The 64,624-nt window shown below is 44.6% G+C and overlaps 14 non-coding genes across 14 annotated transcripts; all 14 read right to left on the reverse strand.

Moving 5' to 3' along the window:
* Positions 1–14,159: 14,159 nt before the first annotated feature.
* On the reverse strand, positions 14,160–14,231 carry trnaq-cug (transfer RNA glutamine (anticodon CUG)). Its single transcript has one exon. It is a non-coding gene; the product is annotated as a tRNA-Gln (tRNA).
* Positions 14,232–19,890: 5,659 nt separating this feature from the next.
* trnaq-cug (transfer RNA glutamine (anticodon CUG)) lies at positions 19,891–19,961 on the reverse strand. Its single transcript has one exon. It is a non-coding gene; the product is annotated as a tRNA-Gln (tRNA).
* Positions 19,962–21,911: 1,950 nt separating this feature from the next.
* trnaq-cug (transfer RNA glutamine (anticodon CUG)) lies at positions 21,912–21,980 on the reverse strand. The gene has a single exon. It is a non-coding gene; the product is annotated as a tRNA-Gln (tRNA).
* Positions 21,981–31,921: 9,941 nt separating this feature from the next.
* On the reverse strand, positions 31,922–31,993 carry trnaq-uug (transfer RNA glutamine (anticodon UUG)). Its single transcript has one exon. It is a non-coding gene; the product is annotated as a tRNA-Gln (tRNA).
* Positions 31,994–32,266: 273 nt separating this feature from the next.
* On the reverse strand, positions 32,267–32,338 carry trnaq-cug (transfer RNA glutamine (anticodon CUG)). Its single transcript has one exon. It is a non-coding gene; the product is annotated as a tRNA-Gln (tRNA).
* A 4,025-nt stretch (positions 32,339–36,363) lies between these two features.
* trnaq-uug (transfer RNA glutamine (anticodon UUG)) lies at positions 36,364–36,435 on the reverse strand. The gene has a single exon. It is a non-coding gene; the product is annotated as a tRNA-Gln (tRNA).
* A 274-nt stretch (positions 36,436–36,709) lies between these two features.
* trnaq-cug (transfer RNA glutamine (anticodon CUG)) lies at positions 36,710–36,781 on the reverse strand. The gene has a single exon. It is a non-coding gene; the product is annotated as a tRNA-Gln (tRNA).
* A 2,477-nt stretch (positions 36,782–39,258) lies between these two features.
* trnaq-cug (transfer RNA glutamine (anticodon CUG)) lies at positions 39,259–39,330 on the reverse strand. Its single transcript has one exon. It is a non-coding gene; the product is annotated as a tRNA-Gln (tRNA).
* A 2,089-nt stretch (positions 39,331–41,419) lies between these two features.
* On the reverse strand, positions 41,420–41,491 carry trnaq-uug (transfer RNA glutamine (anticodon UUG)). Its single transcript has one exon. It is a non-coding gene; the product is annotated as a tRNA-Gln (tRNA).
* Positions 41,492–44,277: 2,786 nt separating this feature from the next.
* Positions 44,278–44,349, reverse strand: trnaq-cug (transfer RNA glutamine (anticodon CUG)). Its single transcript has one exon. It is a non-coding gene; the product is annotated as a tRNA-Gln (tRNA).
* Positions 44,350–46,295: 1,946 nt separating this feature from the next.
* On the reverse strand, positions 46,296–46,367 carry trnar-ccg (transfer RNA arginine (anticodon CCG)). Its single transcript has one exon. It is a non-coding gene; the product is annotated as a tRNA-Arg (tRNA).
* A 1,924-nt stretch (positions 46,368–48,291) lies between these two features.
* trnaq-cug (transfer RNA glutamine (anticodon CUG)) lies at positions 48,292–48,363 on the reverse strand. Its single transcript has one exon. It is a non-coding gene; the product is annotated as a tRNA-Gln (tRNA).
* Positions 48,364–50,440: 2,077 nt separating this feature from the next.
* trnaq-uug (transfer RNA glutamine (anticodon UUG)) lies at positions 50,441–50,512 on the reverse strand. The gene has a single exon. It is a non-coding gene; the product is annotated as a tRNA-Gln (tRNA).
* Positions 50,513–54,618: 4,106 nt separating this feature from the next.
* trnaq-cug (transfer RNA glutamine (anticodon CUG)) lies at positions 54,619–54,690 on the reverse strand. The gene has a single exon. It is a non-coding gene; the product is annotated as a tRNA-Gln (tRNA).
* Between the last annotated feature and the right edge of the window lie 9,934 nt (positions 54,691–64,624).

Raw genomic sequence — 64,624 nt, forward strand, 5'->3', positions numbered from 1 at the left:
ACAGTACCACTCCTATTTTTTTCTAAGTTTAAACATACTATTGTTTGAGAAAACCACTGAAAAGTGTTGGGAGGTATTGGATCCTTCCATTTGAACACACGTATCGCTTGGCCATTAATGTGACAATGGCGATCATACGACAAGCAGAACAGATAAGTGGCGAGATTCCATCATTGTTAACCTAAAAATTGCAGTAATAGGGTGAGGTTGTAAATCAATGTTCGATACAGATGAAATAATGTTAAAAATATCTTTCCAATATTTTTCCAAAAGGGGACAGGACCAAAGCACATGTGTCAGGGAAGCCACCTTCGAATTACATCTGTCACATATAGGATTTATGTGATGATAAAAGCGGGCTAACTTGTCCTTGGACATATGGGTCCTGTGAACCACCTTAAACTGTATCAAAGAGTGTCTGGCAAACATTGAAGATGTATTAACTAATTGAAGAATTTTCTTCCATGTCTCTGTAGGTAAAAATATCTCGAGTTCTCTTTCACGTTCATTCTTAATTTTATTAAGTTCTTCTGAACGTATTTTCATAATTCGATCATAAATTATTATCAGGCCCTTCTGATAAGGATAAAAAACTAACATTTCTTCCGCAATTTCAATTTTATATGGTGTCGGAAAAGAAGGTAAAGTAACAAAAAAATTCTAATCTGTAAATATCGAAAAAATGTGACCTAGGCAGATTGTATTTATTAGACAACTCTTCAAAAGATTTAAAAAAAGTTCTCAGTGAATAAATCTCGAAAACATGTTATTCCCTTCATAAGGAAAAAGCCGAGTCAATTCTAGATGGTTGAAAGAAAAAAATAGTTTGAATAGGACTTGATAAATTAAATTCATTCAATCCAAAAAAATTACGAAATTGAAACCATGTTCGTATTGTATGTTTAACTATTGGATTAGTCATTTGTTTACTCAATTTAGTAAGTGCGAAAGGGAATGAAGCTCCTAAAATAGAAACTAATGAAAATCCTTGCACTGATTCACACTCAAGGTGTGCCCAGTAGGGACAATGAATTGCATCCAAATCTTGTGCCCAGAAAATTAAGTATCTAATATTAATCGCCTAATCGTAAAATCTAAAATTAGGCAAAGCCATACCATGGTATGGCTTTGCCTAATTTTTTAATTTTTGTAAATATTTCTTACTTAACTTTGGGTTTTTATTCTGCCATATATGTGAAAGAATTTTGGAATCAATAGTGTCGAAAAAGGATTTCGAAATAAAAGTTGGAATCGCCTGTCCCTATCCCCTTTTGACTCACACGTTTCTCCCTCTCATTATCCCCCTGATTAGCTGGAGCCAACTGCGTTACACCGAATCCTCAGTGTGTCAAACCACTGGATCTGTACTGGGACCTCTGTTGTTTGCCTTATATAAATGATTTGAATGAAAATGTGGTAGGGTGGGTGAGTAAGTTTGCAGATGACACAAAGATTGGTGGCGTTGTGGACTGCATGGAAGATTGTCAAATAACACAGTTGGTTATAGATCAGTTGCATGTATGGGCGGAGAAGTGGCAGATGGAATTTAATCCGAGCAAGTGTGAGGTGCTGCACTTTGGAAGATCCAACATAAAGAGGGAGTACACAGTTAATTATAGGTTCCCTAACAGTGTTGATGAACAGAGGAGTCTTGGGGTCCAGGTACAGGGCTTCCTAAAAGTGGCTGCACAGGTTGATAGGGTGGAAAAGAAGGCGTACGGCATGATTGCCTTCCTCAGTCAAGGCACTGAGTTCAAGAGCCAGGAAGGTACGTAGCAGCTTTATAAAACTCTGGTTAGGCCACATTTAGTGCATTGCATTCAATTCTGGTCGCCTCATTAGACGAAGGACGTGGAGGCTTTGTAGACGGTACTGTTGGATTAGAGTATAAATTGCTATTTAACTAGTTAATTTTCTCGTAGTTTAACTTTCTTTATGCTTGCTTTTACGTTTGTATAATAACCTGTTTGTACGTAAATTTTTAGTAGATATTCAATAATTTGTAGTAAAGTTGGTTCTGTACTTTTGTAGCTTTTTTGTCTGAGAGCCTGAAATGTTACTGGCAGCGTAAATCAAGACTCTCCTTGTTGTTCCTATCAGAGAAAACTCCCTGATCTAACCAGCTTAAACTAGTTTGCGGTATAAAGGGGGAACATGCGGTCCAGTCCTTTGTTACTTACCTCTCGTTACTTGCCTTATTTACTGTTCTTTGCTGCTATTTACCGTTTCAGGCTGACACTGTTTGACCTGTACCTTGATGAACATCTAACAAAACGGTTGTAGCGATAAGATTTCTGCCCCATTCTTGACTTCTGAAGAACATTTTGGACAATATCATCACCAGATCCAACAGTGCAGAGGAGATTTACCAGAATGCTGCCTTGTTTCATCGGACATGTGCTATGAAGAGAGGTTGGACAGGTTGGGTCTGTTGTCTGTAGAATAACAGAGGCTGAGGGGAGGTACGTTGAAAGTTTATAAAGTTATGTGAGGCATAGAGAGAGTGGACAGTCAGTATCTTTTTCCCAGCATTGAAATGTCTAGCACTAAAGGGTATGTATTTAAGGTGAGAGGGGACAAGTACAGAGGAGATGTGCGGTGCAAGTATTTTACAGAGAGAGTGATGGGTGCTTGGAATGCACTGCCAGGTGTGGTGGTGGAGGCAGATAGCACTGGAGGGGTTAGGAGACTCTTAGGCACAGGAACATGCAGAGAAGGCAGGGATATGGTCAGTATGTGGGGAAATGGGATTAGATTAATTAGGAGTCATTGGTTTAATTAGTTCAGCGCAACATCGTGGGCCAAAAGGGCCCCTCCTGTGCTGTTCTGTTCTGTTCTGTGTTCCATCAGACAAGCAGATGAATCACCGAGACATAGAAGGCTAGGGACGAAATGTGGATCGATGAGTACAGAGGTCAGCATGGACATGATGGGCCAAAGGGCCTGTTGCTGTTCTGCAGGATTGTATGAACTGTGAAGTGAACAGATCACGGAGACAGAGGATGGGGAAGAGAGTGCAGAAAGGTGACGGGAGCAGTTTGACCTTCAGATAGGTAGACCGTGTGGTGAAGAAGGCATACGTTATATGGTAATGATCTGGATGACGGAATTAATACCTTTGTGGCCAAGTTGCATATGGTAAAAAGATAGGTGGAGGGGCAGGTAGTGTTGAGGAAGCAGGAAGTCTGCAGAAGGACTTAGAGAGGTTGGAAGAATGGGCAAAGAAGTGGCAGATGGAAGACAGCGCAGGGAAATGCATGGTCATGTACTTTGGGGGAAGGAATAAAGGCGTAGACTATTTTCTAAATGAGGAGCGAATTCAGAAATCAGAGGTGCAAAGGGACTTCTGAATCCCAGTGCAGGATTCCCTGAAGGTTAACTTGCAGGTAGTAAGGAAGGCAAATGCAACGCTTGCATTCATTTCCAGAGGACTAGAATACAAAAGCAAGGCTGTAATGTTGAGGCTTTATAAGGTGTTGGTCAGACCACATTTAGAGTAATGCAAGCAGTTTGGGACCCATATCAAAGGAAAGATGTGCTGGCATTGGAGAGGGTCCAGAGGAGGTTTACAAGAATGATCTGGGAATGAAAGGGTTAACACGTACAGGCTCTGGGGGCCCGTACTCGCTGGAGTTTAGAAGGGTGAAGGGAGAATCTCATTGAAACATACTGATTATTGAAAGGCCTGGATAGACTGGACTTGGAGAGGATGTTTCTAGTAGTGGGAGAGCCTAGGACCAGAGGGCACAGAATAAAAAAAGTCCCTTTAGCACAGAGATGAGGAATTTCTTCACCCTGTGGAATTCCTTGCCACAGACGGCTGTGGAAGCCAAGTCATTTGGTGTATTTAAAGTGGCGGATGATAGGTTCATCATCAGTAAGGACATCAAAGTGGTGAACGCAGGAGAATAGTGAAGAGAAGGAAAAAAATCAGCCATGATCAAATAGTGGAACAGACTCGATGGGCCAAATGGCCTAATTCTGCTCCTATGTCTTTTGGTCTGATGGTCACACAGTTAAGTAGTATTGAGAGAAGCATTTGATTCACCAAGGCCTCGAATTCCACAGAAGAAATGTGGATAAATGGAACGTGGATCAATGAGTACAGAGGTCAGCATGCACACGGTAGGGCGAAAGGCCAGTTGCTGTTCTGTAAGACTGCATGAACTGTGACGAGAACAGATCACGGAGACAGAGGTTGGGGAAGACAGTGTAGAAACGTGACAGGAGCAGTTTGTCCTTTTGCCCCGGACACTGGTCAGGATACAGATAAATACTCTCACCTGTAAAACTATTTACAGCGCAGATGAGGAGCAACTGGCCAGCTGAACAATCTCTTCACCCCACACGGGGCGAAGGATGTGGACGACCCAGAGATAAATGAATCAAAATCATGAATGAAAATCAAACCTGACGAAGGGTGTTTGACCAGAAACATTTGCTCTGTTTCACTTCCCACAGATGCTGACTGACCTGCTGAATATTTGCAGTACCTTCTGTGTTTTTTATGAATGTCTCAAAGCCCCGTTGTCTGCCGCTGAGGGACGTGTAGCTGCACTTTCTGTAGAAACACCTCAACAGTCTGGAACTCGGTGGGAAAGTCTGGAGGTGTCTCCCCTCATGGATGTGAATAGCAGCTGACATCCCGATCCACACGCCTGAGTGTTGACTCTGTTGTTTAACAATGTCCACTTGGTTCACAGGAGTGCTCAGTAAAACACTGTTGTTCTCAACTCCGGCCCACACCAGCAGAGAGCACGATTTCTGCTGATATACCAACACAAAGGACGTAAACATCAAGAATAAGACCAGCCTTTCAACCTCGGGATGTCCGAAATTTGTCGACAGCTGAGTCAGCAGCAAAAAGGTTCCACCAAGATTCGAACTCGGATCGCTGGATTCAAAGTCCCTAGTGCTCACCATTACACCATGGAACCACAACAAATGTTGAGTGCTTTTTCTGCCCAATGCTGTACACTTGGGCTGAATCTTCTCTCGTGTTCGTTGAAGATTACTATCCAATTCATCCGTAGAGGTTTAGCATGTTGCCATAAGGTGAATAGTGAACAAAATTCAGGAGGACAGGCTTTAAGTTAACTTGGCAGGACAGAGATAAATTAGGGATGGTCAGTATGGTTTTGTGCTCGGGAAATCCTACCTCTGTAATGTGATCGACATTTTCAAAGAAATATCCAAGTGAATTCGTGAGGGCAGTTTGGTAGATAGACTTTAGTAAGGTTTTTTTGACAAGATGCCTCATGTATTTGTTGGTCCAAAAATTTAGAACTTATAGGATCCAAGGCAAGTGGGATTCAAAATTTCCTCGGTAACATGAGGCGGGGGTGGTGGTGAAGAGATTGTTTTCTGATTGGCAGTGTCAGACCAGTGGTTTACCACACGGACCGGTGCTGGGACCGCTGGTGTTGGTGATGTACATTCATGACTTGGATGTGAATGTTGGAGTGTGATTACTAAGTTTGCAGGTGAGAGAAAAGTCTCTCTATTTATACGTAGCGAGTGGATTATCTCCGGCTGCAGCTGGATGTGGATCAGCTGAAAGGTTGGGTGGAATATTGGTGCATGAAATTTAATCCTGACAGGTGCAAAGTGATGCATTTTGAAAGGACAAACAGGAGAGCGCATACACAGTAAATTGTCGGACCCGAGGCAGTGTCGAAGAAAAAGGGGGATCCATAGATCCATGGAAGTGACAGCACAGGTAAACAGTGTGGTGAAGGACGGATATGGGATGCTTGCATTCATCGCCTGAGGAACAGAATATAGGAATAGGGGTGTCGTGTCACAAACTTACCAAACAGTAGTTCTGCTAAGGCTTGAGTACTGTGTGCAGTTCTGGTCAGCACACCGTGGGAAGGATATGATAGTGCTGGAGAGGCAGCAGAGGAGGTTCATCAGGATGTTGCTGGAATAAAGCATTTCAGTTAAAATGAGAGACTGGGTCTCTTCTCCTGGAACGGAGGAGGCTGAGGGGTGGGCTGACAGAGGTGGGAAAAATTATGAGGAGGAGCAATATGGAAGATGGTGAGAATCCTCTTTCTCTTGGTCGGGGTGTCTAAAACAAGAGGTGTTTGACGTTAAACATCCGCTCTGTTTCACTTCCCACAGGTTCTGACTGACCTGCCGAGTATTTGCAGTATTTACTGTGTGTATTATGATTGTATCGAAGCCCCTTTGTCTGTCGCTGAAGGACGTGTAGCTGCACTTTCTGTAGAAACAACACAACAGTCTGGAACTCTGTGGGAAAGCCTGAAGGACTCTCCCCACATGGATGTGAATAAACCACTTATGTCCCAAGAACGGGCACCTAAGTGTCGAGTCTGTTATTTAACACTGTACACTTTGTTCATCAGAGTGCTCAGCAAACACTGCTGTTCACAACTCCGGATCACACCAGCAGCAAGCACGACTTCTGCTGATTTACCAGCACAAAGGGCATAAACATCAAGAATAATTCCAGGCTTTCAATCTTGGATGTCCAAAATGTTTCGACAGATAACTCAACAGCTGTAAGTTTCCACTGAGATTTGAAATCGGATCGCTGGATTCAAAGCCCAGAGTGCTCACCATTACACCATGGAAGCTGCACTCCCTCAGTCAATGTCACTCCAACTCCCCCCCCCCCCATCAGAACTTCTCATTGCAGCTGGAGGGTATTTTCACCGGGTTTAAACTTGTTTCAAACCAAGAATGTACTACCTCAGCCAAAGAATGGCAGGGTAAGCTCAGATGGCTGCTTTGCTTCATCAAACTTTCGGAGGCACAACCTCTGCGTGCATCCGCAAGGACAGCAGAACATTTAACAGCAAACAGGTTCCACCGAGATTTGAACTAGGATCTCTGGATCCAGAGTCCAGAGTTCTCACCATTACACCATAGAACCACAGCAAATGCTGATTGATTTACCTGGCCCAACTTGTGCTGAAGCAGCAAGTAATTTCTACTTGTTCTTACAAGATTACTGGCCCATTCATCTGAAGAGGATTAGCATGTTACTATCAGGAAAATTATTGAAAGCATTTATGGAGGACAGGATTTATTTAAACTTGGCAGGTCAAATATATATTAGAGATGGTCAGGATGACTGTGTTTGGGAAATCCTATGTCATTAATGTGAATGAAAATTTCAAAAAAGTGACTAAGTGCATTCGTGAGGGTAGTTTGGTATGGAATATTGGGAAGGCCGTTGACAAGAGGCTGCACATTTTTTCTGGTCCAGACGGTTATAGCTCAAAAGATCGAAGGTAAGTTATGTCAAACATTATCTCGGTACTATGAGGCAGGGGGTGGTGGTGAAGAGATTGTTTTCTGATTGGCTGTCGGTGACCAGTGGCGCATGACAAGGACAGTTGCAGGGACCATTGGTGTCTGTTGTGTACATTCATGCCTTGCATGAGAGTGTTGGAGAGTGGTTACTAAGGTTGCAGGTGAGATAAACCTCTCTCGATTTGCAGATAGCGAGTGGATTCTCTCCGGCTGCAGCTGGATGTGGATCAGCTGAAAGGTTTGGTGGAATATTGGATCATGGGATTTAATACTGCTAGGTGAAATGTGATATATTTTGAAAGTACAAATAAGGAGGGGGCATACACAGTAAATGGTCTGGCCCGAGGCAGTGTCGATGATCAAGGGGGATCCATAGACCGCTGCAAGTGGCATCACAGGTAGGCAGTGCAGTGAAGGAGGCATAGATGGTGAGAATCTTCTTTTCCTTGGTCGGGGTGTCCAAAACAAGAGGTGTTTGACCTGAAACCTTCGCTCTGCTTCTCTTCCCACAGGTGTTTCTTGACCTGCTGATTATTTGCTGTATTTTCTGTGTTTAATGTGATTGTATCAAAGTCCTGCAACAGTAATGGACTCAGTGGGAAAGTCTGGAGGTGTCTCCCTTCATGGATGTGAATAAACCGCTTTCAAACCGAGTTCAGACCCCTGAGTGTACACTCTGTTGTTTAACATTGTCCATTTGGTTCACTAGAGCGCTCAGCAAAACACTGTTGTTCACAACTCCGGACCTGACCAGCAGCAAGCACGACTTCTGCTGATTTACCAGCAAGTAGGGCATAAACATGAAGAATAAGCCCAGACTTTCAATGTTGGATGTTCGAAATTTGTTGACAGCTGACTCAGCAGCAATAAGGTTCCACAGAGATTCGAACTTGGATCGCTGGTTCAAAGCCCAGAGTGATCACCATTACACCATGGAACCTGCACAACCTCAGTCAATGTCACTCCAACTCCCCACCATCAGACACTCTCATTCCAGCTGGAGGGGATTGTCACCAGGTGTAAACTTGTTTAAAAGCAAGAATGAACGAACTCAGCCAAGAAGGGAACAATCTCAGGACCCATGCAGTTGGACTGAGAACTTGGATGAAACAAATGGCAGGGAAAGCTCAGTTAGCTGCTTTGCTTCAACAAATCTTCGGAAGCACAAACTCTGCATGGATCTGCAAGGGCAGAACAACACTTGACAGCAAACAGGTTGCACGGAGATTTGAACTCGGATCGCTGGATTCCGTGTCCAGACTTCTCACCATTGCACCACGGAACCACAGCAAATTCTAACTGATTTTCTTGGCCCAGCTTGTATACTTGGGTTGAAGCAGCAAGTAACTTCTCTCCTTGTTCTTAGAAGATTACTGGCCCATTGATCTGAAGAGGTTTAACAAGTTACTATGAGGGAAATTATTGAAAGAAATTCTGGAGGACAGGATTTATTTAAATTTGTCAGGTCAAATATATCTTCGAGATGGTCAGGATGGATTTGTGTTTGGGAAATCCTGTGTCATACATGTGCATGAATATTTCAAAGAAGTAACTCACAACATTGGTGAGGCTAGTTTGGTAGATTGACATTATAATGACCTTCGACAAGATGATGCATATTGTTGCTGGTCCAAACGTTTAAAGCTCATAAGATCCAAGGCAAGTCGTGTTCAAAATTCTCTTGATAACATAAGGCAGGGGCTGTTGGTGAAGAGATTGTTTTCTGATTGGCAATCGGTGACAAGTGTTGTACCACAAGGACCGGTGCTGGGACTGTTGGTGTCCGTTGTGTACATTCATGATTTGGATGTAAGTGTAGCGGAGTGATTACTAAGTTTGCAGGTGAGAGAAAAGTCTCTCGATTTGTAGATAGCGAGTGCATTCTCTGCGACTGATGCTGGATGTAGATCAGCTGAAAGTTTGGGTGGAATATTGGAGCATGGGATTTAATCCGGACAGGTGCAAAGTGATGCATTTTGAAAGGACAAACAAGGATGGGGCATACACAGTAAATGGTCGGGTCCGAGGGAGTGTCGATGAAGAATGGGGATCCATAGATCCCTGGAAGTGGCAGCACAGGTAGACAGTGTGGTGAAGGAGGCAAGTGTCATGCTTGCATTCATCGGCTGTGGAAAAGAATATAGGGACAGGGATGTCGTGACACAAACTTACCAAGCACAGGTTCTGCCAAGGCTGGAGTACTGTGTGCAGTTCTGGTCAACACACTGTGGGAAGGGTGTGATAGTGTTGGAGAGGGAGCAGAGTAGGTTCACTAGGATGCTGCCGGAATGAAGCATTTCAGTTAGAATAAGAGACAGGTCTGTTCTCCTGGAGCGGAGGAGGCTGAGGGGTGACCTGACAGAGGTGGGCAAAATTATGAGGAGGAGCAATATGGAAGATGGTGAGAATCCTCTTTCTCTTGGTCGAAGTGTCTAAAACAAGATGTGTTTGACGTTAAACCTTCGCTCTGTTTCACTCCCCACAGGTGCTGACTGACATGCTGAGTATTTGCAGTATTTTCTGTGTTAATTATGAATGTATCAAAACCCCTCTGTCTGCCGTTGAGGGACCGATAGCTGCACTTTCTCTAGAAACACCACAACAGTCTGGAACTCGGTGGGAAAGCCTGAAGGAGTCTCCCCACATGGACGTGAATAAACCGCTTGCATCCCAAGAACGGACACCTAAGTGTCGAGTCTGTTATTTAACACTGTCCCCATAGTTCAGCAGAGCGCTCATCAAACACTGCTGTTCACAAATCCGGACCAGACCTGCCGCAAGCACGACTTCTGTCGATTTACCAGCACAAACGGCATAAAGATCAAGAATAATTCCAGGTTTTCAACCTTGGATGTTCAAAATTTTTCGACAGCAAACTCATCAGCTGTAAGGTTCCAACGATATTTGAACTCGAATCGCTGGATTCAACGCCCAGAGTGCTCACCATTACACCATGGAACATGCACACCCTCAGTCAAAGTCACACCAATTCCCCACCATCAGGACATCTCATTCCAGCTGGAGGGTATTTTCACCGGGTTTAAACTTGTTTCAAACCAAGAATGTACGACCTCAGCCAGAAGGGAACGATCTCAGGACCAATGGAGTTGGACTGAGACCTTGGATTAGACGAATGGCAGGGAAAGCTCAGATGGCAGCTTTGGTTCATTAAAAGTTCGGAGGCACAAACTGTGCATCTATCCGCAAGGGAAGCACCACATTTGATGGCAAACAGGTTATACCGAGATTTGAACTCGGATCGTTGGATTCAGAGTCCAGAGGGCTCACCATTACACCATGGAGCCACAGCAAATGCTAACTGAATTTACTGGCCCAACCTACACAACTGGGCTGAAACAGCAAGTAACTTCTCTCCTTGTTCTTACAAGATTACTGGCCCATTCATCTGAAGAGGTTTAGCATGTTACTATCAGGGAAATTATTGAAAGAAATGCTGGAGGACAGGATTTATTTAAACTTGGCAGGTTAAATATATATTAGGGATGGTCAGCATGGCTTTGTGTTTGGGAAATCCTGTGTCATTAATGTGATTGAATATTTCAAAGAAATAACTAAGTGCATTCGTGAGGGTAGTTTGGAAGATGAAATATTAGGAAGGACTTTGACAAGATGCTGCAATTTTTCTGGTCTAAACAGTTAGAGCTCATAAGATGGAATGGAAGTTATGTCTAAAATTCTCTCGGCAACATGAGGCGGGGCTGGTGCTGAACGTATTCTTTTCTGATTGGCAGTCGGTGACCAGCGATGTACCACAAGTACAGGCGCTGGGACCGTTGGTGTCTGTTGCGTACATTCATGATTTGGATGTGAGTGTTGTAGTGAGATTACAAAGTTTCCAAGTGAGAGAAAAGTCTGTCGATTTGCAGATGACGAGTGGATTCTCTCCGGCTGCAGCTGGATGTGGATCATCTGAAAAGTTGGGTGGAATGTTGGAGCATGGGATTTAATCCTGACAAGTGTAAAGTGATGCATTTTGAAAGGACAAACAAGGAGGGGGATAGACAGTAAATTGTCGGGCCCGAGGCAGTGTCGATGAAGAAGTAGGATCCAAAGACCGCTGGAGGTGGCAGCACAGATGGACAGTGTGGTGAAGGGGCATATGGGATGCCTGCATTCATCAGCTGTGGAAGAGAATATAGGAACAGAGATGTCGTTTTACAAAATTATCAAACACTAGTTCTGCACGGATCGAGTACTAACACATAGTTCTTGTCACCACACTGTTGGCAGGATGTGATAGTGCTGGAGAGGGAGCAGAGTAGGTTCACCAGGATGTTGCTCGAATGAAGCATTTCAGTAAGAATGAGAGACAGGGTCTCTTCTCCTGAAGCGGAGGAGGCTGAGGGGTGACCTGACAGAGGGGGGCAGAATTCGGAGGAGGAGCAAAATGGTAGATGGGGAGGATCTACTTTGTATTGGTCGGGGTGTCTAAAACAAGTGTGTTTGACCTGAAACCTTCCCTCTGGTTCACTTCCCACATATGCTTCCTGACCTGCTGAGTATTTGCAGTATTTTCTGTTTTTATTATGAATGTATAAAAGACCCGCTGTCTGCCTCTGAGGGACGTGTAGTTGCACTTTCATTAGAAACACCTCAACAGTCTGTAACTCGGTGTGAAGCCTCCAGGCGTCTCCTCGCATTGACGTGAAATGAACTCTTACTTCCCGAGACCGGACTTTAATTTAACGCTGTCCACATAGTTCACCAGTGCGCTCAGCAAATACTATTTTTCACAACTCCGGACCACACCTGCAGCAAGCACGACTTCTGCTGATTTGCCAGCATAAAGGACATAAACATCATGAATAGGACCAGCCTTTCAACCTCGGATGTTCGAAGGTTGTCGACTGCTGACTCAGCAGCGATAGGTTTCCACCGAGATTCAAACTCGGATCGCTGGATTCAAAGTCCAGAGTGCTCACCATTACACCATGCAACCACAAAAAATTCTGAGTGCTTTTCCTACCCAATGCTGTACACTTGGGCTGAATCTTCTCTCCGTGTTTGTTCAAGATTACTCTCCAATTCATCTGGAGAGGTTTAGCATGTTACCATAAGGGGAATAGTGAAGGAAATTCAGGAGCACAGACTTTATTTAAATTTGGCAAGTCAGAGATATATTAGGGATGGTCAGTATGGTTTTGTCCTTGGGAAATCCTCCCTCAGGGAAGTGATTGACTTTTTCAAAGAAGTATACGAGTGAATTCGTGAGGGCAGTCTGGTAGATAGACTTTAGTAAGGTCTTTGACAAGATCCGCATGTATTTGATGGTCCGAAAATTTAGAGCTCAAAGGATCCAAGTCACGTGGAATCCAAAATTCTCTCGGTAACATGAGGCAGGGGGTGATGGTGAAGGGATTGTTTTGTGATTGGCAACCGGTGAGAAGAGGTGCAGGACAAGGACCGGTGCAGGGATGGTTGTTGTCTGTTGTGTACATTCATGATTTGGACGTGAGTGTTGCAGAGTGATTACTAAGTTCGCAGGTGAGAGAAAAGTGTCTCGATTTGTAGAAAGCGAGTGGATGCTCTGCAGCTGCTGCTGGATGTGGATCAGCTGAAAAGGTTGGTGGAATATTGGAGAATGGTATTTAATCCTGTCATGTGCAAATTGATGCATTTTGAAAGGCAAACGAGGAGGAGGCTTACACAGTAAATGGTCGGGCCGGAGGGAGTGTCGATGAAGAATGGCGATATATAGACTCTGGAAGTGGCAGCACAGGTAGACAGTGTGGTGAAGGAGGCAAATGGCATTCTTGCATTCATCGGCTGTGGAAAAGAAGATAGGGACAGGGATGTCATGTCACAAACTTACAAAACACTAGTTCTGAAAAGGCTGGAGTACTGTGTGCAGTGCTGGGCAGCACACTGTGGACAGGATGTGATAAGTACTGGAGAGGGAGCAGAAGAGGTTCACCAGGATTTTCTTGCAATGAAGCATTTCAGTTAGAATGAGAGACTGAGTCTGTTCTCCTGGAGCGGAGGAGACTGAGGGGTGATATGACAGAGGTGGGCAATATCATGAGGAGGAGCAATATGGTAGATGGAGAGAATCTTCATTCTTTTGGTCGGGGTGTCTAAAACAAGAGGTGTTTGAAGTTGAACCTTCGCTCTGTATCACATCCCGCAGGTGCTGTCTGACCTGCTGAGTATTTGTAGTATTTACTATGTTTATTATGAATGTATCAAAGCCCCGCTTTCTGCCGCTGAGGGACGTGTAGCTGCACTTTCTGTAGAAACACCACAGCAGTCTGGAACTCGGTGGGAAATCCTGAAGGTGTCTCCCCACATGGATGTGAATAAACCTCTTGCATCCCAAGACCGGGCTCCTGAGTGTCGACTCTGTTATTTAACACTGTCCACATAGTTCACCTGAGTGCTGAGCAAACACTGCCGTTCACAAATCCGGACCATACCAGCAGCAAGCACGATTTCGGATGATTTACCAGCATAAAGGGCATAAGCATCAAGAAAAATTGCAGGCTTTCAGCCTTGGATGTTCAAAATTATTCGACAGCTAACTCATCAGCTGTAAGGTACCACGGAGAATTGAAATCGGATCGCTGGATACAAAGCCCAGAGTGCTCACCATTACACCATGGAACCTGTACACCTTCAGTCAATGTCACTCCAACTCTCCAGCATCAAATCGTCTCATTCCAGTTGGAGGGGATTGTCACCGTGCGTAAACTTGTTTCAAACCAAGAATGTACCACCTCAGCCAAGAAGGGAACGATCTCAGGACCCATGGAGTTGGACAGAGACTTGGATGAAACGAAAGGCAGTGAAAGCTCAGATGGCTGCTTTGCTTCATCTGTATCTATCCGCAAGGGCAGCACAACATTTTTATAGCAAACAGGTTCCACCGAGATTTGAACTCGGATCGCTGGATTCAGAGTCCAGAGTGCTCACCATTACACCATGGAACCACAGCAAATGCTGATTTATTTTTCTGGCCGAACCTGTACACTTGGGCTGAAGCAGCAAGTAACTTCTCTCCTAGTTCTTACGAGATTACTGGCCCTTTCATCTGAGAGGTTTAGCATGTTACTGTCAGGGAAATTAGTGACAGAAATTCTGGAGGACAGGATTTATTTAAATTGGCAGGTCAAATATATATTAGAGATGGTCAGCATGACTTTGTGTTCCGGAAATCCTATGTCATTAATGTTATTGAATATTTCAAAGAAGAAACTAAGTGCATTCGTGAGGGTAGTTTGCCAGATGGAATAATGGGAAGGCCTTTGACAAGATGTTGCACATTTTTCTGTTCCAAGCTGTTTGACCTCATAAGATCCTTGGCAAGTTATGTCATAATTCTCTCCGTAACATGCGGCGAGGCTGGTGTTGAAGCGATTGTTTTCTGATTGGCAGTCGGTGACCAGTGCTGTACCACAAGGACCGGCGCCAGGACCGTTGGTGTCTGTTGTGTACATTCATGATTTGGATGTGAGTGTTGCAGCGTGATTACAAAGTTTGCACGTGAGAGAAAAGTCTGCCCATTTGCATATAGCGAGTGGATTCTCTCCGGCTGCAGCTGAATGTGGATCATCTGAAAAGTTGGGTGGAATGTTGGAGCATGGCATTTAATCCTGACAGGTGCAAACTGATGCATTTTGAAAGGACAAACAAGCAGCGGGCATACACAGTAAATGGTTGGGTCCGAGGCAGTGTCGATGAACAAGGAGGATCCAAAGACCGCTGGAAGTGGCAGCACAGGTAGACAGTGTGGTGAAGGAGGCATATGGTATGCCTGCATTCATCGGCTGTGGAAAAGAATATATGAACAGGGATGCCGTGTTACAAACTTACCAAACACAAGCTCTGCCACGGCTGGTGTACTGTGTGTTGTTCTGGTCACCACACTGTGGACAGGATGTGATAGTGTTGGAGAGGGAGAAGAGGATGTTCACCAGGATGTTGCTGTCATGAAGCATTTCAGTTAGAATGAGAGACTGAGTCTGTTCTCCCTGGAGCGGGGTAGGCTGAGAGGTGGCGGTCATAGGTAGGTAAAATTATAAAGAGGATCTATATGGTAGATGGAGAGAATCTTCTTTCTCTTGGTCGGCGTGTCTAAAACTGGAGGTGTTTGACCTGAAACCTTCGCTCTGCTTCACTTTGGACAGGTGCTTACTGACCTGTTGACTATTTGGAGTATTTTCTGTGTTTAATATGATTGTATCAAAGCCCCGCAAAAGTAAGGAACTCAGTGGGAAAGCCTGGAGGTGTCTCCCCTCATGGATGTGAATAAACCGCTTTCAAACCGAGTACAGACCTCTGTTGTTTAACACTGTCCACTTGGTTCACCAGAGTGCTCAACAAAACACTGTTGTGCACAACTCGGGACCACACCAGCAGCAAGCGCGACTTCTGGTGAACAAACTCTGCATGCATCCGCAAGGGCAACACAACACCTGACAGCTAACCGGTTCCACAGAGATTTAAACTCGTATCGCTGGATTCAGAGTCCAGAGTGCCCACCGTTACACCATGGAATCACAGCAAACTCTGACGGATTTTCCTGGCCCAAACTGTACAATTGGGCTGAAGCAGCAAGTAACTTCTCTCCTTGTTCTTACTGGCCTCTTCATCTGAAGAGGTATAACAAGTTACTATGACGGAAATTATTGAAAAAATTCTGGAGAACAGGATTTATTTAAAGCTGGCAAGTCAAATATATCTTCGAGATGGTCAGAATGGCTTTGTGCTGGGGAAATTCTGCGTCATTAATGTGAATGAATATTGAAAAGAAGTATCTCAGTGCATTGGTGAGGGAAGTTTGGTGGATGGACATTCGAACGACCTTTGACAAGGTGCTGCACATTTTTGCTGGTCCAAACGTTTAGAGCTCATAAGATCCACGGCAAGTTGTGTCCAAAATTCTCTCGATAAGATGAGGAAGGGGCTGGTGGTGAAGAGATTATATTCTGATTGGCAATCGGTGACCAGTGGTGTACCACAAGAACAGGTAGTTGGACCAGTGCTGTCTGTTGTGTGCATTCATGATTTGGATGTGAGTGTTGCAGCGTGATTACAAAGTTTGCACGTGAGACAAAAGTCTGTACATTTGCATACAGCGAGTGGATTCTCTCTGGCTGCAGCTGAATGTGGATCATCTGAAAAGTTGGATGGAACGTTGGAGCATGGGATTTAATCCTGACAGGTGCAAAGTGATGCATTTTGAAAGGACGAATAAGGATGGGGCATACACAGTAAAATGTCGGGCCCTAGGCAGTGTCGATGAAGAATGGGGATCCATAGACCGCTGGAAGTGCAGAAGAAGTAGACAGTGTGTTGAAGGAGGCAGATGGTATGTTGCATTCTTCTGTTGTGGAAAAGAATATAGGAACAGGGATGCCCCAGTTACAAACTTACCAAGCACTAGTTCTGCCACGGCTGGGGTACTCTGCGTACTTCTGGTCACCAATTTGTGGGCAGGATGTAATAGAGTTGGAGAGGGAGCAGAGAATGTACCCCAGAATATTTCTAGAATGAAACATTTCTGTTAGAATGAGAGTTGCGACTGTTCTCCCTGGGGCGGAGGAGGCTGAGGGGTGACCTGACAGAGGGGGGCAAAATTATGAGCAGGAGCATTATGCTAGATGGTGAGAATCCTGTTGCTCTTGGTCGTTGTGTGTAAAACAAGAGGTGTTTGACCTGAAACCTTCGCTCTGTTTCACTTCCCACAGGTGCTGCCTGACCTGCTGAGTATTTGCAGTATTTTCTGAGTTCATAATGAGTGTTTCAAAACCCCGTTGTCTGCCGCTGAGGGACCTGTAGCTGCACTTTCTGTAGTAACACCAGAACACTCTGTAACTCGGTGGGAAATCCTGAAGGAGTCTCCCCACATGGCCGTGAATAAACAGTTTACAACCCAAGACCGGGCTCCTGAGTGTCGAGTCTGTTATTTAACACTGTAGTGGTAGTTCACCATAGCACTAGTGAAAAGAATGCTGTTCTCAACACCCGACCACACCATCAGCAAGCACGACTTCTGCTGATTTACCAGCACAAAGGGCATGAACATGAAGAATAAACCCAGATTTTCAATGTTAGATGTTCTAAATTTGTTGTCAGCTGACTCAGCAGCAATCGGGATCCACGAGATTCGAACACGGATCGCTGGATTCAATGCCCAGAGTGCTCACCATTACACCATGGAACCACAACAAATGATGACTGCATTTCCTGGTCCAATCTTGTACACTTGGGCTGAATCTTCCCTCAATGTTATGATCAAGATTACTCTCCAATTCACCTGAAGATCGTTACCATGTTACCAGAGGAGGAATATTGAACGAAATTCAGGAGTACAGGATTTATTTAAACTTTGCAGGTCAGAGATGTGTTTGGGATGGTCAGTATAGTTTGTGCTTCGGAAATCCTGTCTTCGTAATGTGAAAGACTTTTTCAAAGAAGTATCCCATTGAAGTTGTGAGGGCAGGTTTGTAGATTGCCTTTAGTAAGGTCTTTGACAAGATGGCACAACTGTTTGATGGTCCAAAAATTTAGAGCTGATTGGACGCAAGGCACGTTGTATCCAAAATTCTCTCGGTAACATGAGGCAGGGGGTGGTGGTGAAGAGATTGCTTTCTGATTGGCAAACGGTGACCAGTGATGTAGAGAAGGACCGGTGCTGGGACCGTTGGTGTCTGTTGTGTACATTCATGACTTGGATGTGAGTGTTGGAGTGTGATTACTAAGTTTGCAGGTGAGAGAAAAGTCTCTCGATTCATAGATAGCGAGTGGATTCTCTCCGGCTGCAGCTGGATGTGGATCTGCTGATAAACCGGGTGGAATATTGGTGAATGGAATTTAATCCTGACAGGTGCAAAGTGATGCATTTTGACAGGACAAACATTGATGGGACGTACACAGTAAATGGTCGGATCCTAGGGAGTGTTGAAGAACAAGGGGGACGTTGAGATACAGATACATCGATCCCTGTAAGTGGCAGCACAGGTAGACAGTGCGCTGAAGAAAGAATATGGGATGCTTGAGTTCATGGCCGTGGAGACGGATCTCGCAACAGGAATATCGTGTTACAACTTCACCAAACACTGGTTCGGCTACGGCTGGAGTACTGTGTGCAGTTCTAGTCACCACACTGTGGACAGAATATGATAGTGCTAGAGAGGGAGCAGAGAAGGTTCACCAGGATGTTGCAGGAATGAAGCACTTCAGTTAGAATGAGATACCGGGCCTGTTCTCCCTGGAGCGGAGGTGGCTAACGGGTGACCTGACACAGGCGGGCAAAATTAAGAGGAGGATTAATATGGTAGATGGTGATAATTTGGTTTCCCCTTGGTCGGTGTAAAATCAGAGGACATATATTTAAAGAGAGAGGGAGGGGATTCAGGGGAGCTGAGTAGGATTCAATTCACAAGGAGGGTTGTTGGAATCTGGAACTCGTGCTGACTGGCAAGTGCAGGTTGGTTCTGCCACAATATTTAAGGAGCATTGAGACAAGCAATTGAATCGCCAAGGTGTAGAAATCTACAGATGAAATATGGATAAATGGGGCGTGGATCGATGAGTACAGAGGTCAGAATGGAAACGGTGGGCCGAAGAGCCTGTTGCTGTTCTGTAGGATTGTATGAACTGTGAAGTGAACAGATCACGGGGAAGATAGTGCAGAAAGGTGACGGGAGCAGTTTGTTCTGCAGTCCCGGACAGTGGTCAGGATACAGGTAAATACTCTTACCTGTAAAACTATTTACAACGCAGATGAGGAGCAAGTGAACAGCTTAAGAATCTCTTTACCACACAATAGGCGAAGGATTTGGACGTCCCAAAGATAAATGTATCTAATCATGAATGACAATCAAATGTGATGAAGGGTGTTTGACCTGAAACGTTCGCTCTGTTTCACTTCCCACAGGTGATGACTGACCTGCTGAGTATTTGCAGTATTTTCTGTGTTTATTATGGATGTATCAAAGCCCCGCTGCCTGCCGTTGAAAGACGTGTAGCTTCACTTTCTGTAGAAACACCAGAACAGTCTGGAACTCGGTGGGAAAGCCTTAAGGACGTGAATAAACTGCTTGCATCCCAAGAACGGACACCTAAGTGTCGAGTCCGTTATTTTAAACTGTCCACATAGTTCACCAGAGCGCTCAGAAAACACTGCTGTTCACAAAATCGGGCCACACCTGCAGCAAGCACGACGTCTGCCGATTTACCAGCATAAAGGGCATAATTCCAGGCATTCAACCTTGGATGTTCCAAATTTTTTTCAGCTGACTCATCAGCTGTAAGGTTCCACCGAGATTTGAACTCGGATCGCTAGATTCAAAACCATTACACCACGGAACCAGCACACCTTCAGTCAATGTCACTCCACCTCCCCACCATCAGATCGTCTCATTCCAGTTGGAGGAGATTGTCACCGTGTGTAAACTTGTTTCCCACCAAGAATGAAGGACCTCAGCCAAGAAGGGAACAATCTCAGGACCCATGGATTTGGACTGAGACCTTGGATGAAACGAATGGCAGGATAAGCTCGGATGGCTGCTTTGTTTCATCAAAAGTTCGGAGGCACAACCTCTGCATCTATTTGCAAAGACAGCGCAACACTTGATAACAAACAGGTTCCACCGAGATTTGAACTCGGATCGCTGGATTCAGAGTCCAGAGTGCTCACCATCACACCATGGACCACAGCAAATGTTGATTGATTTTCCTGGCCCAATCTGTACACTTGGGCTGAAGCAGCAAGTAACTCTCTCCTTGTTGTTACAAGATTACTGGCCCATTCATCTGAAGAGGTTCAGCATGTTACTATGAGGGAAATTAGTGACAGAAGTTCTGGAGGACAGGATTTATTTAAACTTGGCAGGTCAAATATATATTATAGAGATGGTCAGGATGGCTTTGCGTTTGGGAAATCATGTGTCATTAATGTGATTGAATATTTCAAATAAGTAACTAAGTGCATTCGTGAGGGTAGTTATGCAGATGGAATATTGGGAAGGCCTTGACAAGATGCTGCGCATTTTTCTGGTCCAAACGGTTAGAGCTCATAAAATCCAAGGCAAGCTATGTCCAAAATTCTCTGAGTAACATGAGACGGGGCTGCTGTTGAAGAGATTGTTTTCTGATTGCCAGTCGGTGACCAGTGGTGTACCACAAGGACAGGTGCTGGGACCGTGCGTGTCTGTTGTGTACATTCATGATTTGGATGTGAGTGTTGGAGTGTGATTACTAAGTTTTCAGGTGAGAGTAAAGTCTGTCGATTTGCAGATAGCGAGTGGATTCTCTCCGGCTGCAGCTGGATATGGATCAGCTGAAAAGTTGGGTGGAATATTGGAGCATGGGATTTAATCCTGACAGGTGCAAAGTGGTGCACTTTGAAAGGACAAACGAGGAGGGGGCATACACAGTAAATGGTCGGGTCCGAGGCAGTGTCGATGAACAAGGAGGATCCAAAGACCTCTGGAAGTGGCAGCAGAGGTAGACAGTGTGGTGAAGGAGGCATATGGTATGCTTGCATTCATCGGCTGTGGAAAAGAATATGGGAACAGGGATGTCCTGTTACAAACGTACAAATCAGTAGTTCTGCACGGGTCGAGTACTAGCACATATTTCTGGTCACCACACTGTTGGCAGGACGTGATAGCGCTGGAGAGGGAGCATAGTAGTTTCGCCAGGAGGTTGCTGGAATAAACACTTCAGTTAGAATGAGAGCCTGGGTCTTTTCTCCCTGGAGCGGAGGAGGCTGAGGGATGACCTGGCAGAGGTTGGCAAAATTATGAGGAGGAGCCATATGGTAGGTAGAGAGAATCTTCCTTCTCTTGGTCGGGGTGTCTAAAACTAGAGATGTTTGACCTGAAAACTTCGCTTTGTTTCACTTCCCGCAGATGCTGCCTGACCTGCTGAGAATTTGCAGTATTTTCTGTGTGTATTATGAATGTATCAAAGCCCCGCTGTCTGCCGCTGAGGGACGTGTAGTTGCACTTTCTGTAGAAATACCACAGCAGTCTGGAAATCGGTGGGAAAGCCTGGAGGTGTCTCCGCTTATGGATGTATATAAACTGCTTTCATCCAGAGTCCAGATCCTTGAGTGTTGACTCTGTTGTTTAAGACTGTCTACTTGGTTCACCAGAGTGCTCTACAAAACACTGCTGTTTACAAGTCCGGACCACACCAGCAGCAAGCACGACTTCTGCTGATTTACCAGCACAAAGGGCATAAACATGAAGAATAAGCCCAGGCTTTCAATGTTGGATGTTCGAAACTTGTTGACAGCTGACTCAGCAGCAGTAACGTTCCACCGAGGCTCGAACTCGGATCGCTGGATTCAAAGCACAGAGTTCTCATCATTACACCATGGAACCTGCACACCCACAGTCAATGTCACTCCACCTCCTCACCGTCAGACACTCTCATTCCAGACGGAGGGTCTTGTCACCGTATGTAAACTTGTTTCAAAACAAGAATGAACGAACTCAGCCAAGAAAGGAAGAATCTCAGGACCCATGCAGTTGGACTGAGAACTTGGATGAAACGAATGGCAGAGAAAGCTCAGTTAGCTGCTTTGCATCATCAAAACTTCGGAGGCAGAAACTATGCATGCAACCGCAAGGGCAGCACAACACTTGACAGCAAACAGGTTCCACCGAGATTTGAACTCGGATCGCTGGATTCAGAGTCCAGAGTGCTCACCATTACACCACGGCAAATGCTGACTGCTTTTCCTAGCCCAACCTGTACACTTGGGCTGAAGCAGCAAGTAACTTCTCTCCTTGTCCTTACTGGCCCATTTATCTGAAGAGGTTGAGAAAGTTACCATGAGGGAAATTATTGCTAAAATTCTGTAGGACAGGATTTATTTAAACTTGGCAGGTCAAATATATCTTCGAGATGGTCAGAATGGCTTTGTGTTTGGGAAATCCTGTGTCATTTATGTGAATGAATATTTCAAAGAAGTATCTCAGCGCATTGGCGAGGGTAGTTTGGTAGATGGACATTATAACGAACTTCAACAAAATGCTGCACATTGTTGCTGGTGCAAACGTTTAGAGTTCATAAGATCCAAGGCAATTTGTGTCCAACATTCTCTCGGTAACATGAGGCAGGGGCGGGTGGTAAGAGAATATTTTCTGATTGCCAGTCGGTGAACAGTGATATACCACAAGGACCGGTGCTGGGACCATTAGGGTCTGTTGTGTACATTCATGACTTGGATGTGAGTGTTGGAGAGTGATTACTAAGTTTTCAGGTGAGAGAAAAGTCTCATGTTTTGTAGATAGCGAGTGGATTCTCTCCGGCTGCAGCTGGACGTGGATCTGCTGATAAGCCGGGTTGAGTATTGGTGAATGGAATTTAATCCTGACAGGTGCAAAGTGATGCATTTTGAAAGGAAAAACAAGGATTGGAGGTATACAGTAAATGGTCGGGTTCGAGGGAGCGTTGTTGAACAAGGGGGACGTTGAGGTACAGAGCCATCGATCCCTGGAAGTGGCAGCACAGGCAGACAGTGCGCTGAAGAAAGAATATGGGATGATTGCGTTCATGGCCGTGGAGAAGGATATCAGAAGAGGAATGTCGTGTTACAACTTCACTAAACACTGGTTCATCCACGGCTGGAGTACTGTGTGCAGTTCTAGTCACGACGCTGTGGACAGGATGTGATAGTGCTGGAGAGGGAGAAGAGAAGATTCACCAGGATGTTGCTGGAATGAAGCACTTCAGTTAGAATGAGATACCGGAGCTGTTCTCCCTAGAGTGGAGGTGACTGAGGAACGACCTGACAGAGGAGGCCAAAATTAAGAGGAGGATTAATATGGTAGATGGTGATAATTTGGTTTCCCCTTGGTCGGGGTGCGTAAAATAAGAGGACATATATTTAAAGAGAGCGGGAGGGGATGCAGGGGAGTAAAGTAGGATTTGCTTTACAAGGAGGGTTGCTGGAATCTGGAACTCGTGCTGAGTGGCTGGTGCAGGTTGGTTCTGCCACAATATTTAAGAAGCATTGAGACAAGCAATTGAATCGCCAAGGTGTGGAAATCTACAGATGAAATATGGATAAATGGGGCGTGGATCGATGAGTACAGAGGTCAGCAATGAAACGGTGGACCGAAGGGCCTGATGCTGTTCTATAGGATTGTATGAACTGTGAAGTGAACGGAACACGGGGAAGAGAGTGCAGAAGGGTGACGGGAGCAGTTTGTCCTGTAGCCCTGGACAGTGGTCAGTATACAGATAAATACTTTCACTTGTAAAACTATTTGCAAAGCAGATGAGGAGCAAGTGACCAGCTGAAAAATCTCTTTACCCCACAATGGGGGAAGGATTTGGACGTCCCAGAGATAAATGTATCAAAATCATGAATGAAAATCAAATCTGACGAAGGGTGTTTGACCTGAAAATTTTGCTCTGTTTCACTTCCCACAGATGCTGCCTGACCTGCTGAGTATTTGCAGCATTTTCTGTGTTTATTATGAATGTATCAAAGCCACGTTGTCTGCCGCTGAGGGACGTGTAGCTGCACCTTCTGTAAAAACACCTCAACAGTCTGTAACTCGGTGGGGATGCCTCGAGGTTTCTCCTCGCATAGACGTGAAAAAACCCATTACATCCCAAGACCGTATTCTGTTATTTAACACCGTCCACGTAGTTCACCAGAGAACTCAGTAAAACACTGCTGTTCACAAGTCAGGACCATACCTGCAGCAAGCACGACTTCTGCTGATTTACCAGCATAATGGGCATAAACATCAAGAATAATCCCAGCCTTTCAACCTTGGATGTTCAAAATTTTACGACAGCTGACTCAGCAGCAGTAACTTTCCACCGCGATTTGAACTCGGATCACTAGATTCAAAGCCCAGAGTGCTCACCATTACACCATGGAACTTCAAGAAATATTGAGTGATTTTCCTGTCCAATGCTGCACACATCGGCCGAATCCTCTCTCCGTGATCGTTCAAGATTACTTTCCAATTCATCTGAAGAAGTCTAGCATGTTACCATAAGGGGAAAGTGAACGGAATTCAGGAGGACAGGCTGTATTTAAACTTGGGAGGTCAGAGATTAATTAGGGATGGTATGGTTTTTTCCTTGGGAAATCTTATCTTAGTAATGATATTGACTTTTTCAAAGAAGTATGCAAGTGAATTCGTTAGGACAGTTTTGTAGATAGACATAGTAAGGTCTTTGACAAGATGCCGCATGTATTTGATGGTCCAAAAATTTAGAGCTCAAAGAATCCAAGTCACGTGGGATCCAAAATTCTCTTGGTAACATGAGTCAGGGAGGGATGGTGAAGAGATTGTTTTCTGATTGGAAGTCAGTGACCAGTGATGCACCACAAGGACTGATGCTGGGACCGTTGGTGTCTGTTGTGTACATTCATGATTTGGATGTGAGTGTTGGAGTGTGATTACTAAGTTTGCAGGTGAGAGAAAAGTCTCTCGATTTGTAGATAGCAAGTTGATTCTCTCCGGCTGCTGTTGGATGTGGATCAGCTGAAAAGTTTGGTGGAATATTGGTGCATGGGATTTAATGCTGACAGGTGCAAAGTGATGCATTTTGAACGGTCAAACAAGGAGGGGGCATACACAGTAAATGGTCGGGTCCGACGGAGTGTCGATGAACACGTGAGATCTATAGACCGCTGGAGGTGGCAGCAAAGGTAGACAGTATGGTGAAGGAGGCATATGGCATGCCTGCATTCATCGGCTGTGGAAAAGAATATAGGAACAAGGATGTCGTGTTAAAAACTTACCAAACACTAGTTCTGCCAATGCTGGGATTACTGTGTGCAGATCTGGTCAGCACACTGTGGGCAGGACGTGATAGTGCTGGAGAGGGAGCAGAAGAGGTTCACTAGGATGCTGCTGGAATGAAGCATCTCAGTTAGAATGAGAGACCAGGTCTGTTCTCCTGGAGCGGGGGAGGCTGAGGTGTGACCTGATAGAGGTGGGCAAAATTATGACGAGGATCAATATAGAAGATAGTGAGAATCCTCCTTCTCTTGGTCAAGGTGTGTAAATCAAGAGGTATTTGACCTGAAACCTTCGCTACGTTTCACTTCCCACAGGTGCTGACTGACCTGCTGAGTATTTGCAGTATTTTCTGTGTTTATTATGAATGTATCAAAGCCCCTCTGTCTGCCGTTGAAAGACGTGTAGCTTCACTTTCTGTAGAAACACCAGAACAGTCTGGAACTCGGTGGGAAAGCCTTAAGGACGTGAATAAATCGCTTGCATCCCAAGAACGGGCACCTAAGTGTCGAGTCCGTTATTTAAAAGCGTCTACATAGTTCACCAGAGCGCTCAGAAAACACTGCTGTTCACAACATCGGACCACACCTGCAGCAAGCACGACATCTGCCGATTTACCAGCATAAAGGGCATAAGCATCAGGAATAATTCCAGGCCTTCAACCTTGGATGTTCCAAATTTTTTTCAGCTGACTCATCGGCTGTAAGGTTACACCGAGATTTGAACTCGAATCGCTGGATTCAAAGCCCAGAGTGCTCACCATTACACCACGGAACCTGCACATCCTCAGTCAATGTCACTCCACCTCCCCACCATCAGGTCGTCTCATTCCAGTTGGAGGGGATTGTCACCGTGTGTAAATTTGTTTCCAACCAAGAATGAAGGACCTCAGCCAAGAAGGGAACGATCTCAGGACCCATGGAGTTGGACTGACACCTCGGATGAAACGAATGGCAGGAAAAGCTCGGACGGCTGCTTTGTTTCATCAAAGGTTCGGAGGCACAACCTGTGCATCTATTCGCCAAGACTGCACAACACTTGATAACAAAGAGATTCCACCGAGATTTGAACTCGTATCGCGGATTCAGAGTCCAGAGTGCTCACCATTACACCATAGAACCACAGCAAATGCTGACTGATTTCCCTGGTCCAAACTGTACACTTGGGCTAAAGCAGCAATAACGTCTCTCCTTGTTCTTAAAAGATTACTGGCCCATTCATCTGAAGAGGTTCAGCATGTTACTATGAGGGAAATTAGTGACAGAAATTCTGGAGGACAGGATTTATTTAAACTTGGCAGTTCAAATGTATATTAGAGATGGTCAGGATGGTTTTGTGTTTGGGAAATCCTGTGTCATTAATGTGATTGAATATTTCAAAGAAGTAACTAAGTGTATTCGTTAGGGTACTTTTAGCAGATGGAATGTTGGGAAGAGCTTTGACAGGTTGGTGCACATTTGTCTGGTGGAAACGGTTAGAGCTCATAAGATACAGGGCAAGTTATGTCCAAAATTCTCTCTGTAACATGAGGCGGGGCTGGTGTTGAAGAGATTGTTTTTTGATTGCCAGTCGGTGACCAGTGGTGTACCACAAGGACAGGTGTTGGGAACGTTGGTGTCTGTTATGTACATTCATGATTTGGATGTGAGTGTTGGAGTGTGATTACTAAGTTTGCAGATGAGAGAAAAGTATGTCGATTTGCAGATAGCGAGTGGATTCTCTCCAGCTGAAGCTGGATGTGGATCAGCTGAAAAGTTGCGTGGAATGTTGGAGCATGGGATTTAATCTTGACAGGTGCATAGTGATGAATTTTGAAAGCACAAACAATGGGGGGGCATGCACAGTAAATGGTCGGGTCCGAGGGAGTGTCCATGAACAAGGAGGATCCAAAGACCGCTGGAACCTGCAGCAGAGGTAGAGAGTGTTGTGAAGGAGGCATTTGGTATACTGATATTAATCGGGTGTGCAAAAGAATATAGGAACAGGAATGTTGTATTACAAATGTACCAAACACTAGGTCTGCCACGGGTCGAGTACTAAGACATAGTTCTGGTCACCACACTGTGGGGAGGATGTGATAGTGCTGGAGAGGGAACAGAGGATTTTCACCAGGATGTTGCTGAAATAAACATTTCATTTAGAATGAGAGACTGGGTCTGTTCTCCTGGAGCGGAGGATGCTGAGGGATGACCTGGCAGAGGTTGGCAAAATTATGAGGAGGAGCCATATGGTAGATAGAGGGAATCTTTCTCTTGGTCGGGGTGTCTAAAACTAGAGATGTTTGACCTGAAACCTTCGCTTTGTTTCTCTTCCCACAGGTGTTTCCTGACCTACTGAGTATTTGCAGTATTTTCTGTGTTTATTATGAATGTATCAAAGCCCCGCTATCTGCTGCTGGGGGACGTGTGGTTGCACTTTCTGTAGAAACACCAGAACAGTCTGTTACTCTGTGTGAAAGTCTGGAGGTGTCTCCCCGCTTGGATGTGTATAATCTGCTCTCATCCCGAGTCCAGACCCCTGAGTGTAGACTCTATTGTTTAACACTATCCACTTGGTTCACCAGAGCGCTGAGCAAAACACTGCTGTTCACAAATCCGGACCTGACCAGCAGCAAGCACGACTTATGCTGATTTACCAGCACAAAGGGCATAAACATGAAGAATCCCAGCCTTTAAATGTTGGATGTTCGAAATTTGTTGACAGCTGACTCAGCAGCAATAAAGTTCCACCGGGTTTCTAACTAGGATCGCTAGATTCAAAGCCCAGAGTGCTCACCATTACACCATGGAACCTGTACACACCCTGTCAATGTCACTCCACCTCCCCACCATCTGAAAATCGCATTCCAGCTGGAGGAGATTGTCACCGTATGCAAACTTGTTTCAAAACAAGAATGAACGAACTCAGTCAAGAAGGGAACGATCTTAGGACCCATGCAGTTGAACTGAGAATTTGGATGAAACGAATGGCAGGGAAAGCTCAGTTAGCTGCTTTGCTTTATCAAAGCTTCGGAGGCACAAACTCCGTATGCATCCGCAAGGGCAGCAGAACACTTGACAACAAGCAGGTTCCACCGAGATTTGAACCCGGATCGCTGGATTCAGAGTCCAGAGTGCTCACCCTTAAAACATGGAACCACAGCAAATGCTGACTGATTTTCCTGGCCCATTTTGTACACTTGGGCTGAAGCAGCAAGTAACTTCTGTTCTTGTTTTTACTGGCCCATTCATCTGAAGAGGTCTAGCAAGTTACTATGAGGGAAAGTATTGAAAAAACTCTGTAGGACAGGATTTATTTGAACTTGGCAGGTGACATATATGTTCGAGATGGTCACGATGGCTTTGTGTTTGTGAAATTCTGTGTCATTAATGTGAATGAATATTTCAAAAAAATAACTAAGTGCATTGGTGAGGGTAGATCGGTAGATGGACATTAGAATGGCCTTCAACAAGATGCTGCACATTTTTGCTGGTCCAAACATTTAGAGTTCATAAGATCCAAGGCAAGTTGTGTCCAACATTCTCTCGATATCATGAGACAGGGGCTGCTGGTAAGAAATTGTTTTCTGATTGCCTGTCGGTGACGAGTGGTGACCACAAGGACAGCTGCTGGGATAATTGGTGTCTGTTGTGTACATTCATGATTTGGATGTGAGTGTTGGAGAGTGATTACTAAGTTTTCAGGTGAGAGAAAAGTCTCTCGATTTGTAGATAGCGATTGAATTCTCTCCTTTTGAAGCTGGATGTGTATCAGATGAAAAGTTGGGTGGATATTGGTGCATGTGATTTAATATTGACAGGTGCAAAGTGATGCATTTTGAAAGGGCAAACAAGGATGGGGCATACACAGTGAATTGTCGGGTCGGAGGCAAGTGTCGATGAAGAAGGGGGATCTATAGACGGCTGGAAATGGCAGCAGGGTAGACAGTGTGCTGAAGGAGCGATATGAGATACTTGCATTCATCGGCTGTGCAAAAGAATATAGGAACAGAGATGTCGTGTTACAAACTTACCAAGCGCTAGTTCTGTCACGACTGTAGTACTGTGTGTAGTTCTGGTCAAAACACTCTGGGGAGGATATGATAGTGCTGGAGAGGGAGCAGAAATGGTTCACCAGAATATTGCTGGAATGAAGCATTTCAGTTAGAATGAGAGACTGGGTCTGTTCTCCCTGGAGTGGATGAGGCTGAGGGGTGACCTGACAGAGGGGGGCAAAATTATGAGTAAGAGCAATATCGTAGATGGTGAGAATCCTCTTTCTCTTGGCCGTGGTGTGTAAAAGAAGAGGACATATATTTAAAGTTGGAGAGAGGGGATTCAGCGGAGCTGAGTGGGATTTTCTTCACAAGGAGGGTTGTTGGAATCTGGAACTCGTGCTGAGGGGCAGGTGCAGGTTGGTTCGACCACAACATTTAACGAGCTTTGAGACAAGTAAATGAAACGCCAAGGGACGAAATGTGGATAAATGAGGCGTGGATCGATCAGTACAGAGGTCAGCATTGAAACGGTGGACCGAAGGGCTTGTTGCTGTTCTGTAGGATTCTATGAACTGTGAAGTGAACAGAGCACGGGGAAAAGAGTGCAGAAGGTTACGGGAGCAGTGTGTCCTGTCGCCAAGGACAGTGGTCAGGATGCAGATAAATACTATCACCTGTAAAACTATTTACAACACAGATGAGGAGCAACTGACCAGCTGAATAATCTCTTTACCCCACAAGGAGCGAAGGGTTTGGACGTCCCAGAGATAAATGTATCGAAATCATGAATGAAAATCCAATCTGACGAAGGGTGTTTGACCTGAAACTTTCGCTCTGTTTCACTTGCCACAGATGCTGCCTTACCTGCTGAGAATTTGCAGTATTTTCTGTGTTTATTATGAATGTATCAAAGCCCCTCTGTCTACCGCTGAGTGACGGGTAGCTGCACTTTCTCTTGAAACACCACAACAGTCTGGAACTCGGTGGGAAAGCCTGAAGGAGTCTCCCCACATGGACGTGAATAAACCGCTTGCATCCCAAGAACGGACACCTAAGTGTCGAGTCTGTTATTTTACACTGTCCCCATAGTTCAGCAGAGCGCTCAGCAAACACTGCTGTTCACAAATCCGGACCAGACCTGCCGCAAGCACGACTTCAGCTGATTTACCAGCACAAGGGCATAAACATCAAGAATAATTCCAGGTTTTCAACCTTGGATGTTCAAAATTATTCGACAGCTAACTCATCAGCTGTAAGGTACCACCGAGATTTGAACTCGAATCGCTGGATTCAAAGCCCAGAGTGCTCACCATTACACCATGGAACCACAACAAATGTTGAGTGCTTTTCCTGCCCAATGCTGTAAACGTGGGCTGAATCTTCTCTCCGTGTTCGTCAAGATTACTCTCCAATTCATCTGACGAGGTTTAGCATGTTACCATAAGGGGAATAGTGAACGAAATTGAGGAGGACAGGCTTTATTTAATCTTGGCAGGTCAGAGATATATTAGGGATGGTCAGTATGGTTTTGTCCTTGGGAAATCCTATCTTAGGAATGTCATTGACTTTTTCAGAGAAGTATCCAAGTGAATTCGTGAGGGCAGATTGGTAGATAGACTTTAGTAAGGTCTTTGACAAGATGCCGCATGTATTTGATGGTCCTAACATTTAGAGCTCAAAGGATCCAAGTCACGTGGAATCCAAAATTCTCTCGGTAACATGAGGCAGGGGGTGATGGTGAAGGGATTGTTTTGTGATTGGCAACCGGTGAGAAGTGGTGCAGGACAAGGACCGGTGCAGGGATGGTTGTTGTCTGTTGTGCACATTCATGATTTGGACGTGAGTGTTGCAGAGTGATTACTAAGTTCGCAGGTGAGAGAAAAGTGTCTCGATTTGTAGAAAGCGAGTAGATTCTCTGCGGCTGCTGCTGGATGTGGATCAGCTGAAAAGGTTGGTGGAATATTGGAGAATGGTATTTAATCCTGTCATGTGCAAATTGATGCATTTTGAAAGGCAAACGAGGAGGGGGCTTACACAGTAAATGGTCGGGCCCGAGGGAGTGTCGATGAAGAATGGGGATATATAGACCCTGGAAGTGGCAGCACAAGTAGACAGTGTGGTGAAGGAGGCAAATAGCATGTTTGCATTCATCGGCTGTGGAAAAGAATATAGGAACAGGGATGTCGTGTCACAAACTTACCAAACACTAGTTCGGCCAAGGGTGGAGTACTGTGTGCAGTTCTGGTCAGCACACTGTGGGCAGGGTGTGATAATGCTGGAGAGGGAGCAGAGTCGGTTCACCAGGATGTTGCTGTAATGAAACATTTCAGTTAGAATGAGAGACAGGTTCTGTTCTCCTGGAACGGAGGAGGCTGAGGGGTGACCTGACAGAGGTGGGAAAATTATGAGGAGGAGAAATATGGTATATGGTGAGAATCCTCTTTCTCTTGGACGCAGTGTCTACAACAAGAGGTGTTTGCAGTTAAACCGTCGCTCTGTTTCACTTCCCAAAGGTGCTGACTGACCTGCTGAGTATTTGCAGTATGTTTTGTGTTTATTATGATTGTATCAAAGCCCCGCTTTCTGCCGCTGAAGGACGTGTAGCTGCACCTTCTGTAGAAACAGCAGAACAGTCTGTAACTCGGTGGGAAAGCCTGAAGGAGTCTCCCGACATGGACGTGAATAAACCACTTGGATCCCAAGAACGGACACCTAAGTGTCAAAACTGTTATTTAACACTGTCCACATAGTTCACCAGAGAGCTCAGCTAACACCGCTGTTCACAACTTCGGACCACAGCTGCAGCGATCACGACTTCTGCTGATTTACCAGCATAAAGTGCATAAGCATCAAGAATAATTCCAGTCTTTCAACCTTGGATATACAAAATTTTTCGATATCTAACTCATCAGCTGTATGGTTCCACCGAGATTTGAACTCGGATCGCTGGATTCAAAGCCCAGAGTGCTCACCATTACACCATGGAACCTGCACACCCTCAGTCAATGTCACTCCAACTCCCCACCATCAGATCATCTCATACCAGTTGGTCGGGCTTGTCTCCGGGTGTAAACTTGTTTCAAACAAAGAATGTAAGACCACAGCCAAGAAGTGAAACATCTCAGGACCCAGGGAGTTGGACTGAGACGTTGGATGAAAAGAATGGCAGGGAAAGCCTAGATGCCTGCTTTGGTTCATCAAAAGTTCGGAGGCACAACCTCTGCATCTATCCGGAAGGACAGGACAACACTTGATAGCAAACAGGTTCCACCGAGATTTGAACTCGGATCACTGGATTCAGAGTCCAGAGTGCTCACCATTACACCATGGAACCACAGCACATACTGACTGATTTTCCTTGCCCAACCTGTACACTTGGGCTGAAGCAGCAAGTAACTTATCTCCTTGTTCTTACAAGATTACTGGCCCATTCATCTGAAGAGATTTAGCAGTTACTCTCAGGGAAAATATTGAAAGAAATTCTGGAAGGCAGGATTTATTTAAACTATGCAGGTCAAATATACATGAGAGATGGTCAGGATGGCTTTGTGTTTGGGAAATCCTGTGTCATTAACGTGATTGCATATTTAAAAGAGGTAACTATGTTCATTCGTGAGGATAGTTTGGCACATGGAATATTGATAAGGCCTTTGTCAAGATGCTGCACATTTTTCTGCTCTAAACCGTTAGAACTCATAAATTTGTTTTCTGATTGCCAGTCGGTGACCAGTTATGTACCACAAGGACAGGTGCTGGGACCGTTGGTGCCTGTTGTGTACATTCATGATTTGGATGTGAGTGTTGGAGAGTGATTACTGAGTTTGCATGTGAGAGAAAAGTCTCTCGATTTGTAGATTAAGAATGGATTCTCTCCTGATGCAGCTGGATGTGGATCAGCTGAAAATTTGGGTGGAATATTGGTGAATGGGCTTTAATCTTGGAGGGGGGAAGAGTGATGCCTTTTGAAAGGGTAAACAAGGATGGGGCATACACAGTAAATTGTCGGGCCCGAGGCAGTGCCGATGAACAAGGGGGATCCATGGACCTCTGGAAGTGGCAGCACTGGTAGACAGTGTGGTGAAGGAGGGATATGGGATGCTTGCATTTATCGGTTGTTGAAAAGAATATAGGAACAGGGATGTCATGTTACAAACTTAGTAAGGACTAGTTCTGTCACGGCTGGAGTACTGTGTGTAGTTCTGGTCACCACACTCTGAGCAGGATGTGATAGTGCTGGAGTGGGAGCAGAGAATGTACCCCAGGATGTTGCTAGACTGAAACATTTCAGTTAGATTGAGAGACTGGGTCTGTTCTCCCTGGAGCGGAGGAGGCTGAGGAAATAACCTGACAAAGGTGAGCAAAATTATGAGGAAGAGCAATATGGTAGATGGTGAGAATCTTTCTTCTCTTGGTCGGGGTGTTTAAAACAAGAGGTGTTTGAACTGAAACTGCTCTGTTTCACTTCCCACAGGTGCTGCCTGATCTGGTCAGTATTTGAAGTATTTTCTATGTTTATAATGAATGTAGCAAAGCCCCGTTGTCTGCCGCTGAGAGAGGTGTAGCTGAACTTTCTGTATAAACACGGGAACACTCTGTAACTCGGTGGGAAAACCTCAAGGTGTCTCCCCACATTGACGTGAATAAACCGTTTACATCCCAAGATCGGGCTCCTGAGTGTCGAGTCTGTTATTTAACACTGTCGACGTAGTTCTCTATAGCATTCAGGAAAACACTGTTGTTCACAACACCGGATCACACCAGCAGCAAGCACGACTACTGCTGATTTAGCAGCATAAGGGGACAAAACATCAAGAATAAGCCCAGCCTTTCAATGTTGGATGTTCTAAATTTGTTGACAGCTGACTCAGCAGCAATAGAATCCGCCGAGATTCGAACTCGGATCGCTGGATTCAAAGCCCAGAGTGCTGACCATTACACCATGGAACCACAACTAATGCTGACTGCATTTCCTGGCCCAATCCTGTACACTTGGGCTGAATCTTCCCTCCATGTTATGATCAAGATTAGTCTCCAATTCATCTGAAGAGCGTTACAATGTTACCTTAAGTGGAATATTGAACGACATTCAGGAGGACAGGAGTTACTTAAACTTGGCAGCTCAAATATATATTACAGATGGTCAGGATGGCTTTGTATTTGGGAAATCCTGACTACGTAACGTGAAAGACTTTTTCAAAGAAGTATCCCAGTGAACTTGTGAGGGCAGTTTAGTAGATTGCCTTTAGTAAGGTTTTTGACAAGATGGCACATGTTTTTGATGGTCCAAAAATTTAGAGCTGATAGGATCCAAGACAAGTTGGATCCAAAATATTCTCTGTAACATGAATCAGGGGGGATGGTGAAGAGATTGTTTTCTGATTAGCAGTCGGCGTCCAGTGGTGCACCACGAGGACAGTTTCAGGGACAGTGGGTGTCTGTTGTGTACATTCATGAATTGGATGTGAGTGTTCGAAAGTGATTACTAACTTTGCAGGTGAGAGAAAAGTTTCTCTATTTATAGATAGCGAGTGGATTCTCTCCGGTTGCAGCTGGATGTGGATCAGCTGAAAAGTTTGGTGTAATATTGGAACATGGGATTTAATGCTGACAGGTGCAAAGTGATGCATTTTGAACGGTCAAACAAGGAGGGGGCATACACAGTAAATGGTCTGGCCCAAGGCAGTGTCGATGAACAAGGGGGATCCATAGACCGCTGTAAGGGGCAGCACAGGTCGACAGTGTGGTGAAGGAGGCAGATGGTATGCTTGCATTCATCGGCTGTGGAAAAGAATATAGGAACAGGGATGCCGTGTTACAAACTTACCAAGCACAAGCTCTACCACGGCTGGTGTCCTGTGTGTGGTTCTGGTCACCACACTGTGGGCAGGATGTGATAGTGCTGGAGAGGGAGAAGAGGAGGTTCACCAGGATGTTGCTGGAATGATGCATTTCAGTTAGAATGAGAGACTGGGTCTGTTCTCCCCGAAGCGGGGGAGGCTGAGAGGTGGCGGTCAGAGGTGGGCAAAATTATAAGGAGGATCAATATGGTAGATGGAGAGAATCTTCTTTCTCTTGGTCGGGGTGTCTAAAGCTGGAGGTGTTTGACCTGAAACCTTCGCTCTGCTTCACTTACGACAGGTGCTTACTGATCTGTTGAGTATTTGGAGTATTTTCTGTGTTTAATATGATTGTATCAAAGCCCCGCAAAAGTATAGAACTCGGTGGGAAAGCCTGGAGGTGTCTCCCCTCATGGATGTGAATAAACTGCTTTCAAAACGAGTACAGACCTCTGTTGTTTAACATTGTCCACTTGGTTCACCAGAGTGCTTAACAAAACACTGTTGTGCACAACTCCGGACCACACCAGCAGCAAGCAAGACTTCTGGTGATTTACCAGCATAAAGGGCATAAACATAAAGAATAAGCCCAGCCTTTCAATGTTGGATGTTCGAAATTTATTGACAGCTGACTCAGCAGCAGTAAGGTTCCACAGAGATTCGAACTCACATCGCTAGATTCAAAGCCCAGAGTACTCATGTAATTGTCACATTGGAACCTGCAAACTCTCAGTAAATGTCACTCCAACTCCCCACCATCAGATCGTCTCATTCCAGCTGGAGGGACTTGTCACCGTTAGTAAACTTGTTTCAAAACAAGAATGAACGAACTCTTCTGTAGGATTGTACGAACTGTGAAGTGAACAGAGCACACGGAAGAGAGTGCAGAAAGCTGACGGCAGCAGTTTGTCCTTTTGCTCTCTACACTGGTCAGGATACAGATAAAGACTCTCACCTGAAAAACTATTTACAACGCAGATGAGGAGCAACTGCGCAGCTGAATAATCTCTTTACTCCACAAGGGGCGAAGGGTTTGGACGTCCCAGAGATAAATGAATCAAAATCATGAATGAAAATCAAACATGACGAAGGGTGTTTGACATGAAACTTTCGTTATGGTTCACTTCCCACAGATGCTGACTGACCTGCTGAGTATTTGCAGTACTTGCTGTGTTTATACTGAATGTATCAAAGCCCCGTTGTCTGCCGCTGAGGGACGTGTAGCTGCACTTTCTGTAAAAACACATCAACAGTTTCTACTCGGTGGGATATCCCTGAGGTGTCTCCTCTCATAGACATGAAAAAAACCGGTTACATCCCGAGACCGGACTCTGTTATTTAACACGGTCCACGCGGTTAACCAGAGCGCTCAGTGAAACACTGCTGTTCACAGCTTCGGACCACACATGCAACAACACGACTTCTGCTGATTTACCAGCATAAAGGATAGAAACATCAAGAATAATCATAGCCTTTCAACCTTGGGTGTTCGAAATAGTCGACAGCTGACACAGCATCAGTAAGGTTCCACCGAGATTTGAACTCGGATCGCTGGATTCAAAGCCCAGAGTGCTCACCATTACACCATGGAACCTGCACACCCTCAGTCAATGTCACGCCACTTCCCCACCATCAGACTTTCTCCTTCCAGTTGGAGGGGCTTTTTCACTGTATGTAAACTTGTTTGAAAAGAAGACTGAAGGAAATCAGCCAAGAATCGAACGATCTCAGGACCCATGGAGTTGGACGGAGACCTTGGATGAAACGAATGGCAGGGAAAGTTCAGATGGCTGCTTTGCTTCAACAATACTTCGGAGGCATAAACTCTGCATGCATCCGCAATGGCAGCGACCCACTTGACAGAAAACAGGTTCCACCGAGATTTGAACTCGGATCGCTGGATTCAGAGTCCAGAGTGCTCACCATTACACCATGGAACCACAGCAAATGCTGACTGATTTTCCTGGCCCAACCTGTGCACTTGGGCTGAAGCAGCAAGTAAATTCTCTCCTTGTTCTTATTGACCCATTCGTCTAAAGAGGTTCAACAAGATACTATCAGGGGAATTATTGAAAAAAGTTCTGGAGGTCAGGATTTATTTAAACTTGGCAAGTCAAATAGATCTTAGAGATGGTCAGGATGGCTTTGTGTATGGGAAGTCCTGTGTCATTAATGTGTATGAATATTTCAAAGAAGTAACAGTGCTTTGGTCAGGGTAGTTTGATAGATGGACATTAGACATCTTCGACAATAGGCTGCACATTTTTTCTGGTCCAAAGGTCAGAGATCATTAGATCCAAGGCAAGTTGTGTCCAAATTTCTCCCGATAACATGCGGCAAGGGGTGCAGGTGAACATTTTGTTTTCTGATTGGCAATCGTGGGCAGCGGTGTACCACAAGGACCGGTGATGGGTCCTTGGTGTCTGTGATGTACATTCCTGACTTGGATGCGAGTGTTAGAGTGTGATTATCAAGTTGACAGGTGAGAGTTGGATCGTGTAGCAGTTCTATCGGCAAGTGAGAGGTCTCTCGTTTTGTAGATAGCGAGTGGATTCTCTCGGGCTGCAGCTGGATGTGGATCAGCTGAAAAGATGGGTGGAATATTAGTGCATGGAATTAAGTCGTGACAGGTGAAAAGTGATACATTTTGAAAGGATACACAAGGATGTGACAATACACAGTAAATGGTTGGGCCCGAGGGAGTGTCGATGAACGGGGGGGGGGGGGGGGGGGAGTCCATAGATCCTTGGAAATGGCAGCACAGGGAGACAGTATGCTGAAGGAGGGATATGGGATGTTTGCATTCATCAGCTGTGGAAAAGAATGCAGGAACAGGGATGTCGTGTTACAACTTTACCAAACACTGGTTTGGCCACGGCTGGTGCACTGGGTGGAGTTCTCGTCACCACACTCTAAGAAGGATGTGATAGTGCTGGAGAGGGAGCAGAAGAGTTCACCAGGATGTTGGTGGAATTAAGTATTTCAGTTAGAATGAGAGACATGGTCTGTTCTCCTGGAGCGTAGGAGGCTGAGGGGTGTCCTGTCAGAGTTTGGCAAAATTATGAGGAGGAGCAATATGGTAGATGGTGAGAATCTTCGTTCTCTTGCTCGTGGTGTGTAAAACAAGAGGACATATATTTACAGTGAGTGGGTGAGGATTCAGGGGAGCTGAGTAGGATTTTCTTCAGTTAGAAGGTGGTTGGCATCTGGAACTCGCGCTGAGGGAGAGGTGCAGGCTGGTTCTGCCAGAACATTCAAGGAGCTTTGAGACAAGCAGATGAATCACCAAGGCCTGTAAATCTGCAGACGAAATGTGGCGAAATGGGACGTGGATTGATGAGTAGAGAGGTCAACATGGACACGGTTGGCCGAAGTGCCTGTTACATTTTTGTAGGATTTTATGAACTGTGAAGTTAACAGAGGATGGGAAGAGAGTATAGGAAGGTGATGGGAGCAGTTTTCCCTTTAGCCCTGGACACTGCTCAGGATACAGATAAATACACTCTCCTGGCAAACTATTTACAACCAGATGAGGAGCAAATGACTAGCTGAATAATCTCTATACCCGACTACGGGCGAAGGGTTTGGACGTCCCAGAGATACATGAATCAAAATTATGAATGAAAATCAAATCTGACGAAGGGTGTTTGACCTGAAACGTTTGCTCTGTTTCACTACCCTCAGATGCTGCCTGACCTGCTGTCTATTTGCAGTATTTTCTGTGTTTATTATGTATGTACCAAAGCCCCGTTGTCTGCCGTTGAGGGACGTGCAACTGCATTTCCTGTAGAAACACCACAAGAGTTGTAAACTCGGTGGTAATCCTATGGCATCTCTCTGCATGGGCGTGAATAAACCGGTTAATTCCCGAGACCGGACTCTGTTAGTTTACGGTGTCCACTTAGTTCACCAGAACGCTCAGCAAAACACTGCTGTTCACAACTCTGGACCACACCAGCAGCAAGCAAAATTTCTGCTGATTTACCACTATAAAAGGCATAAACATCAAGAATAATCCCAGCCCTTCAACCTTAGATGTTCGATATTTTCGACAGTTGACTCAGCAGCAGTAAGGTTCCACCGAGATTTGAACTCGGAACGCTGGATTCAAAGCCCAGAGTGCTCATCATTACACCATGCAACCCGCGTATCATCAGTCAATGTCACTCCACCTCTCCACCATCAGAGCATCTCATTCCAGCTGGAGGGGATTGTCACCGTATGAAAACTTGTTTCAAAACAAGAATGAACGAACTTAGCCAAGAAGGGAACAATCTCAGGACCCATGGAGTTGGACTGGGACCTTGGTTGAAACGAAAGGCAGGGAAAGGTCAGATAGCTGCAGTGCTTCATCAAAACGTAGGAGGCATAAACTCTGCATGCATCCGCAAAGGCAGCACAACACTTGACAGCAAACAGGTTCCACCGAGATTTCGACTCGGATCGCTGGATTCAGAGTCCAGAGTGCTCACCATTACACCATGGAACCACAGCAAATGCTGACTGATTTTCCTGGCCCAACCGGTAAACTTGTGCTGAAGCAGCAAGTAACTTCTCTCCTTGTTCTTACTGGCCCATTCATCTGATGACGTTTAGCAAGTTACTATCAGGGAAATCATTGAAAAAAAATTCTGGAGGTCAGGATTTATTTAAACTTGGCAGGACCAATATATCTTAGAGATGGTCAGGATGGCTTTGTGTTTGGGAAATCCTGTGTCATTAATATGAATGAATATTTCAAAGAAGTAACTCATTACATTGGTCAGGGTAGTTTGGTAGATGGAAATTAGAACTACCTTCGACAAGAGGCGGCACATTTTTGCTGGTCCAAACGGTCAGAGCTCATTAGAGCCACGGCAAGTTGTGTCTACAATTCTCTCGATAACATGATGCAGGGGGTGGAGGTGAAGATATTGTTTTCTGATTGGTAATCGGTGAGCCGTGAGGTACCACAAGCACCGATGCTGGGACCTTGGTGTCTGTAATTTACATTCCCGACTTGGATGTGAGTGTTAGAGTGTGATTAATCAAGTTGGCAGGTGAGAGTTGTATCGTGTAGCAGTTGTATCGGCAGGTGATAGGTCTCTCGTTCTGTAGATAGCGAGTGGATTCTCTCCGGCTGCAGCTGGATGTGGATAAGCTGAAAAGTTGGGTGGAATATTGGTGCATTGAATTTAGTCCGGACAGGTGTAAAATAATGCATTTTGAAAGGACAAACAGGGATGTAACACACACATAAATGGTCGGGCCCGAGGGAGTGTCGATGAGCAAGGGGAGGGGGGGTCCGTAGATTGTTTGAAATAGCAGCACAGGTAGACAGTGTGCTTAAGGAGGGATATGAGATGCTTGCATTCATCGGTTGTGGAAAAGAATACAGGAACAGGGATGTCGTGTTACAAACTTACTAAACACATGTTTGGCCACGGCGGGTGCATTGTTTGCAGTTCTCATTACCACACTTTGAGCAGGATGTGATAGTGCTGGTTAGGGAGCAGAAGGGTTCACTAGGATGTTGCTGGAATGCAGTATTACAGTTAGAATGAGAGACTGGGTCTGTTCTCCATGGGACGGAGCAGGCTGATGGATGAGCTGACAGTGTTTGGCAAAGTTATGAGGAGGAGCAATGTAGTAGATGGTGGGAATCGTCTTTCTCTTGGTCGGGGTGTGTACAACAAGAGGACCAATATTTAAAGTGAGTGGGAGGGGATTCATGGGAGCTGTGTAGGATTTTATTCATACAGAGGGTGGTTGGCATCTGGAACTCGTGCTGAGGGAGACGTGCAGGCTGATTCCACCAGAACATTTAAGGAGCATTGAGACAAGCGTGGACAAATAGGGCGTGGATTCATGAGTACAAAGGTCAGCATGGACACGGTTGGCCGTAGTGCCTGTTGATTTTCTGTAGGATTGTATGAACTGTGAAGTGAACAGAGGATGGGAAGAGAGTGCAGAAAGGTGACGGGAGCAGTTTGACCTTTAGCCCCGGACACTGGTCAGGATACAGATAAAGACTCTCACCTGAAAACTATTTACAACGCAGATGAGGAACAAATGACCAGCTGAATAATCTCTTTACCCCACAAGGGGAGAAGGATTTAGACGTCCCAGAGATAAATGAATCAGAATCATGAATGAAAATCAAATCTGACGAAGGGTGTTTGACCTGAAACATTCGCACTGTTACACTTCCCACAGATGCTGCCTGACCTGCTAAGTATTTGCAGTACTTTATGTGTTTATTATATATGTATCAAAGCCCCGCTGCCTGCCGCTGAGGGACGTGCAGCCGCACTTTCTGCAGAAACACCACAACAAACTGGAACTCGGTTGGAAAGCCTATGGCGTCTCACCTCATGGACGTCAATAAATCGCTTACATCCCGAGACCGTTTTTTAACACTATCCACGTAATTCACCAGAACGCTCAGTAAAACACTGCTGTTCCCAACTCCAGACCACACCAGCAGCAAGCCAGACCTCTGATGATTTACCAGAATAAAGGGCATACACATCAAGAATAATAACAGACTTTTAACCTTGGATGTTCAAAATTTTTCGAGAGCTGATTCAGCAGCAGTAAGGTTCCACAGAGGATTGAACTCGGATCGCTGGATTCAAAGCCCAGAGTGCTCACCATTACACCATGGAACCAGCACACCTTCAGTTAATATCATCCCACCTCCCCACCATCATATCCTCTCATTTTCAGCTAGAGGGGATTGTCACCTAGTGTAAACATGTTTCAAACCAACAAAGAACGAACTCAGCCAAGAAGCGAGCTATCTCAGGTCCCATGGAGTTGGACTGAGACCTTGGATGAAACGAATGGCAGGGCAAGCTCAGATGACTGCTTTGCTTCATCAAAAGTTCAGATTCACAGCCTCCGCATGCGTCCGCATAAGCAGCACAACACTTGACTGCAAGTAGGTTACACCGAGATTTGAACTCGAATCGCTGGATTCAGAGTCCAGAGTTCTCACCATTACACCATGGAACCACAGCAAATGCTGACTGATTTTCCTGGCCCAACCTGTGCACTTGTGTTGAAGCAGCAAGTAACTTCTCTCCTTGTTCTTACTGGCCCATTCAACTGAAAAGGTTTAGCAAGTTACTATAAGGGAAATTATTGAAAGAAATTCTGAAGGACGGGATTCATTTAAACTTGGCAGGTCACATACATATTACGGATGGTCAGGATGGCTTTGTGTTTGGGAAATCCTGTGTCATTCATGTAAATGAATATTTCAATGAAGTAACTAAATGCATTAGTGAGGGTAGTTTAGTAGATGGACATTGGAAAGGCCTTCGACAAAATGCTGCATATTTTTGCTGGTCCAAACGGTTAGAGCTCATAAGATCCAAGGCAAGTTGTGTCCAAAATTCTCTCGATAACATGAGGCAGTGGGTGGAGGTGAAGACATTGTTTTCTGATTGGCAGTCGGTGACCGGTGGTGTACCACAAGGTCCGGTGCTGGTACTTTGCTGTTTGTGATATACATTTATGACTCGGATGTGAGTGTTGGAGTGTGATTACTAAGCTTTCAGGTGAGAGAAAATCTCTAGTTTTGTAGATAACGACTGGATTCTCTCCCGCTACAGCTGGATTTTGATGTGCTGATTGGCCGTGTGGGGTATTGGTGAATGGAATTTAATCCTGACAGGTGCAAAGGGATGTATTTTGAAAGGACAAACATAGATGGGATAGTATACAGTAAATGGTCGGGTCCTAGCGTGTGTTGATGAACAGGTGGACTTTGAGGTACAGACCCATCGATCCCTGCAAGAGGCAGCACAGGTAGACAGTGTGGTGAAGAAGGGATATGGGATGATTGCATTCATCGGCCGTGTAGAAGAATATAGGAACATTAATGTTATGTTACAACTTTACCAAATACAGTTTCGGCCACAGCTGGAGTACTGTATGCAGTTCTGGTCACCACACTTTGGGCACGATGTGGTAGTGCTGAGGAGGAAGAAGGGAAGGTTCACTAGGATGTTGCTGGAATGAAGTGTTTCAGTTCGAATGAGAGACCGGACTGTTCTCCCTTGAGCGGAGGAGGCTGAGGTGTGACCTGAGAGAGGTGCACAAAATTAAGAGGAGGACCAATATGGTCGATGGTGAGAATTTTCTTTCCCTTGGTCGAGGTGTCCAAAACAAGAAGATATATTTTTAAGCAAGAGAGAGGGGATTCAGGGGAGCTGCGTCGGATTTTCTTCATACGGAGAGTGGTTGGAATCTGGAATTCGCGTTGAGGGAGAGGTGCAGGCTGGTTCTGCCACAACATTTAAGGGTCATTGAGACAAGCAATTGAATCACCAAGGCCTGGAAATCTACAGACGAAATGTGGCTAAATGGGGTGTGGATTGATGAGTACAGAGGGCAGCATAGACACGGTGGGCCGAACGGCCTGTGCTGGTCCGTAGAATTGTATGAACTGTGAACTTACAGAGGAAGCGGAAGAGAGTGCAGAAGGGTGACGGGAGCAGCTTAACCTCTCGCCCTGGACAGTGGTCAGGATACAGATAAAGACTCTCACCTGTAAAACTATTTATAATGGAGTTGACGAGAAATGGACCAGCTGAAGTAACTCTTTACCCCTCAAGGGGCCAATGATTTGGACGTCCCAGAGATAAATGAATCAAAATCATGAATGAAAATCAAATCCGACGAATGGTGTTTGACCTGAAACGTTCGCTCTGTTTCGCTTCTCACAGATGCTGTCTGACCTGCTGAGCATTTGCAGTATTTTCTGTGTTTATTATGTATGTATCAAAGACCCGTTGACTGCCGCTGAGGGACGCGTAGCTGCTCTTTCTGTCTAAACACCTCAACAGTGTGGAACTCGGTGGGTAAGCCTGGAGGTGTCTCCCCGCCTGGACGTGAAGAAATCGCTTCAATCCCGAGACCGAACTCTATTATTTAACCGTCCAAGTAGTTCACCAGAGCGCTCAGTAAAACACTGCTGTTCACAACTCCGGACTACACCAGCAGCAAGCAAGATCTTTGCTGATTTACCAGCATAAAGGGCATAAACATTAAGAATAATCCCAGCCTTTCAACCTTAGATGTTCAGAAGTTTTCGACACTGACTCAGCAGCAGTAAGGTTCCACCGAGTTTTGAACTCTGATCGATGGATTCAAAGCCCAGAGTTCTCACCATTACACCATGGAACCTGCACACCCTCAGTCAACCTCTCACCATCAGAGCATCTCATTCCAGCTGGAGGAGATTGTCACCTGGTGTAAACTTGTTTCAAATCAAGAGTGAACGACCTCAGCCAAAAAGGGAACGATCTATGGACCCATGGAGTTGGACTAAGACCTTGGATTAATGAAATGGCAGGGAAAGCTCAGATGGCTGCTTTGATTCATCAAAACTTCGGATTCACAGCCTTTTCATGCATCCGCGTGGGCAGCACAACACTTGACTGCAAGTAGGTTCCACCGAGATTTGAACTCGGATTGCTGGATTCAGAGTCCAGAGTGCTATCCATTACACCATGGAACCACAGCAAATGCTGACTGATTTTCCTGGCCCAAACTGCACACTTGGGCTGAAGCGACAAGAAACTTCTCTCTATGTTCTTACAATATTACTGGCCCATTCATCTGAAGAGGTTTAGCACGTTACTATCAGGGAAGTTATTGAAAGAAATTCTGGAGTACGACTTATTTAAACTTGGCAGGTCAAATATATATTAGAGATGGTCAGTATGGCTTTTTGTTTGGGAAATCCTACGTCATTAATGTGATTGAATATTTCAAAGAAGTAACTAAGTGCATTCATCAGGGTAGTTTGTTAGATGGACATTGGGATATCCTTTGACAAGATGCTGCACATTTATACTGGTCCAAAAGTTTAGAGCTCATAAGATACGGGACAAGTTGTGTCCAGCATTCTCTCGGTAACATGAAGAAGGGGGTGGTGGTGAAGAGATTGTTCTCTGATTGGTAGTCGGTGACCTGTGGTGTACCACATCGTCCGGGGCTGGGATCGTTGTTGACTGTTATATAGATTCATGACTTGAATGTGAGTGTTGGAGTGTGATTCCTAAGTTTTCAGGTGACAGAAAAGTCTATCGATTTGTAGATAGCGAGTGGATTCTCTCCGGCTGAAGCTGGATGTGGATCAGCTGAAAAGTTGGTTGGAATATTGTTGCATGGAATCTAATCCTGATGCATTTTGAAAGGACAAACAAGGATGGGACATACACAGTAAATATTCGGGCCCGAGGGAGTGTCGATGAACAAGCGGGATGCATAGATTCCTGGAAGTGATAGCACAGGTAGACAGTGTGGTGAAGGAGGCATATGGGATGCTTGCATTCATCGGCTGTGGAAATAATATAGGAACAGGGATGTCGTGTTACAACTTTACAAAACACTGTTTCGGCCACAGCCGGAGTACTGTGTGCAGTTCTGGTCACTACACTGTGAGCAGTCTGGTCACCACACATGTGATAGTGCTAGAGAGAGAACAGAAGTGATTCACCCGGATGTTGCAGTAATGAAGATTTTCAGTTTGATTGCGAGACTGGGTCTGTTCTCCCTGGAGCTGTGGAGGCTGAGGGGTGGCCTGACAGAGGTGGGCAAAATTATGAGGAGGAGTAATATGGTAGATGTTGAGAATCTTCTTTCTTTTGGTCGGATTGTCCAAAACAATATGTGTTTGACCTGAAACCTTCGCTCTGTTTCACTTCCCACAGGTGCTTCCACACCTGCTGAGTATTTGCTTTATTTTCTGTGTTTATTATGAATGTATCAAAGACCCGCTGTCTGCCGCTGAGGGACGTGCAGTTGCACTTTCTGCAGAAACATCAAAACAGTCTGGAAGTCGGTGGGAAAGCCTGGAGGTGTCTCCCCTCATGGATGTGAATAAACTGCTTTCATCCAGAGTCCACACACCTGAGTGTTGACACTGTTGTGTAACACTGTCCAATTGGTTCATCAGAGTGGTCAGCAAAACACCGTTGTTCACAACTCCTGACCACACCAGCAGCAATCACGCCTTCTTCTGACTTAAAGCACAAACGGTATAAACATGAAGAATACGACAGGCCTTTCAATATTGGATGTTCAAAATTTGTTGACAGCTGACTCAGCAGCAATAAGGTTCCACCGAGATTTGAACTCGGATCGCTGGATTCAAAGCTCAGAGTGCTCACCATTACACCATGGAACTTGCGCACCCTCAGTCAATGTCACTCCACCACCCCACCATCAGAGCATCTCATTCCAGCTGGAGGGGATTGTCACCGTATGTAAACTTGTTTCAAAACAAGAATGAACGAACTCATCCAAGAAGGGAACAATCTCAGGACTCATGCAGTTGGACTTATACCTTGAATTAAACGAATGGCAGGGAAAGCTCAGATGGCTGCTTTGTTTCATCAAAAGTTCGGAGCAGAAACTCTGCATCCATCCGCAAGCGCAACACAACACTTGACAGAAAGTAGGTTCCACCGAGATTTGAACTCGGATCGCTGGATTCGGAGTCCAGAGTGCTCACCATTACACCATGGAAGCACAGCAGATGCTAACATGATTTTAGTGGCCAAACTTGTACACTTGGGCTGAAGCAGCAAATAACTTCTATCCTTGTTCTTACTGGCCCATTCATCTGAAGAGGTTTAGCAAGTTTCCATGAGGGAAATTATTGAAAGAAATTCTGGAGGACAGGATTTATTTAAACTTGGCAGTTCAAAGATATCTTCGAAATCGTCAGTATGGCTTTGTGTCTGGGAAATCCTGTGTCACTAATGTGAATGAATATTGTTAGAAGTAACAGTGCATTGGTGAGGGTAGTTTTGTAGATGGACATTAGAATGACCATCGAAAAGATGCTGCACATATTTGCCGGTCCAAATGTTTAGATCTCATAGGATACAGGGCAAGTTGTGTCAACCTTCTCTCGGTAACATGAGGCAGGGGGTGGTGGCGAAGATATTGTTTTCTGATTGGCAGTCGGTGACAAGTGTTGTACCACAAGGACCGGTGATGGGACCGTTGTTGTCCGTTATATACATTCATGACTTGGATGTGAGTGTTGCAGTGTTATTTCTAAGTTTGTAGTTGAGAGAAAAGTCTGTCGATTTGTAGATAGTGAGTGGATTCTCTCCGGCTGAAGCTGGATGTGGATCAGCTCAAAAGCTGGGTGGAATATTGCTGCATGGAATTTAATCCTGATGCATTTTGAAAGGACAAATAAGGATGGAACATACACAGTAAATATTATGACCCGAGGGAGTTTCAATGAACAAGGGGGATGCATAGATCCCTGAAAGTGACAGTACAGGTAGATTGTGTTGTGAAAGAGGCTTATGGGATGCCGGCTTTCACCGGCTGTGGAAAAGAATATAGGAATAGGGATATCGTGTTACAACTTTACCAAACAAAGGTTCGGACACGGCTGGAGTACTGTGTGCAGTTCTGGTCAGCACACTGTGTGCTGGATGTGATAGTGCGGGAGAGGGAGCATAGGAGCTTCATCAAGACGTTGCTGGAATGAAGCATTTCAGTTAGAATGAGAGACTGTGTCTGTTCTCCCTGGAGCGGTAGAGGCTGAGAATTGACCTTACAGAGGTGGGCAAAATTATAAGGAGGAGCAACATGGTAGATGGTGAGAATATTCTTTGACTTGGTTGGGGTGTCTAAAACAAGAGGTGTTTGACCTGAAACCTTCTCTCTGTTTCACTTCCCACAGGTGCTTCCTGTCCTGCTGAGTATTTGCAGTATTTTCTGTGTTTGCTATGAACGTGTCAAAGCCCCGCTGTCTGCCGCTGATGGACGTGTAGCTGCGCTTTCTGTAGAAGCACCAGAACAATCTGGAACTCGGTGGGAAAGCCTGGAGGTGTCTCCGCTCATGGATGTGAATAAAATGCTTTTATCCCGAGTCCAGACCGCTGAGTGTTGACTCTTGTTTAACACTGTCCACTTGTTTCATCAGAGTGCTCAGCAAAACACTGTTGTTCACAACTCCGAAGCGTACAGCAGCCAGTATCACTTCTGCTGATTTACCTGCACAAAGGGCATAAACATGTAGAATAAGCCAGACGTTATAATGCTGGATGTTCAACATTTGTTGACAGGTGACTCAGTAACAATGAGGTGCCACCCAGTTTTGAATTCGGATCGCTGGATTCAAAGCCCAGAGTGCTCAGCATTACACCATGGAACCTGCACAATCTCAGTCAATGTCACTCCACCTCCCCACCATCAGGCCCTCTCATTCCAGATGGAGGGAATTTTCATGAGGTGTAAACTTGTTTCAAACCAAGAATGAAAGACCTCAGCCAAAAAGGGAACGATCTCAGGACTCATGCAGTTGGACTGAGACCTTGGATGTAACGAATGGTAGGGACAGCTTAGATGGATACTTTGTTTCATCAAAAGTTCGGAGGCACAACCTCTGCATTTATCCGCAAGGACAGCACCACACTTGACAGCAAACAGGTTCCACCGAGATTTGAACTCGGATCGCTGGATTCAGAGTCCAGAGTGCTCACCATTACACCATGGAACCACAGCACATACTGACTGATTTTCCTGGCCCAACTTGTACACTTGGGTTAAAGCAGCAAGTAACTGCTCTCCTTGTTCTTACTTGTCCATTCATCTGAAGAGGTTTAGCAAGTTACTATCAGGTAAATTATTGAAAGAAATTCTAGAGGACAGGCTTTATTTCAACTTGGCTGGTCAAATATATCTTAGAGATGATAAGGCTGGCTTTGTGTTTGGGAAATCCTTTATCATTCATGTGAAAGAATATTTCAAAGTAGTAACTCATTGCACTGGTGAGGTTAGTTTGGTAGAAGGACATTAGAACTGACTTCGACAAGATGCTGCACATTTTTATTGGTCCAAACGGTTAGAACAAGTTGTGTCCAAAATTCTCTCGATACCATGAGGCAGTGGGTGGAGGTGAAGATATTGTTTTCTGATTGGCAATAGGTGAACAGTGGTGTACCACAAGGACCGGTGATGGGATCTTGGTGTCTGTGATTTACATTCATTACTTGAATGTGAATGTTAGAGTGTGATTACCAAGTTGGCAGGTGAGAGAAAAGTCTTTTGTTTTGTAGAGATCGAGTGGATTGTCTCCGACTGCAGCTGTATGCGAATCAGCTGAAAACATGGGTGGAATATTGGTCCATGGAATTTATTCCTGACAGGTGAAAAGTGATGCATTTTGAAAGGACAAAAAGCATGTGGATACACAGTAATTGGTGGGGACTATGGTATTGTCGATGGAAGAGGGTGGTCCAGAGATCCTTGGAATTGACAGAACGGTAGACAGTGTGCTGAAGGAGGTATATGGGATGCTTGCATTCATCGGCTGTGGAAAAGAATATAGGAACAGGGATGTTGCTTTACAACTTTAGCAAACACTGGTTCGTCAACAACTGGTGTAATGTGTGCAGGTCCGGTCACCACAGTGTGAACAGGATATGATAGTGCCGGAGGGTGAGCAGAAGAGGTTCACCATGATGTTGCTGGAATGAAGAATTTCAGTTAGAATGAGAGACTGTGTATGTTCTCCATGGAGCGGAGGAGGCTGAGCGATTATCTGACAGAGGAGGGTAAAACTATGAGGAGGAGCGATATGGAAGATGGAGAGAGTCGTCATTCCCTTGGTCGTGATGTGTAAAATAAGAGGACATATATTTAAAGTGAGAGTGAGGGGATTCACGGGAGCTAAGCAGGATTTTCTTCGCTTAGAGGGCGGTTGGCATCTGGAAAGCGCTGAGGCAGAGGTGCAGTCTGGTTTTGCCACAACATTTAAGGAGCATTGAGACAAGCAATTGAATCTTCAAGGCGTGGAAATCTACTGACGACATGTGGCTAAATGGGGGGTGGATAGATGAGTACAGAGGTCAGCATAAACACGGTGGGCCGAATAGCCTGTTTCTGGTCTGTAGTAATGTATGAACTGTGAAGTGAACAGAGGATAGGGAGGAAATGTGACGGAATCTGTTTGACCTTTAGCCCCTGACACTGGTCAGGATAGAGATAAAGACTCTCACCTGTAAAACTATTTACAACGCAGATGAGGAGCAACTGACCAGCTGAATAATCTCTTTACCCCACATGGGGGGGGGGGGGGGAAGGATTTGGACGTCCCAGAGATAAATGAATCAAAATCATGAATGACAATCAAATATGACGAAGGTTGTTTGACCTGAAACGTTCGCTCTGTTTCACTTCCCACATATGCTGACTGACCTTCTGAGTATTTGGAGTATTTTCTGTGTTTATTATACATGCATCAAAGCCCCGTTGTCTGCCTCTGAGGGACGTGCAGCTACAGTTTCTGCAGAAACACCACAACAGTCTGGAACCCGGTGGGAAGCCTGTGGAATCTCCCCACATGGACATGAATAAACCGGTTACATCCCGAGACCAGACTTTATTATTTAACACCGTCCAGGTAGTTCACCAGAGCGCTCAGTAAAACACTGCTGTTCACAACTCCGGACCACACCAACAGAAAGGAAGACTTCTGATGATTTACCAGCATAAAGGGCATAAATATCAAGAATAATCCTAGACTTTCAAGCTTGGATGTTCAAAATCATTCGACAGCGGACTCAGCGGTAGTGAGGTTCCACCGAGATTTGAACTCGGATCGCTGGATTCAAAGCCCAGAGTGCTCACCATTACACCATGGAACCACAGCAAATGCTGACTGATTTTATGGCCAAACCTGTAAACTTGGGCTGAAGCAGCAAGTAACTTCTCTCCCTCTTCTTACAAGTTTGCTGGCCCATTCATCTTAAAAAGTTCAGCATGTTACTAGGAGGGAAATTAGTGACAGAAATTCTGGAGGACAGGATTTATTTAAAGTTGGCAGGTCAAATATATATTAGATTTGCTCAGTATGGCTTTATTTATGGGAAATCCCGTGTCATTAATGTGAATGAATATTTCAAACAAGTAACAAACTGCATTCGTGAGGCGAGTTTGCTATATGGACATTGGGAAGTCGTTTGACAAGATGCTGCACATTTTTGCTGGTCCAAACGTTTAGAGCTCATAAGATACAGGGCAAGTTGTGTCCATCATTCTCTTGGTAACATGAGGCAGGTTGTGGTGGTGAAGATATTCCTTTATGATTGGTAGTCCGTTACCAGTGGTGCACCACAAGGACCGGTGCTGGGACCGTTAGTGTCTGTTATATACATTCATGACTTGGATGTGAGTGTTGCAGTGTTATTTCTAAGTTTGCAGTTGAGAGAAATATCTCTCGATATGTCGATAGCGAGTGGATACTCACCGGCTGAAGCTGGATGTGGATCAGCTGAAAAGATGGGTGGGATATTGCTGCATGGAATCTAATCCTAAGGCGTTTTGAAAGGACAAACAAACATGGGACATACACAGTAAATAGTCGGGCCCGAGGGAGTGTCGATGAACAAGTGGTGTCTATAGATCCTTGGATATGGCAGCACGGTAGACAGTGTGCTGAAGGAGCGATATGGGATGCTTGTATTCATCGGCTGGGGAAAAGAATATAGGAACAGGGATGTCGTGTTACAACTTTATCAAACACTGGTTCGGCCACGGATGGAGTACTGTGTGAATTTCTGGTCACCACACTGTGAGCAGGATGTGATAGAGCGGGAGAGGGAGCAGAGGAAGTTCACCAAGATGTTGGTGGAATGACGCATTTCAGTTAGAATGAGACACTGATTCTGTTCTCCCTGGAGCGGAGGAGGCTGAGGGATGATCTGACAGCGGTGGGCAAAATTATGAGGAGGAGCAATGTGGTAGATGGATATAATCTTCTTTCTCTTAGTCGGGGTGTCTAAAACTAGAGGTGTTTGAACTGAAACCTTCGGTCTGTTTCACTCCTCACAGGTGCTTCCTGGCCTGCTGAGTATTTGCAGTATTTTCTGTGTTTGTTATGAACGTGTCAAATCCCCGCTGTCTGCCGCTGATGGACGTTGCAGCTGCGCTTTCTGTAGAAGCACCAGAACAATCTGGAACTCGGTGGGAAAGCCTGGAGGTGTCTCCGCTCATGGATGTGAAGAAAATGCTTTCATCCCGAGTCCAGACCCCTGAGTGTTGACTCTGTTGATTAACACTCTCCACTTGTTTCACCAGGGTACTCAGCAAAACATTGTTGTTCACAACTCCGGACCACACCAGCAACAAGCACGACTTCTGCTGATTTACCGGCACAAAAGGCATAAGCTTGAAGAATAAGCCCACCCTTTCAATGTTGGATGTTCTAAATTTATTGACAGCTGTCTCAGCAGCAATAAGGTTCCAACGAGATTCGAACTCGGATCGCTGGATTCAAAGCCCAGAGTGCTCACCATTACACCATGGAATAACAAGAAATGCTGACTATATTTCCTGGCCCAACCTGTACACTTGTGCTGAATCTGCTCTGCATGTTATGATCAAGATTACTCTCCAATTCATGTGAAGAGCGTTACCCTGTTACCAGAAGTGGAATTTTCAACGAAATTCAGGAGAACAAGATTTATTTAAACGTGGCAGGTCAGAGATATATTGGGGACGGTCAGTGTGCTTTTTTCGTTGGTAAGTCCTGTTTACGTAATATGATGGACGTTTTAAAGAAATTTCAGGGAATTCGTAAGGGTAGTTTAGTAGAAAGCCTTTAGTAATGTCTTTGACAAGATGGCACATGTTTTTAATGGTCCAAAATGTTAGATGTCGGAAGATCCAAGGCAAGTCGGATCCAAACTCCCCTCTGTAACTTGAGACAGGGGGTGGCGATGAAGAGATTGTTTTCTGATTGGCAGTCAGTGACCTGTCGTGTAACACAGTGCTGGGACCATTGTTGTTTGTGATGTACATTGATGATTAGGATGTAAAGGCTGGAGTATGATTACTAAGTTTGCAGGTGATAGAAAAGTCTCCAGCTTTATGGACCGCGAACGGATTCTCTTCGGGTACAGCTGGATTTTGATCGGCTGATAAACCTGGTGGAGTATTGGTGAATGAAATTTAATCCCGACAGATGGAAAGTGATTCATTTTGAAAGAACAAACAAAGATGGGACATACACAATAAATAGTTTGGTCCCTGGTAGTGTTGATGCACAAGGGGGACTTTGAGATACAGATCCATCGATCCCTAGAGGTGGCTGCACAGGTAGATAGTGTGGTGAAGAACGGATATGGGATGCTTGCATTCATCGGCCGTGTAGAAGAATATAGGATCAGTAATGTCGAGTTACAAATTTACCAAACACTGGTAAATGGCTGGAGTACTGTGTGCAGTTCAGGTCACCACACTGTGGACAGGATGTGATAGCGCTGGAGAGGGAGCAGAGAAGGTTCACCACGATGTAGCAGGAATGAAGTATTTCAGTTCGAATGTGAAACCGGACTGTTCTCCCTGGAGCGGAGGTGGCTGAGGGGTGACCTGACAGAAGTGGGCAAAGTTAAGAGGAGGATCAATATGGTAGATAGTGAAAATTTTCTTTCCCTTGATCGGGGTATCTAAAACAAGAGGACATATATTTAAAGTGAGAGGGAGGGGATTCAGTGGAGCTGAGTAGGATTTTATTCATTCAGAGTGTGGTTGGAATCAGTAACTCGCGCTGAGGGAGAGGTGCAGTGTGCTTCTGCCACAGAATTTAAGGAGCATTGAGACAAGCAATTGAATCGACAAGGCCTGTAAATCTACAGACCAAATGTGGCAAAATGGGGTGTGGATTGATGAGTACAGAGGTCAGCATGGACAAGGTGGGCCGAATGGCCTGTTGCTGTTCTGTAGGGTTGTATGAATTGTGCAGTGTACAGAGAATGGGGAAGAGAGTGCCGAAAGGTGATGGGAGCAGTTTGACCTTTAGCAACGGACAGTGGTCAGGATACAGATAAAGACTCTCACCTGTAAACTATTCACAATGCAGCTGAGGAGCAACTGACCAGTTGAATAATCTCTTTACCCCTCAAAGTACGAAGGGCTTGGACGTCTCTGAGATAAATGAAACAAAATCATGAATGAAAATCAAACCTGACGAATGGTGTTTGACCTGAAACGTTCCCTGTGTTTCACATCCCACAGACGCTGACTGACATGCTGAGTATTTGCAGCATTTTCTGTGTTTATTATGTACGTATCAAAGCCCCATTGTATGCCGCTGAGAGACGTGTTTCTGCACTTTCTGTAAAAACACCTCAACAGTCTGAAACTCGGTGGGAAAGACTGGAGGTGTCTCCTCACCTGGACGTGAATAAACCGCTTACATCCCGAGACCGGACTCTGTTATTTAACACTGTCCTCGTCGTTCACCAGAGCGCTCCGTAAAACACTGTTTTTTACAACTCCGGACCACACCTGCAGCAAGTACGAATTCTGCTGATTTACCAGCATAAAGGGCATAAACATCAGGAATAATCCCAGCCTTTCAACCTTGGATGTTCAAAATTTTCCGAGAGCTGACTCCACAGCGTTGACGTTTTACCGAGATTTGAATTCGGATCGATGGATTCAAATACCAGGGTGCTCACCATTACACCATGGAACCTGCACAACTTCAGTCAATGTCAGATCACCTCCCCACCATCAGACCGTCTCATTGCAGCTGGAGGGTATTGTCACAAGGTGTAAACTTGCTTCAAACCAAGAAAGAACGAATTCAGCAAAGAAGGGAGCAATCTCAGGACCCATGGAGTTGGACTGAGACCTTGTATGAAACGAATGGTAGGGAAAGCTCAGATGGCTGCTTTGGTTTATCACATGTTCAGACTCACAGCGTCTGGATGCATCCGCCAGGACAGCACAGCACTTGACAGCAAATTGGTTCCACCGAGATTTGAACTCGGATCGCTGGATTCAGAGTCCAGAGTGCTCACCATTACACCATGGAACCACAGCAAATGTTGACTGATTTTCCTGGCCCAAGCTGTACACTTGAGCTGAAGCAGCAAGTAATATCTCTCCTTGTTCTTACTGGCCCATTCATCTGAAGAGGTTTAGCAAGTTACTCTCAGGGAAATTATTGAAAGAAATTCTGAACGATAAGATTCATTTAAACATGGCAGGACAGATTCATATTAGAGATGGTCAGTATGGCTTTGTGTTTGGGAAATCCTGTGTCATTAATGTGAATGAATATTTCAAAAAAGTAACTAAGTGAATTGGTGAGGGTAGTTTGGTAGATGGACATTAGAAAGGCCTTCGATAAAATGCTGCACATTTTTGCTGGTCCAAAAGGTTAGAGCTCATAAGATCCAAGGCAAGTTGTGTCCAAAATTCTCTCCATAACATGAGGCCGTGGGTGGAGGTGAAGAGATTGTTTTGTGATTGGCAGTCGGTGACCAGTGGTGTACCTCAAGGACCGGGGCTGGGACCATTGTTTTCTGTGATGTACATTTATGACTTGGATGTGAGTGTTGTAGTGTGATTACTAAGTTTGCAGGTGAGAGAAATATCTCTAGTTTTGTAGATAACGAATGGATTCTTTCCGGCCACAGCAGGATTTTGATCTGCTGATAAGCCGGGTGGAGTATCGGTGAATGGAATTTAATCCTGACAGGTGCAAAGTAATGCATTTTGAAAACACAGACAAGGATGGGACGTATACAGTAAATGGTCGTGTCCTAGCGAGTGTTGATGAACATGTGGGACTTTGAGGTACAGATCTATCGATCACTGGAAGTGGCAGCACAGGTAGACAGTGTGGTGAAGAAGGGATTTGGGATGATTGTATTAATCGGCCGTGTAGAAGAATATAGGAACAGTAACGTCGTGTTAAAATTTACCAAATACAGGTTCGGCCACAGATGGAATACTGTGTACAGTTCTGGTCACCACACTGTTGGTAGGATGTGATAGTGCTGGAGAGGGAGCAGGGAAGTTTCACCAGGATGTTGCTGGAATGAAGTATTTCATTTCGAATGAGAGACCGGGGCTGTTCTCCATGGAGCGAAGTAGGCTGAGAGGTGACCTGAGAGAGGTGAACAAAATTAAGAGGAGGATCAATATGGTCGATGGTGAGAATTTTCTTTCCCTTGGTCGGGGTGTCTAAAACGAGAGGACATTAATTTAAGTGAGAGGGAGGAGAGTCAGGGGAGCTGAGTAGGATTTTATTCATACAGGAAGTGTTTGGAATCTGGAACTCGTGATGACAGGGAAGAGCAGGCGGGTTCTGCCATAACATTTAAGGAACATTAAGATAAGCAATTGAATCGCACAAGCCTGGAAACCTACAGACCAAATGTAGCTAAATAGGGTGTGGATTGATGAGTACAGAGGACAGCATAGACAAGGTGGGCCGAATGGCCTGTTGGTGGTCTGTAATATTGTATGAACTATGAAGTGTACAGAGGATGAGGAAGAAAGTGCAGAAAGAAGACGCGAGCAGTTTGACCTTCAGCCCTGGACAGCGGTAAGGATACAGATAAAGCCTCTCACCTGTAAAACTATTGATAATGCAGTTGAGGAGCAAATGACCAGCTGAAGAATCTCTTTACCCCTCAAGGGGCCAATGATTTGTGTCACAAACCAGCCACAAAAGAAACACACTGAGCATGATTCAGTGTTAAAAACTATTTTATTAATCACTACTTATGATAATACGTAAAATAAAAGTAAAAATGTTAGTATGTTAGAATTCAAAAATGTTAAACCTCGAATGTTAACCCCAAAACTAAACTCTTCGTGTGTGTGTGTGACAAAGTCCAAAACTCCCAGTTCCTGAATGGTTCTTAAAGTTCAGTTCCGCAAGCCATAAGGTGAAACATGAGCAAGGGCTTCTTCAACAACCACCGTTGTCTGAAGATAAGATGTAGATGTAGAAAAACATAGAGAGAGTACATACGAAATCCAAATGTTCCACGATGGAACCCAAACGACACTTCAGTGTTTACTCGGTAGTGACTTCCTCACCCCGAAAAGCATCCGAACCGTGGTCGTCCACACACAAATACCTGTTTCCTTCTACAGGTCAGCAACAAAGTGAACTCCACCGGATTACTTCCAACTTCCATACATGGATTTCAGTGGCAAACACAGTTACTGTTTCTCATCCATCAATAGAGAAAACAAGCAGGCTGGTGTCTCTCTCCCTTCTCTCTCTCTCTCCTTCTTCTTCTTCTAACTTCTTCAACCACGTCATTACGTCCTTTATCTTCTATTGACGTAAGCACGCCCCACACACACATACACACACACTCTCTATCTTAAAGGGACTTTTACTGAGTCCGTAACACCTCCCACCTAAAAAAAAAATCCCAAGAAAATTTTAACCGCGCATACAGTTAGTAATGTTAATAATTATCATGCTACACAACTACAGACTATCCGATTAGTACAGATACATGTTTCCCATTTAACATCGAGTAAGACAATCAGCAATCACATTATCTTTGCCTTTAATGTGAGTTATCATGAGATCAAACTCTTGCAAAATTAAACTCCAGTTTAACAGCCTTCTGTTCTTGTTTTTGACTCGGCTCAGAAACACCAATGGGTTATGATCTGTATACACAGTCAATGGTTTCTGAGCGGTGCAAACATATACACTGAAATGTTGCAAGGCTAAAACAAGCGACAGTAATTCTTTCTCTATGGTGGAATAATTCTTTTGATGCTCATTAAATTTCTTTGAAAAGTAAGCTACAGGATGGTCAATATCATCAAGGTCACCCTTCTGCAACAACACAGCTCCTGCAGCTTCATCACTGGCATCTACTGCTAATGAAAATGGCTTTTCAAAGTCAGGTGTTTTGAGCACAGGATGGTAGCATAAAATGGCTTTCAGCTTCTCAAATGCTTCTTGACAGGAATCTGCCCAAACAAACTTTACTCCCTTCTTCAGAAGATTAGTTAGGGGAAGAGCAATATCAGCAAAATTTTTACAAAATTTTCGGTAATATCCAACCATTCCCAAAAATCTTCTAACAGTCCTCGTACCTGTGGGAATAGGGAACTCAGATATTGCTTGAACTTTTGCCTGAACAGGAGCTTGCTTGCCTTGACCTACAACATAACCAAGATACGTCACAGTGGCATGGCCAAATTCACTTTTAGCCAAGTTAACTGTAAGGTTAGCCTTGGAAAGTCTTTCAAACAACCTTTCTAACGCAATGTGATCTTCCCAAGTATCATTCCCAGTCACTAAGTCGTCAATGTAGGCATCTGTATGTTTTAACCCATGAATCACTGAATTAATCATTCTTTGAAATGTTGCCGGAGCATTTTTCATTCCAAATGGTAAAACATTGTATTCATACAATCCAGAAGGCGTTACAAAGGCTGAAATTTCCCTTCCTCTATCTGTTAATGGAACACACCAGTACCCTTTTAATAGGTCAATCTTTGTAACTAATTTTGCCTTTCCCACTCTGTCTATGCAATCATCCACCCTAGGAATAGGGTAAGCATCTGACTTTGTTACAGCATTCACTTTCCTGTAATCTGTGCAAAATCTAACAGTTCCATCAGGTTTAGGTACAATAACACAGGGAGAACTCCAATTTGAAGTAGAATGTCTAATAATATCATTTTCCAACATGTATTTTATTTCCTGATCAACAAGTTTAATTTTTTCCACATTCATTCGATATGGGTGTTGTTTGATTGGTTTTGCATCCCCAACATCAACATCATGGGTAATTATCGATGTTCTGTTTGGAACATCTGGGAACAAATTTTTAAATTTTAAAATTAATTCTCTCATCTGTTGTTTTTGTGAAACTTGTAAATGGTCCAACTTCGTTTCAAGGTTCTCCAGGATATTTTGGTTTTTTAGTTTCGATGGAACAATATTTGGTCTAAATTGGCCTTCCTCAACATCAACATCAGGCATTCTAGAAACAACCTTTACACCATCCACCAAGGCCACAACTGAATCTCTCTCATAATAAGGTTTTAGCATGTTTACATGACAGAGTTGTGTTTTCTTGCGTCTATCTGGTGTTTTGATTATATATGTTAGATCAGTCACTCGAGATTCAATAACATAGGGTCCAGAAAAACGAGATTGCAAGGGATTATTTTGGCTAGGGAAAAATACCAACACCTTTTGCCCCACTGCAAATGTCCTAGGCCGAGCACGTCTATCAAAATATGTCTTCATTCTTATCTGGCTTGTTTTCAGATTCTCTCTCGCTAGCTGGCAGACTCTCTCCAACCGAGTTTTAAATTTTTGGACATAGTCCAACAGACTCAAGTGAACTTCCTCATTAACCCATTGCTCTCTTAACAACTCCAAAGGTCCTCTCACCCTATGTCCAAACACAAGCTCAAACGGACTAAATCCTATTGACTCCTGGATCGATTCTCTAACGGCAAACAAAAGTAAATGGATACCTTCGTCCCAATCCTTGGTGTTTTCAAAGCAATAAGTCTTCAGCATATTTTTGAGAGTAGAATGAAATCTCTCCAGAGCTCCTCGAGATTCTGGGTGATATGCAGATGATACAATCTGCTTTGCTCCCAGCTCATAGACTATTTGTTGAAAAATTTTTGACATAAAATTACTACATTGATCAGATTGGATTTCTTTTGGCAAACCAAACAAGGTAAAAAAAATTTACAAGAGCCTTTGACACCGTCTTGGCCTTAATATTTCTAAGGGGTATTGCCTCTGGAAATCTAGAAGTGGCACACATGGTGGTTAACAAATACTGATTTCCAGTCTTAGACTTTGGTAAGGGGCCAACACAGTCCACAATCACCTTCGAAAAGGGCTCACCAAAAGCAGGAATTGGTTTCAATGGAGCCACAGGGGGTTTTTGATTTGGTTTACCTACCATCTGACATGTGTGGCAGGTTCGACAAAACATCACCACATCTTTTCTCAAACCAGGCCAATAGAATTGTTTCAAGATCTTCCCTACAGTTTTATTCACCCCAAAATGACCACCCAAAGGCATACTATGGGCCAGGTTTAAAATCTCATCCCTAGAAACTTTTGGAACAACAACCTGATGAATAACTTCCCATTCCTCATTAACAGGAACATGAGGAGGTCTCCATTTCCTCATTAACACTCCATTTTTGACATAGTATCCAGTTGGCACTTTTTCAATCTCCTCATATGAGAGAGCTTTTTCTTTCAATTCTGTCAACTCAGGGTCCTTTGTCTGTTCCACCATAAAATCCTTCCTCGACAAAGACAAATCTTTAAATTCAGGCTCACTATAACGATGTTGATCCTCCAATGAAGACAGAAAAGTCTCGGATAAGGCATCATAATTTTCTTCCTGTTTAGGACTGTCACAAGGAACCACATCAGACTGCACTGGACTGTCTGTCTTGGCTAATTCTCTAGCTCTAGCTCGAGTCACCGCACATGATGGGTAAACATCTGGATCATTCTCAGACTCATCAATCCTTGGTTTGGTTGTTAACCGTACCACAGGATCACTTTCTCCATCTGCAAGGTCATTTCCCAATAACAAAGAAACTCCTTCCACTGGCAAACTAGGTCTTATCCCTATCTCGACTGGTCCTTCTACGAACTTTGACTTTAAAATCACCCTGTGAAAAGGGACAGACATGGTCTCACCTGTAACGCCTCGTACCAGATTTACTTCACCAGTGTCACTTTCTTCACCAAAATTTAAAACACTGTCCAGCAAGAGAGATTGACTAGCCCCAGTATCTCTAAGAATTTTCACTGGCACCTGGGGTGACTCATCATTCAGTGAAACAAAACCCTCTGATACATACAAACGGAATTCTTTTCTCACCTCCTCCAACTTTTCCGCTTTTCCCTCTTGCAAGGACTGGTCTTTAACAGCATCTCCTAAACCTTTTTGATTTTTAATTGCCTGAAAGCAAGCATTGGACCCAGCTTCCTTCTTTTTCTTCAAAAGGGCACAATTAGATATCACGTGGCCAGGTTTCCTGCAGTAATAACAAGTACGCTCAACAGGTTTCTCCAGCCCTGGCTTCTTTTCATCTTTTCCCTTTTGATTACCTCCCAATTTAATCTCCGGTTTACCTGGATTGTCTTTGTAACTCTTTTGAAAGGTTTTAGGTTGTCCCCATTTGGATTTATGGGTTAAAGCATAATCATCTGCCAACCTAGCAGTTTCTTGTAAAGTTTCCACTGCCTTTTCATTTAAATATGTTGTTAATTCAGCTGGAACACATCTTTTAAAGTCTTCCACTAGTATCAATTCTGTCAATTTATCATAATCCCCATTAACTTTTTAGCCAGGCACCATCGTTCAAAACATATTCTCTTTCCATTGGCAAATTCCATATGTCTGATCTGCAGATTTCCTCAAGTCTCTGAATTTTTGTCTATAAGCCTCAGGGACCAATTCATAGGCCTTCAAAATAGCTTGTTTTACCTTGGTATAATCAGCTGCATCCTCAGCAGACAAAGCAGAATAAGCTTTTTGAGCTTTACCTTTAATCACACTCTGTACCATAAGAGCCCATCCTTTCCTTGGCCAGTTTGAACTCACAGCAACCTTTTCAAAATGTTGGAAATACTGATCAACCTGATCTTCTTCAAACGGAGGGACTAATCGAACCTCCCTGCTGGCTGAAAAACCATCTTCAGAATCAGATTCCAAACTCCTACGCTTCATTTCTAACTCATGCTGCCTCTGTTTCTCCTTTTCCTCACTATCCAGCTCCATCCTCTTCAATTCCATCTGCTTAATTGCTAGATCAGCCTCTATCTTCATCTGAGTTATCTTTTGTTCGGCCTCTAATTTCTCTCGTTCGGCCTCTTTCTTTAACTGGGTCTGTTCTCGTTCGGCCTCTAATCTCTTTTGTTCGGCCTCTAATTTCTTTTGCTCTCGTTCAGCTTCTAATTTATTTTGCTCTCGTTCAGCCTCTATCTTTGCCAGCTGCACCCGTGCCTCAGAAATTGCTATTTCACTGCCAGGAAACTGTTTTAACACTTCCTTCTCAAACACCTTCTTTTCCACATAATGGCCAGCTATCAGTCTCTGAATATCTGCCTTTCTCATAGACTGCTTTACTCCTGTAAGGTTTAGCCTTGTAGCAATCGTTATCAAATCATCCTTTTTCGCCACCTCCAATCCCTTTTGGGTTGGTGACTCCAAAAATGCCTTAATATCCATTGCTGCTGGTTTCCACACACACAAGCCAATTAAAAAGTATTTATCAGACCTCCCTCAAAAATCTTTGGATTGAATCTCGAACAAATCTCGTCAACCTTGGGAACTATCCCGGACGACACTCGTTAATCTTTGGATTGGATCCCGGACGAATCTCGTTAACCTTGGGAACTATCCCGGACGAGCCCCCAATTTTGTCACAAACCAGCAACAAAAGAAACACACTGAGCATGATTCAGTGTTAAAAACTATTTTATTAATCACTACTTATGATAATACGTAAAATAAAAGTAAAAATGTTAGTATGTTAGAATTCAAAAATGTTAAACCTCGAATGTTAACCCCAAAACTAAACTCTTCGTGTGTGTGTGTGACAAAGTCCAAAACTCCCAGTTCCTGAATGGTTCTTAAAGTTCAGTTCCACAAGCCATAAGGTGAAACATGAGCAAGGGCTTCTTCAACAACCACCGTTGTCTGAAGATAAGATGTAGATGTAGAAAAACATAGAGAGAGTACATACGAAATCCAAATGTTCCACGATGGAACCCAAACGACACTCCAGTGTTTACTCGGTAGTGACTTCCTCACCCCGAAAAGCATCCGAACCGTGGTCGTCCACACACAAATACCTGTTTCCTTCTACAGGTCAGCAACAAAGTGAACTCCACCGGATTACTTCCAACTTCCATACGTGGATTTCAGTGGCAAACACAGTTATTGTTTCTCATCCATCGATAGAGAAAACAAGCAGGCTGGTGTCTCTCTCCCTTCTCTCTCTCTCTCTCCTTCTTCTTCTTCCTTCTTCAACCACGTCATTACGTCCTTTATCTTCTATTGACGTAAGCACGCCCCACACACACATACACACACACTCTCTATCTTAAAGGGACTTTCACTGAGTCCGTAACATTTGGATCATAAACATGAAGAATAAACCAGGCCTTTCAATGTTGGATGTTCAAAGTTTGTTGACAGCTGACTCAGCAGCAATAAGTTTTCACCGAGATTCGAACTCGGATCGCTGGAATCAAAGCCCGGAGTGCTCGCCATTACAGCATGGAACCTGCACACCCTCAGCAATGTCACTCCACCTCCCCCACTGTCAGACATTCTCAATCCAGCTGGAGCGGCTTGTCAACAGGTGTAAACTTGTTTAAAACCAAGATTGAAGGAACTCAACCAAGAAGGGAGAAATCTCAGGACCCATGGGGTTGGACTGAGGCCTTGGATGAAATGAATGGCAGGGAAAGCTCAGATGGCGGCTTTGCTTCATCAAAAGTTGGAGGCACAACCTCTGCATCTATTCGCAAGGACAGCCCAACACCAGATAACAAACAGTTTCCACCGAGATTTGAACTCGGATCGCTGGATTCAGAGTCCAGAGTTCTCACCATTACACCATAGAACCACAGCAAATGCTGACTAAGTGTCCTGGCCCAATCTGTACACTTGGGCTGAAACTGCAAATAACTTCTCTCCTTGTTCTTACTGGCCCATTCATCTGAAGAGGTTCAGCAAGTTACTATGATGGAAATAATTTAAAGAAATTCTGGATGACAGGATTCAGTTAAACCTAGCAGGTCAATATATCTTAGAGATGCTCAGGTTGGCTTTGTGTTTGGGAAATCCTGTATCATTCATGTGAACGAATATTTCAAAGAAGTAACTAAGTGCATTGGTGAGGGAAGTTTGCTAGATGGACAAGATGCTGCACATTTTTGCTGGTCCAAACGGTTAGAGGTCATCAGATCCAAGGTAAGATGTGTCCAAAATTCTCTATAACACGAGGCAGTGGATGGAGGTGAAGATATTATTTTCTGATTGGCAATCGGTGACCAGTGGTGTAACAGAAGGACCGGTGCAGGATCCTTGGTGCCTGCGATGTACATACATGATTTGGATGTGAGTGTTAGAGTGTGATTACAAGTTTGGCAGGTGAGAGAAAAGTCTCTCGTTTTGTAGAGATCGAGTGGATTCACTCCGGCTGCAGATGGATGTGGATCAGCTGAACAGTTGAGTGGTATATTGGTGCATGGAATTTAGTCCTGACAGGTGAAAAGTGATTCATTTTGAAAGGACAAACGAGGATGTCACATCTACAGTAAATAGTCGGGCCCGAGGGTGTATCGATGAGCAAGTGGGGTTCATAGATCCTTGGAAATGGCAGCAAGGTAGACAGTGTGCTGAATAAGGGTTATGAGATGCTTATATTCATCGGCTGTGGAAAAGAATATCGGAACAGGAATGTCGTGTTACAACTTTAGCAAACATTGTTTCGGCCACAGCTGTAGTACTGCGTACAGTTGTGGTCACCACACTGTGAGCAGGGTGTGATAGTGCTGGAGAGGGAGCAGGAGAGGTTCATCAGGTAGTTGCTGGAATGAAGCATTTCAGTTGGAATGAGAGACTAGGACAGTTCTCCCTGGCGAGGTGGAGGCTGAGGGGTGGCTTGACATAGCTGGGCAAAATGACGAGGAGGAGCAATATGGTAGATGGTGAGAATCTTCTTTCTCTTGGTTGTGGTGTGTAAAACAAGAGGTCATACATTTAAAGTGAAAGGGAGGAGATTCACGGGAGCTAAGCAGGATTTTCTACACTCAGAGGGTGGTTGGTATCTGGAACTCTTGCTGAGGAAGAGGTGCAGGTTGGTTCTGCCACAACTTTTAAGGCGCATTGAAACAAGGAATTGAATCACAAAGGCCTGGAAATCTACAGACGAAATGTGGCCAAATAGGGGTGGATAGATGAGTACAGAGG

Source organism: Pristis pectinata, chromosome 37 (assembly GCF_009764475.1).
Source record: "Pristis pectinata isolate sPriPec2 chromosome 37, sPriPec2.1.pri, whole genome shotgun sequence".
Lineage (NCBI taxonomy): Eukaryota > Metazoa > Chordata > Chondrichthyes > Rhinopristiformes > Pristidae > Pristis > Pristis pectinata.